This window comes from Vigna unguiculata, chromosome 11, assembly GCF_004118075.2.
Source record: "Vigna unguiculata cultivar IT97K-499-35 chromosome 11, ASM411807v1, whole genome shotgun sequence".
NCBI classification, from domain to species: domain Eukaryota; kingdom Viridiplantae; phylum Streptophyta; class Magnoliopsida; order Fabales; family Fabaceae; genus Vigna; species Vigna unguiculata.
Genome location: NC_040289.1, coordinates 30,594,347 through 30,666,435, shown reverse-complemented (window position 1 = coordinate 30,666,435; position 72,089 = coordinate 30,594,347). Strand labels below are relative to the sequence as shown.

Below are 72,089 nucleotides of genomic sequence, written 5' to 3'. Positions count from 1 at the left end.
GAAAGAAAGTTTAGAATGAAAGAAAATACAATGCAATGAAAGAAAGTTTAGAATATTTATCACACCCTTCATATAAACTCTCTTGACCTTCTTGCATCAACTGAAAAAGGTCTCCAAGATCATCATTCATATTATGACTTGACTCCCCACCCGTTTCCTTATCATCAACCATGCCATCATTGTATTGATGATACCCAAATGCATCATTAATCATGTCCAAACCTATTTGATTACATGTTTTCTTGGCTGAAGATCTTTCCAAACTTTCCAGCATTCTTGACAAAAAGGTTTGATTAGATAGTTAACCACTATTTAAGAAACAAGTATAAAATATATAAACAATGGTGATTTATCATTTTAGAGAAACAGAACACAAAAGACAAAGTACATAGTAGTTATCATATATGTGGATATGATGGTAAAATATGAGATAATTGTCAAAGTTATCTCTTTTATATATGTATTTGCAAAATATTACACAAAAAGTAAAATATTACATAGTAGAGCACTAAGTTTGGGAATTAAAATACCCCACACTGTTTCAGACACTGCTCCACAAATCCAAAATTGCTCAGTGTCTCAGTACTACCACCCACAGTAAACATTTACTAGTCCCCAACACAACCCTTCATTTTTTTATGCAGAAACCACAAATTAACATTCACTCTTAAATTTACTATGTTTTGCATTCAAATATGTATACAATAACTATTATAAAACATGAGATATATAAAACATGTTACAAAATGAGACATTTTTCCCTTAAACTTTGACATGTTACAAGGTGTCAAATTAGTTCATGACAACAGTAATAAGAAAATACGGTACTCATCAAACATTTAGATAAATAAAAGGGGTGAAGAGAGGAAGCATCTATATTGCAAAAGAATTAAGCAAACCTGTCATAGTTGCTTCAGACTTGGCTTGGGCAACAATTTGCCTGCCATCAGCCACTAATCCTGCTACAACCAAAATGTCCTTCGATGAACCTTTTGTAAAGCATGCAAAGAAAGTTGAGAAGTTCAACGAATCTATATCAGATTGTAGACCTAAATAACTTTAGAACTATCATTAAAAAAATCCAAACAATAAGCTTCAATTACCAATCAACATTCAGTATCATAAACCAAGGATTTTACTGTTAATAGTACAGTAATGAGTATTATATAGTAAAAAGGTCTCAAACACTCTACCTCTTACTACTTTATTCAATTAAGCAATTCTTCAAATAACTCTTAAACTGTTAACAGATTACAAATTGTCCTGATTTCACTTATTACATCGATATCTATCCATCAACAATGCACCAAATTACTAAAAAGACAATACCCTTAAATCAAACTCATTTTACCCCTACTCACACGGATCAAGACAGCCAACTTTGGGCATTAATATCAGCTTTAACCAAGTTTATATATATTAACCAAGTTCCTGAAGTGCAAAATTTAAATGTGTGCTAAGTAAACTAATCATTTACTCTCATCTAAATTTAAATTAGAGATTGCCTGATCCAGAAATCACTATGTTGGATTATCATGCATCAGATTGCTTATCATAAAATGTCAGCATTTTAACAACTTACTCACTTTGACTTTAGCATCCATTATTTTTGTTGAGGAGAGAAAATCTGTTGCAATCCCCTTCTCTTGTACTTTTGATTCCTAACTTCTAGAAAGAAAAAAAAATTATAGCCTGTCAACTCACCGAAAACAAATCAAAGTTCACATCCGAAAACTAAACAGAGAATAAGTAAAACGAAAAGGAAGTAAATATTCGTGAGAGAATCAGCAGTAGCAGATATTTGGATGCTTTGTGGGGAACATTCATATGTTAGTAGGTATATTTCATGTTCTAGGTTGCTTTGTAATATAGTGACATGCCAAACTTTTATTGCTATGTGATATATAAAATTTGTAAACTATAATCAAATAACTCAATGATTATCTATATTTTCATGTCTCTATTTTCTCTTTTATTATCCAAACATACCATGGTTTTTCTCTTTTTTACATAATTTTACAAGAATTGTTATCCAAGTCTCTTTTTTTCCCCTTTATCTCTTTACAGTTGAACCAAGAATTAATGCGCTAATTAGGTAAATTGTTTTAAATAAAGTTTGCTTAAATTAAACAAATGAAAACAACTTTTATAATAATTTCTCTCAAGTCTCTTTTTCTCTTTTCTCATTTCATATAAACAAGACATTAATTATTATAAAAAACTTAAGCTTAATGAAAACAACTTCTTCAAGAATTGTGGTCAGAGTCTCTTTCTCACTATTTCGTTGATTTAGTAAATTTAAAATCAAGTTTGTGTAATTATGCAAATGAAAACAAACAAAAAAAAAAAAATAGAGCGATATTCATAAAATTTTGGTTAGTAAGACTGGCATGCATTAGTTTGAGGTGCTTTTGTGCTTAAATATACATTTTGTCTATTGAATGATAAATATGTATGGACAAGAAATGGTTATGAAACATTTATAACGTTTAAAGTAGGAGTTTTATGAATTTTAAATTTTACAGAAGCTGATACTTAATTTATCTTTCATTTTGATCTTTATTTATTTAGTTATTGAGAAATTTAAAGGATGCAACATTGTAAATGGGAAAACCGAACAAATTCAATTAATCTAAGAAATGAGCAGGAGAAATATCTGGAAACTAACATGTTGCCTAACAAAGCATGCAACTTAACAATGGTATTTTCTTCCTCAACACAAATGTCCCCTTTCTTTAGATCAACTCTCAAATAGTTAATCTACTTTGTCGCAACCGAAATCCCGACAGGACGACGAACCAAAAAATTAAAATTTGTAAAAACAAAGTTTGAAGTCGCCACCATAGTTATTATAGGAAACTATGGAAAACCATACAAAAGAGCAAGGTCTGCGAAAAAACAGATTTTGGGTCTGGTAGTCGCTTACGCATGGGGAAGGTATTAGCACCCCCACAACGTCCGTCCTAAGACGGTACCTTTAATTAAATGTGAAAAAGTTATGTGGTTTTTTTCAAATTATTTAATTTTCCCCAAAAATATTAATAAAATAAGGGTTAAATATGTTTTTGGTCCCTCAAGTTTCAGCAAAATTTGGATTTAGTTCCTTATCAAAACTTTTGACCAATTTAGTCTTTCATCTTTCAAAATGTGTGAATTTAGTTCTTTTAACCAAATTTTGTTAAGTTTATCTGACGTTTTAAGCGTATTTCATGATAGTATTTAAATTATTTACACTGTTTGACACATTTTTACTTCAATGTTAACTTAAATACTATCATGAAATGCGCTTGAAACGTCAGATAAACTTAACAAAATTTTGTTAAAAGGACTAAATTCACGCATTTTGAAAGATGAATGACTAAATTGGTCAAAAGTTTTGATGAGGGACTAATTCCAAATTTCGCTGAAACTTGAGGGACCAAAAACATATTTAACCCATAAAATAATGTACAAAAAACAACAAAAGTATTTTTTTGAGTTTTTGGCCTGACGAGGATTAATCATCGCTCCTACGTAGTTCTTTATGAAAAACTATTTGGAAAACTATTTGAAAAATATTTAATTTGTTATATAATTTTGAAAACCTTTTTATTTAAATTTTAGTATTATTTTAAAATTTGTATCAAGCGACGCGAACAGCCGGCTAGACACTTGAAATAAATTTATTTTTCTAATCTTTTATTTTTTTTTAATCATTTATAAATTTTTAATATTTTTTTAAAGCTTTTTTAAAGTAGTTGTGGATGTCATTGCGACGTGAGCAACAAAATAGATATAAAGAAGTAAACAAAGAAATCTATTTTTTATTTTTAGATCATTTGTATATATTTTTTAGAAAAAAAAAGTCTAAATTGGATGTCATGCGACGCGAGCGGCCAGACAGACACTAAAGAAAAGGGAAAAAAATATTTTTTACGATTTAAAAAAATGAAAATTGAAAAACTAAATCAAAAGATGAAAGAACTGAAAGTGACGTACCTTTTCTCTTTTCTTTTTTCTGGCTTCCTTCTCTAATATTTTTGTGTTTGTTTTTCCAATAGAGATAAAAATAAGAGGTGTCTATGTGGGTGGTAATGAAAGGAAGAGAGAGTGGAGAGAACGTTTTCTTCTCTTTTTTTTACCTCCTTCAATATGAATATGTTTTTTGTTTTTTTTAAAGAGGGATAAAAAAGGAGGTGTGTAGGAGTGGTGATGAGAAAGAATTAGAGAAGTATCGAGATTTTTTCTTTTTGGTTTCATATGACAGACTACGTATTTATATTCACATATTGCAATCTCAATGCAATCCTAACCTTAATCGTAATGAAAAATATAAGGAAAAAATTGATCATGATATCAACACATTATGAAGATCAAATCATAACAAATCAGAACACAAAATCCATCAAGATCAGTAATATTAATTCTAATTATATGAAGAAATGTTGCTTTTAATTATTAGAATTAATCACTAATTTCTCTATCAGAGAAAAGGTGGTAGAAAATGAGTGTGATAACAAAATAGGCTCTTCCTTTTTTTCTTTTTTTTTCATCTCTCTTTTTTTCTTTTTTTTTTCTAAAATTAAAGTTTTGAAGATCTTGGAAGAAAATAATGTTTCATATTTTTTTTATTTTTTATTTTTTGAAAATAAATTTATTTACCCGGACGAAAATGGGTGTTGGCAGCTGCCCCTCTTTACTTATATTTTACTAGATAATATGAAAATTTGATTTTTTTCATATTATCGTAATAAAAGATAAGTAAAGATAAAAACACTAATTTCGTTTGGGTTTCAAAAGAAGACAAATTTGAAGATAGACTTGACCATTCAAAAGGAGATGGTCTGCATCTGAAAGGAACTAGGTGACCATTACCAAGTAGAGGGTCTCAATTTGACACACCTTTTTTTTTACTTTTTGAAATATAAAAAGACCAATCCCGAGGAGAGTGGATTCAACGCCCATTACCATGTAGAGGGTCCCAATCCGAAAAACCAAATTCTTTTTGTATTTTGAATTTTTGAAAAAAAAGATTAGACCAATCCTGAGGAGAGGGTCTATATCTAAAGTATTCAACGACCATTATCATGTAGAGGGTCCCAATCCGAAAAACCAAATTCTTTTTGAATTTTGACTTTTTGAGAAAAAAAAAATTAGACCAATCCTCAGGAGAGGGTCTATATCTAAAAAAAAACGATGACCATTACCATGTAGAGGGTCATCATCTGACAAAAGAAATCAATGACTATTGCCTCGCAGGGGGTCTTGATTTAAAGAGATCGATAACCATTGCCTCGCAGAGGGTCTTGATGTAAGGAGATCGATGACCATTGCCTCGCAGAGGGCCTCAATGTGACATAAGAAATCAATGACCATTGTCTTGCAGAGGGTCTTGATGTAAGGAGATTGATGACCATTGCCTCGCAGAGGGCCTCAATGTGATAGAAGAAATCAATGACCATTGCTTTGCAGAGGGTCTTGATATAAAGAGATCGATGACCATTGCCTCGCAGAGGGCCTCGATGTGAAGAGATCGGTGACCATTGCCTCGCAGAGGGTCTTGATATATAAAAGAAATCAATGATCATCGCCTCGTAGAGGGTCTTGATGTAAAGAGATCGATGACCATTGCCTCGCAGAGGGCCTCGATGTGACAAAGGAATCAATGACCATTGCCTCGCTAAGAGTCTTGATGTAAAGAGATTGATGACCATTGCCTCGTAGAGGGCCTCGATGTGACAAAAGAAATCAATGACCATTGCCTCGCAGAGGGTCTTGATGTAAAAAAGGAGAACCTGAATTTTGCTGTTAAACTGTCGACAAACACCAAGTGAATACCTAACATTTTTTAGACTTAAACAAAAAATATCATTTCTGACTTTTTTTTTTTAAATAATTTTCAATGATTTTGTGGAGTATGATGGATGATTTGATGATGCATGACATGTTATGATTTTCTTTTTGAACCTATATAATGATGCATACATGGACGCGTGGATGCATGGGTAGAATTTGCTTTTTTTTCATTTTTCATTTTTCCTTTATTTTAATTTGAGAGCAAGGAAAACTAGGCTTAGAAGCTAGAAAAAAATTGTGAGGCCAGAAAAAACTGGGTTTAGGGGCCAGTGTGGAAAGTGGGTTTAGGGGCCAGTGTGAAAACTGGGCTTGGAGGCTAGTATGAAAACTGGGCTTGGAGGCAAGTAGGAAGTGGGCTTGAGGGCCAGTGTGGGAAGTGGGCTTGGGGGCCAGTGTAAGACCTGGGCTTGAGGGCCAGTGTGAAAACTGGGCTTGGGGCCAGTGTTGAAATTGGGCTTGAATGTTGACTATCAAGAAGTTTGAGTTGACCATGTAGTTGGTTATTCATGAAGTTGATGTACTCAATGCATATATGGATGATGACTTGGTATGATGTATGAAATGCCTTATGTATGAATTTTCTTTTTGCATATTTTTGAAAACAAATTCGAATTGATCCCATTCCATTGTTATTTTGAATTCATGGAATCATTCTACTTTGATATTTTTTTACTTTTTCAAATCATTTCTTTGGTCTAATCAGTTTACTAACAAACACTTTCTTTTTAATAATTTCTTTTGAAACACTATGTGAATGACATCCATGAAATTGCCAAGGGTTTGAAAAGGTTTGGATGAGGTGATGAAGATTAACTAGGGAGTTGCCCCAATTTGAACTAGTCTCAGGCAAAAAATGTGTTTGGGTTTTCCCTAGTTATTGATGGTATGAAAGAAATGATGGGGACTTCAAAAATTTGCCCCTTGTGTGAGAGCCTAGGATGGTCTTAGGGTACAAAAGTGTATTTGGTTTTTCCCATTGAGGAGATTAAAAATGACGGGATCTTCACCAGTTGCCCCTAATGTGATCACAGTCTTCAATGTAAATAAATGCCCCAATTCAAAATGAATGATGGGAATATATGAATCACAAACAAAGTGACTACCCCAGTTTAGGTTTGGGATTGATAAAGATGGACTATGTAAGGTTGGTCAAGGTTTAGGCTTAGAGCGGGGTTATTGTTTGAGCAAAGATGGAGTTTTATGAAGAATGAATTGAAAGAGGACAACCCAATTTTAACCAAATTGCTTGATTGCTCATGCTAATTTTGGAGCTTTGAAAACATGTCAACCAAACATAAATTGCCCCAATGTTTAAAAGAAAATCTCTTAACATACTTTTTCAATCTTTTTTTTTATAATTTTTTTAGAACAAACCTGTTAGCAAATAAAAATTTTCCTCTAAATTAAAACCTTCGAAAGATAACAACCAATCTTTGATTTGTGTGGACTTTATTAGGCTTGTATCGTGGCTAAGGTCAGGGGTATGGAAGTGAATGATAGTAAAGGCCCAAACAAGTGATGTGAGGATTGTTTCAAACAAGTATCTTTGAATAATGTTTCATTCAATATTTATTTGACTTCATTTCGTTCACTTTTTTTTTCTTTCTATATTTTGACATTTTATTCTCATTCTTTAAACTTTTGCTTCTTCTTTTTTCTATATAACCATGTCATTTCTTTCTTCTTCTTTTTTATATTTTTGTATTGGTGAACTACAAGTCGGATGAAACAAATGCAAACATTATGTCAACCCTCAATGGGAGGGTGATCCTTGTTTAGGATAATTTGAAAGAAATTTTTTGGAAGGCTCAAATTGGGTAGCAAAGGATAATTACTTTTATTTTTTTGGATAAAGAAACATGGCCACACATCATTTCAAAACATGATTGTTTTTTCTAAAAAAAATTAATTCACAGGAAAATAATTGATTTCATCTTACAAGATGCCCCTTGTTTGGTTCTTTTTTTTCACTTTTTTTTGTCTTATTTTTTGCCTAGACTGTCCTTCAAAGTTGTTAGTCTAGCGAACTTTTCTTTCCTTTGTATTTTTTTGTGTTGAAATAATTTCTTGTAATCATTTTTAAGGCATGTGTCCCCTTTATGATAATTCTCCATGAAAAAAAAAACAAGGTTTATGTTGGAAGAGAGATGGAAAGGAATATAGATTTGAGCAATTTCATGCATGCAAGATTAGATGGGTATTTCAAAAGAAATGATAATAAACAATATGTTATTTCTTTATTAAATCCACTGATTTGACCAAAGAAAGTTTTATTATTTACTCATTTTTTATAAGAAATATTCCAAGAAATCATTGACAAGCAAAATGGGAAACAATTTGAATTTATTTTAGTGCAATTTTTTTTGTTTTTTTTTTAAATTATGCATATGCATGTTGAAACTGTGAACATGGTACCATGGATGGCTACAGAATGGAATGCAATGCATGTTTGTGCCTCGTAAGGCACTTATTCACATGATATGCAAGATTGTGATGAATTTATTATTATATACAAGGAAAGGTGAGGGTAAATGACGCAAATAGTCTCGCTTTAGTGTCTTTATTTAACATGGGTTTGATGCTTAAAGTTCTAAGGGAAAGTATATGTGCTCACAAAGATAGTTCCCTAATACCTAAATATTAAGGTCACTAGAGTTATGGCCCACTTCATGGCATTTCCCATGACAGTTGGTAAACAACAAGAAGTGGGAGTACCAATGAAGCAAACAAACTCTAGCTAGAGTTCTCACAATGACCACTTGGGAAGTACATCCACTGTGACACTGCTGCACAATCTCCTCTAATTCTAAGCAACTCAGACCCGGGTATAGGGCCCCACTCATGTAATGAATAAAATGTGTGTGTGAAGGGAGAACACAATGTATACCTAAACCCACACTTGGCAATTATTCCAAATACAAAAATAAAGAAGAATATACACATACAATTATTCTAAATATAAAAATAAATAAATAAAAACATACAAAAAAAATGAGAAAGAAAAAATATGAAGAAAAATCACATCAATTTTGCACATCCAAATAAATTGTCTGACTCTCTAGCATCCCTAGTGGAGTCGCCATCTGTCGCAACCGAAATCGCGACGGGACGACGAATCAAAAAATTAAAATTTGTAAAAATAGAGTTTGGAGTCGCCACCATAGTTATTATAGGAAACTATGAAAAACCATAAAAAAGAGCAAGGTCTGCGAAAAAATAGATTTTGGGTCCGGGAGTCGGTTACGCGTGAGGAAGGTATTAGCACCCCACAACATCCGTCCTAAGACGGTACCTTTAATTAAATGTGCAAAAGTTATGTGGTTTTTTTCAAAATATTTAATTTTCCCCAAAAATATTAATAAAATAATGTACAAAAAACAAAATTATTTTTTTGATTTTTTGGCCCGAAGAGGATTAATCCTTGCTCCTACGTATCTCCATGTGAATGAAGAATCAGGATTACGTAGTTCTTTATGAAAAACTATTTGGAAAACTATTTGAAAAATGATTTAATTTGTTATATAATTTTGAAAACCTTTTTATTTAAATTTTAATATTATTTTAAAATTGGTGTCACGCAACGCGAGCGGTCGGCTAGACATTTGAAATAAATTCTTTTTTCTAATCTTTTATTTTTTTTATTTTTTTAATCATTTATAAATTTTTAATATTTTTTTAAAACTATTTTAAAGTAGTTGTGGATGTCATTGCGACGTGAGTAACCAAATAGATATAAAGGAGCAAACAAAGAAATCTATTTTTTATTTTTAGATCATTTGTATATATTTTTTAGAAAAAACAAAAGTCTAAATTGGACGTCATGCGACGCGAGCGGCCGGGCAGACACTAAAGAAAAGGAAAAAAATATTTTTTACGATTTAAAAAAATGAAAATTGAAAAACTAAATCAAAAGATGAAAGAATTGAAATACCTTTTCTCTTTTCTTTCTTCTGGCTTCCTTCTCTAATATTTTTGTGTTTGTTTATCCAATAGAGATAAAAATAAGAGGTATCTATGTGGGTGGTAATGAGAGAAAGAGAGAGTGGAGAGAACGTTTTCTTCTCTTTTTTTACCTCCTTCAATATGAATATGTTTTTTTGTTTTTTTTTTAAAGAGGGATAAAAAAGGAGGTGTGTAGGAGTGGTGATGAGAAAGAATTAGAGAAATATCGAGAATTTTTTTTTTTGATTTCATATGACAGACTACGTATTTATATTCACATATTGCAATCTCAATGCAATCCTAACCTTAATCGTAATGAACAATATAAGGAAAGAATTGGTCATGATAGCAACACATAGGATCAAATCATAGCAAATCAGAGCACAAAATCAATTAAGATCAGTAATATTGATTCTAATTATATGAAAGGATATTGCTTTTAATTATTAGAATTATATCACTACTTTCTCTATCAGAAAAAAGGTGGTAGAAAATGAGTGTGATAACAAAATAGACTCTTCCTTCTTTTTTTCTTTTTTTTTTATTTCTCTTTTTTTTTTAAAATTAATGTTTTGAGATCTTTGAAGAAAATAATTTTTCATATTTTTTTTACTTTTTTTTATATTTTTTGAGAATAAATTTATTTTCCCGGACGAAATTGGATGTTGCCACACTTTAACTTGTGACTCTTGCAAAATTCTAAAAATCCTTTACAATCGAAAAGTGTAAATGGCAGCACTAAGAGAAAAAGTTATTCAATCCATGGCTCAAATTAGACTCTTGTACAATAATTATAGCTGGAAGGTCACACTCAACAAAAAGGTATTTAGAAAAGAAAAATATAAATGCACTAATAATATTTGTGGAATTAATTACTTTTTGTACCTGCATTTTTTGGCAACGTCCTCCAAGAACCTTCTCCATTGGCCTGAATGTACTTGGTCAAAATTTCATCCTCATGCATTGTCCACCTCCCCTTCTTCAATCCCACTTTCTCATAACAAGGACCCTTCCCGTATCTGAGTTTTGCAACTTCCCCACTATTTGCCTCTACTTGAAAGCAAAGCAGCCACAAAAAATGATAAAATATGCCACAAGGTAAAACTCCATCATCTAGCAACTTCCAGTAGAATAGATCATCAAATCAGAGCCTCATTAAAAAGCTTAATTTGACATACAATCGTGACCAATTCACCGAGTAAAAGAACACTGCATCCACATTGATATCGAAATTCATCACTAAGCATAGTTGATAATCATGGATTTCCAGCTAAAACCAACAAAATAAATAGCAAGGTACCTTACGAGCTACCATTTCAGGATGGTTATCTTGGAAGAGAGAGGGAGTATTTGATTAGAAGCTACCACCGGGTGTGAAGCGAAGCATTTCCAGCCCTCTCTCCAAAACCTGAACCCTCCACCTAAACCTCTTCAACTTCTCCTCAACCTCGAACATTCTCTCATACATCTCCAACCCATAGGATAGAGTCGTTTGCCTCAAACAGGGATTTCCCGAGCACCTAGCTGTAAAATCCGAAAACAAATAAAGTTAAAATCAAATGACAATCATAAAACGAATAATGAATTGTAGATAGGAGTCCCAAAGAAAACAAAAGGAGGAAATATTTCAATTAAGAACCTAATATTTGGGCGCTCACATTTGATTAAGAACTTAGCATTCCTGATGGAGTTTCCATCGGAAAAAGTGAAAATGGCGTCGATTTGAGGGTAGAAGGGGATTCCCGTGACAGCATAGAACACTTCATGACACGCTCAGAGTGGTGATCGTGAAGAGGGATGAAAATTTGCAAAGAAAGCCTAGGTCACATTAATAGAAGATTTGCCGAGAGAAATCTAGGTCACGCAAGCAAACTGCGTTTTTTAAAAAGGTGAGATTCGAAAAAGAAAAAAAAGCTATGAAAAAAATGGAGGAAATGATATCTACCGGTAAGACACTCAAAAAATACCAAATTTATTCGGGTTTGTAAAAAAACCTCCTTTACTTAATAAGGCTTTGAGAAACCTCGAGTATTATATTTGTTAGCGGAGGTTATTCTAACCTCTCTGAGAATAAACCTCCCTTAAAATTAATAATTTTTGTAGTGACGTCACTAAAAGAGTTAAACATTTGGAACAACAATTTGACAATCTTTTGAATAAATGTTATCGTTATTCTGTTTCTATCAATTATTTCAACTATTATATAGTTTAAGTATGAGTTCTCAAATTTTCTTTTACTTCTCATTTGATGTTTAATATCGTGTATGACAAACAACCAAATTTTTACGCCAGTTATATATATTTTTCTTAACTTTCAATTATTTCTAATTTTCCTTTCTATACTTTTACAGTAATTATTACAATTTTGATTAATTTATTTTACGAAAATATATTGTTAACATTTTATTTAAGATTAATGACATAGACCAAAACAATTTAGTTAACTAATCAAACAATTTTTTATTCAGTTGTCATTTCACTCATCACATTTTACAATAATTGATTTAATTTTATCAATTTTCATTATGGACAATTACGTTTAATTTATTTTCTTGAAAATAATACATATTTTGTTAACAAATTTCTGTCATTTTAATTTAAATTAATTTTGAAAAACCATATTTTAATATAAAATAATTTCATCAATTTTAATTCTAATTTTAGTTTATTTAAAGTAATCACCTATAATTATTTGAAATTAATTTCTATTAATTTTATTTTATTTTAATATATTTTCAACAATGAAAACTTTTTTATTTTAAATAATAAATCACTTTTTAAATTACTTTTTAAACACATTAAAATTGTAATCTTATAGTTTTACCGATTAATTTTTTTAATTTATTACGCCAATCATATTATTAATGAACTTTTAGAAACTTTTCTCTTACTTTTTTTTTTTCATTAGTAAACCTTATTAAGTTTGATTCCATATGAATTGGTTTATAAACTATTAAAAAACACATTTTAAAGCTGTGTGGTTGTTATTTAAAAAAAGTTATATTTTTAGGAAACATAATAAATATGATGGCGTAAGTATTTATTGTAAAATCTTAGAAAATGATATTTTAAAAGTGGTAGTGATTTAAAAATAGTAAGATTCAATTATTTTAATATTAAAAAGTTTTAGTATAAATAGAATTATTATAAATGAATTTCATTATTTTAAAACATACCATAATCTCTCTACAAACCACTTTTCTATAGCTCTTTGACTTTTTTCTAAGAGTTCTGCCTTTCTGGTTGTTTGATTGGAGAACCGAGACCGTATATCTTTTCGATGAGTTCTTCAAGTTGGACTGATTATTTTTCCTGTTGGCATAAGTTGAGTTTCTGCCTTCTTTTTGGTCTATTTTTGTTGCATGTGAGCTCTCTTTCGCTTGCATGTGTCAATTTATTTATCAGTATGAGTTTTTGCTGATCAGTGATCATAACGATATGTCCCGCTCATTTTTGTGATATTTCTATGTATAGATAGAACATCTTGTGGATTTAGAGATGTTCGGCGTTCATGGAGTTGTTTAAGCAGTTAGGTAAGGGAAACTAATTTCTCTGTCTTAATTCTTAAACCTGTTAGGAATGCATATTGTATGATTATTTTGTGATTGATTGAGATATATGCTATGTGGTATTGTTTGTGATGTTTGAAAGCTATGAAGAATTATGTTTTACTTGTTATTTGAGAAATAATTATTGTGTTATAGGTGCGTTTTGTAACGCCCCGACTACTATACTAAATAATTATTATTTGATAAAAAGATATGGAATTAATTTTTCTTTTACCATAAAATTTTCCTTGAGAGAACATTAATAATAACATAACTTCATATTCATATATATAGTTTACATCTCTGTAATTGTTCATGAAATATTACAAAAATATATATTTGTAAAATATTAAGAGTCCTACATCAGAATAGAAGATTTATCTATATTTTTAATATTTCCTAAAGATATTAATAGAAATTATCCATGAGTCAATCTTCAGAAGATCCACCAATAATATCCTGAACAACTCTCACTGAGCAGGTTCCTCTTCTGCTCATGCAACAGGTACATATGAAAGAAAAAATATGAAAGGAGTGAGGTCTTTATAAGCCTTAAATATCAATCTTAATAAACTCAAGAAACAATACAAACACCGGGGGCCTAGATTTGGACCTACAACCACAAAACTTTATCTTGTTTTACCAGACATATGGATCCATATTCCACTTCTGATGATCCAATCTGAACATCAAAAGTTATTTTGGGAAGTGATTAGGTAGTTGAGTATTTCTCATAAAACATTGGTACAATCATAATTATTTCTTTCTCAAGAATATTAGTCATTCATCGGCTCACAAAAGAGATATATACTCACTACATAACCTTGGCGATGCCGAGCACGTATCGGATAGTCCCAAGTTTGGCTTATGAATATCCTAGTCCAGTGCGCTATTCTGAACTATCCAGATATTCACCTACTTGGTAAAACTTCCTTAGACCCCACCATGGTCCCTGCCTTTCATCCCGCAGTGTACCAAACTATGACTTTCCAAATACAAACACTTTGACACTGGTTTAATCTCAACTTATTAAAACCAGACTTAACTCTTACTTAACTAACATACTCTTAGATATTTTCAAAGGTCATAAAATGTTATAACTATCAATTCATGTCATTGTATAAACTATACACAAAGAATATAAAACATCGATAAAATGTACATGCAATTTTCTTCTATCCAAGTTCATTGAATAAAATAATATTTTCTTTCACTTCACATTTTTTTTATAAAATAATGATAAAATAAGAATCAAAGCAAGAATTTTAAATAAATAATTAGATAAGGATTAGAACGAAATATAAAAATATAAATTAAACAGGACCAGTGCGTAATTGGAGATATATTAATTGAAATAAATAAACAGGACCAATGCATAACTAGAGATAAATAAAATAAAATAAAATAATTAAATAGGACCAGTGCGTAACTAGAGATAAAAAAAATAAAATAAATAAATAGGACTAGTGCGTAACTGGAGATAAAAAAAAATAAATAAATAGGACCAGTGCGTAACTAGAGATAAATAAAAAAAATAGGGCCAATGCGTAACTGAAGATAAATTAAATAAATAAATAAGTAGGACCAGTGTGTAACTGGAGATAAATAAATAGGACTAGTGTGTAACTGGAGATAAATTAAATTAAATAAATAAATAGAATCATTGCGTAACTAGAGATAAACATAAAATAAAATAAATAAATAGGATCAGTGCGTAACGGGAGATTTAAGTAAAATAAATAAACAGGATCAATGCATGATTGAAGATTAAATACAATAAATATAAAAGGATAATAAATGAAAATAAGTTAAATGAAAGTAAATAGAATAATATATGAGTCAAAATAAATAAAAGATTAATATAAAACCCATGAATTTATCAAAATTAATATTAAAAGAGCTTAACCCTACTCCCCCTTACCTTATTGATTGAAGGGCACACTAATAATATTTGTAGAAGAGTTTGATCTCTTTGAATCTTTGCTCTAAACTTTCTCTCTCTCTTCTTTCTCTTTCTCTCTCCTTTCTTTCTCTCTCTCCTTTCTTTCTCCTTTCTTTCTTCTCTCTTTCTCTCTCTTCTTTCTTTCTTTCTCTCTTTCTCATTGTTTCTTACCTTCTCACCGTAACTTCTTCCTTCATGTCTATATATATAAGCAAGCCATGTGCTTATTTAGATTTTTCTTTCAAAGCCATCATTACCCATGTTAATGAAGAGATAATCCTTATATATTCATCTTATCTTTTCTTCTTATCTTCTTATCTCTTCTTCTTCTTCTTTTCTATATTTTTTTTACACACACCTATTTAATAAAATTTAAATTAATATTTTTTTTGCCTAATATTTTTTTAATATATATATATATATATATATATATTTTATTTGTTTTGTTTTCTTCTTATTGTTATTCATAATAAGTAAAAACTACATCATGATAAAATATATTTTTAATGTTTAAACTACATCATAATAAAATATGAAACATTAATAAAAATAGAAAATTTTCTAAGTGTTTTATTTAAAATAAATAATACAATTTATTAAAAATATGGATGTTACACGTTTGAGTTCAATTGGTGTGAATGTTTTGATAGATTTGATGTTTGATATTTGAATGGCCTCTGCAAAGGTTTTGGAGTTGTCTAGACTGCCTGAATATGCATAATTATGTTTAGATCAATTTTGTAGAATTTTATAGACTCGTTGGGCGAGCATTACTTGCTGGGCGAGTGAGTTGATCTACAAAATTATGCAAAATACTGATCTCCAGAATTATGTAGATTCACAAACACGTTGGGTGAGTCATTACTCGTTGGGCAAGTAATTACTCGTTGGACGAGTCATTACTTGCTGGGAAAATTTCCATGTTATGGACTTCTAGACTTGGGAAGTTGTTGGGCGAGTATTTCTTGCTGGGCACTTTATGTGAAGATTCTTTCCACTATAGCTCTAGTGACAAATTCAATGGGTGAGCCATTCGATCGCCGGTCAAGAAGGGGGGACTTTCACCTCTCGCCCAACGAGAAGATGTGCTCGTTGGGCGAGTAAGTCAGAACCTGAAACTTGTATTCTTGAGTTAAATTGGATGATATTTTAGTTATTATAGAAGCTTTGTAACTATTATGAATGATGAGTATATGGTATGAGATTGTTTATATGAGACGGAGTTGAGATTGGTTGATGCTAATCTAAGGAGGATTAGTAGTGGTTGTGGTAGTGTATGCATTGAAGTAAGGATTATCTTAGTAGTTATCCTGACGCTCTAATAACCATTCAAATCCTCAATTAGAAAGGAATAGGGTATGTGGTGAGAGGAGTAGAAGGTCCTAGCCTAGGGATTTTTTGCTTAACTATAGGTGTTAATAGACTGACCTTGTATGTGGTAGAGTTATCACTCTTAATCTATCGCTCTACAAAGCATGAGATGCCACTACAAGTACAAAACTGATTGGATCCGACATCAAAGCATGTATCCATTTTAGTTAAGTCATAGTTTATATATATGTATATATATATATATGTATATATATATATATATACATATATATATATATATATATATATATATTATGGTTTGAGACAACTATTTAAACGTCATTAGTTTACTATTCTTTCGTGTTTCTATCTTGTGTTGTTTGTTTTCTTTTTGCGATGATCATCTATTCAGTGGAAGCAACGGTGGTTGCGGTTTCAGAGGCACCTCTGGAGGTTGAAGAGCCATTAGGTCGAAAAAAGGTTTCAGTGAAAAGTTGTTGTAAGTGGTTAATCGTGTCTAGAAGTCAAAAATGTTTGGTTTGTATAATTGATATATTATACAATCATATCATTTATAAGACTGTATTAATATACTTTATATATTTATTTATCTATTTTGAACACTAAAATAAAACATTCTATTTTATTAATTTTAAACTATTAAGATTGGATGTTATATATATATATATATATACGAGTAAAAGAAAGTAACATATTAATTAATAATGCATAAATATTAATTTTGACATTAACCATAATCTGATCCTGGTCTTATGAGAATCCGAAAGACCAAACTTAAGTTCAATTATTTTTTAATTGTTGTGGGCTTGAACTTATGTTATTTTAACATTGCGTGATAAATATGATTCCAAATTAAATGCTGATAGAATTAATTCTACAATTTTATTATAAATTTAATTAAATAATTTATTTATTTATTTTTATCTTGCAATTCATGTTCGAGGCAGGCATAAACTTGGATGGCTATCAACTCAACCTTTGATGATAACTTCTTCTTTTTTGTCATTAAAAATTACATAAATAAATTAGCTGGCAATTTGCAGTAACAGTGCCCAGGTAGAGAACAACAATGTTGTCGGTGCTTATTAGATTACAGTTCGCCGACAATCTGGTATATGCGTTTTACCTCAGTTTTTTAAATTTCAAAACATTTTTATCTTTTATATTTCATAAAAAAAAAAAACTCTCTCACTTATTTAGTATTTGACTTAGAAATTCACTCGATCAAAATTCCCTCGCTTAGCCAAAGACTTCGGCACAAGAAGTGAATTTTAGTTTACCTAAGGAAAAATTTGCTTTGCTAAACAAATGATCATTAAGGGATTTTATAAATCTAGTTTCTTGAGCAAGAAAATGGTTCACCCAACAACTTCAAACATTAGAAGAGGTTTGTCCAACAAAACTTGATTCGTCTAATGAAACTTGACTCTTATAATAAACAATCTTTTTTGAGTCTTCAAGTATTTCACTAATCTAATTTCACCGAACGAGAGATTGGCTCGTCTAACAAACCAAAACACTAAGAGTCTTATTTAAAGGTTCGTCCAACGAGTTTTGCCTCATCTAATGAGCATTGCTTTTTAAGCTACTATTTGGATTTTAAATAAATAAAATTTTATCAACAATAGGATGATTCATCCAAAGAGTCTGCATAATTCAAAAACCAAAAATCACATATGACAACATCAAATTGGTTTTTACTAGGTTTTCTCTTCATTTCTCATACCTAATATGATATGTTTAGTTCTAAAATAGCATCCAACCGAACCAATTTGACTCAATTGATATATCCTACTCATTCAACTACATACACACACACAACATAAAGCCTTTACATAAAAAAATCCATTCATGTTCAAAATTAACCGATATTCACCCATTACAAATTATCTTGATTAAAATCAAAACAAGTATGGTGACCACATCGCTATTAGTGGAAATTGGCAAGTGCACCAGTCGCACGTAGTAAGTAATAGATATCACTCTTTCCATAGAGACTTATGCAATACATGAAAACCTTTGCAATTCACAACTCAATTAGATAACACAGTTCACAAAAACACTTAGAAACTCTTCGTTTAACATGTAATTTTACTAGTTTTAAAAAAATTGCATATCATTTAGACACTTATCTTGCATGATTTGATTATAAATCTTAGAAAAACAACCCCATTTACCTTTAATTATAGAATGAGGAGTAGAGAAGTTATAAAAAGTGGAAATTGATGTGTTTGTGTTGTTTTTGCATGTTAAATGAAGGAAGTTGTAACTGATGCGACTGAGTTGCAGAAATGGGGCTAAGTGTCACAAAGGCGGTTAAGGAAACCCTCATGAGGAGGAAAGATTTGGAATATCCCGAGCCCAAAATGTGCAGCTTAAGTCCTAAGAAAGGTGGTTTGGAAAGATCTAGAATGACACATCTACGATTCAAGTACAAAAGTTGGAGCTCAAGTTGCACACTATTTTTCTATAAAAATAGCACATGCCTTTGTCATTTGTATGCTAGTTTTAGGAACCAATATAGTAGTCCTGTTCTAGGTTCTTAGGCACTTATTATAATATATTTAAAAGAGAACAGCGAGAGGAAGGAAGTGGCTCCTTGTGCTTATTGTAAACATCATTATAAGTAACTGACTTCTTCCTAGCTGAGATTGGATGTAACTTCTAAACTCTTTGTACTATACTTTACTTAATATATTATGTTTTTGTTTTATGTGTTGGTTACTTGATTTGTATTTGACTTCATGGTGATTTGGCCAATCAACATACCTCATCAACACTAGATGCAGAGACATCTGGTCTATTATTTAGATCCAATCAAGTCTCCTGACCCTTAGCATATAGTAAACATGGATATGCGGGATTAGTTGGTTTAAAGAGTCTTGTTCTTAAAGCAATGGTTCCTCCACTAGATTGGGAAATCCTGCGTCTAACACCCTTAGGTTCTAATGAACAAACATGTGGTTAGATCTACACGTAAGCGCATACTTCTAGGAACACTAAAATAAAGTACATAACTTATAGAGAATCAAGAGTAGTGTAGTTGAGTAAAAGAAGCCAAGTTTAATCCCAGCACCTTAACCAATATTGCTTATATTTATTATTATTAATACTTATATTTAAAACTATCAAACCTTTATCACTTTATTATTATAAACTTGAATGGATCATAGATTACTATTTTATCAAACCAAATCCCTGTAAATTTGACTTTGTTGTGCTACAATTGACCCAATGCACTTGCTAGAAAAGTTAACCCTTAAATGGGTCACAACATGCACAATGTCATGTCATATATTAGATGAAACATTGGTGGCATTCATAATCTATTGTTGAGCTAAACTACCATCTTTGAGACAAAACATGAACGTTTTTCATACTTGATTGTTTTAACACCTAATTAAAATCATAGTGTTAACTTTTGTTCTAATAATTTTCATATTTATATACATAACATCATTAAACGGTTACTCACTCTAAATTTGACCATGTCGACCATTTTAACAGTTATAGTATTCAATAAATTTCTACTACATAATAACAAATTCACTTATAATTCAAAAATAGTTCCCTTTACCTAGTATTTTTTTTTTTGTCACAAGCCATAGAAACAAAAAGTTAAAAAATACACTAAAAGTTCTAGATTCCTAATGAAATATTTCTAAATTAATAAAAAAATCAAAGGAATGGAATGATTTATACAACAACATTTCTTATAGAACGCAGATGAAATTATGAAATAATAACATTAGTTTATATATATATATATATATATATATATATATATATATAATAAGGCTTAATTATTAGTTTGATATCCACTTTGATCGAAAAGTTTCAATTTGGTTCTCACTTAACTTTTTATTTCAATTGCATCTCAAAATTTATTAAAATGCTTAAGTCCTTTTTTGTTAACATCATTAAAATTATTAACGATTGCATGAGTAGTAGGCATGCTTATTTTGCAAATAATGCAGACATGGCACACTTATTTACTGATATAGAACTCAAAAATTGAAACTCCTCCCACGTAGACAACACTCCATCTCCTCTCATTTCTCCTTCATCCTTCACTCTTCGATCTGTGCCCCTTCAAATCCTTAAATCAATAAATGGGTGTTGTGTTCAAACTAGTAGACACCATTATGTTCTTGCTCGTGACAACAATGGCAGTTCCTCTCATTGATGCTTTAAGGAAAAAGTTTCTACCTTTTCAGTGGTCCCCTTTTTTTATTTATGTATTTTGATTAATATTATTTCATGTTTGTATGAATCCTCTGTTAATATGAATGATCATGCTTATGGGGGAAAAACAAAAATTGGATACTATTATCTTTTCTTATCTTTGGATCAAGAAAAACTCTAACTTTTAGGAATTACTAGCAACCATTCAATTACAACCAAAAATCCCTCATGAAAGCAAATTAGAAAAAAAAAGAGAGAAGAAGATAGGATAAATGAGGAGGAAAAGAGAAAACTCCAATGGAAGAAAATGGAAGACAAGAAGAACAAAGGAGCACTCGTGATGCTAGCGAAGCTTCCGATTATGACCAATGTTAGCAATGACAATTCTGGTTGGGCCAAGGCGACATTGTGGTTGAGGAAGCACGAAGCCATTTGTGTCTCGTTGTTGTGTCATTTGTATAACAAGGAAGAAGAAAGAGCCTACAACATTCATTAGAGCAAACATCATCTTCTTTATAAAAGGCAAAAGTTGACACGTAGCACGTCAAATTTTAAAAATATGACAAGTATATATTACACTTTGCCACATCACCACCCTCTTAATGTATTTTTTTTAAATCTAATGGAAAGGAGTTGATAGTGTTAGGAATAAGTCAAAACTGAACCTTAGTTAGTTAAAACAGTTAGTACTGTTATATGATAGTTGCTTTCATTTTTTGCTTCTGTACTGTGTATAAATACGTTCATTCATTTCACATAATATACAGACTTCCATTCATTCTTCTATATGTGTGCATAGTTCCTATATGGTATCAAGAGCAAGGTTGGTTCAGGGGGGGGGTCTTCCAGTACGTGAGTTGAGAAGTGGTTCTTTTGTCTGTGATTCTGCCAGACTGTGTGTGGCGTGTCTTGACGATTCAGGGTGCTCTTTGTGAAGCACGTGTGAGGTTCAAGAAACCTATAGTGATTCTTCAAGAAATGTTCAAGAATCATGGCTGGACTTGGTGGATTCATTCCTGGAGGGTTGCCCATGTTCGATGGAAGCTGTTTTGATGATTGGAAGATAAAAATGCGTGCGGTGTTTGGATTCCAAGATGTGGCCGAGGTGATCGAAGTTGGCGTCGTCGATCCCGGTAGCAAGGCATCAGACGAAGAGAAGAGGAATTACAAACACATGCAGAAGATGGATAGCAAAGCCAGGTATTTGCTATATCAATGTGTGAATTCTGAGATCTTTAACAAAATTTCAATGGCTAAAACGGCTAAAGAAATATGGGAGATTCTCATCAAGACTTACAGAGATAGTGACAAGCACAAGCGAGTGAAGTTGCAGGCCCTACGTAGAAGCTTTGAGTTCTTGATAATGGAGGACAACGAATCTGTGGCGAGTTACTTCAACAAAGTTCAGAGTGTGGTTAACGCCATGAAAAGCTGTAACGAGACATTGTCTCAAGAACACGTGGTAAACAAGATTCTTCGTTCTTTGCATCCAAAGTTCGATCATCTTGTTATCACAATTGAAGAAACAAAGGACATCGACAAGCTGAGTATTCAAGAATTGCAGCACTCGTTGGAGGCTCACGAACTACGCATGAGTGATCGTAAATCGTATCAGGAGTTGGTTCTTCAAGCAAGAACTTCATCGAAGCCAAAGAAAGATACCAAGAAGGGTCACAAATCCAAGAAAAAGACTGATCCAGAGTCGAAAGATGGTGAATCAAAGCAAGGCGGGAATGAGAGTAAAGACAAGGTGTTTGACAAAAAGCGAGTGAAATGCTATAACTGCCAAAAGTATGGCCACTTCGCACGCGACTGCTGGCATGGTGATGGAGCGAAAAACAAACCCAAGCCTCAGTCCCAGGCAAATCTCGCGCAAGAAGAGTCGTTCGATTCTGAAGCTGTCTTACTCATGGTTCAGACCAAGAACGAAGACAATGATGATGACGCATGGTATCTTGATTCTGGGTGTTCTACCCATATGACTGGTCGGAGGGAGTGGTTTGTGAAATTGAGTAATGAGACTCAAGAACGGGTGCGATTTGCAGACGACGGCTGTTTGCATGCAGAAGGGAATGGACGAGTCGTGCTAAGAAGCTTCGACGGAGAAGAAGTCATAGTCGACGACGTCCTGTATGTCCCTGGGTTACGAACCAATTTGCTGAGTCTTGGCCAGTTAATGCAGAAAGGGTTCAAGATGGTTCTGGAGGAGAATTCCCTTCGGGTCTATGATCAAACAAAGAAGCTTGCCATTTGTGCTGCACTATCATCCAATCGTACGTTTAAGGTAAAAATGACTACGTTAAACCATAAGTGTTTTGTAGCTGCAGTGAACAGAGAAGAGTGGCTGTGGCACCTACGCTTTGGTCACCTGAACTTCAGAAATTTGAGTGAACTGAGCGTTAAAGGAATGGTTGAAGGGATGCCTCGCGTGTCTGTGCCAGAAGAAGCGTGTCATGACTGTGTGCAATGCAAGCAAACGAAGAGCAAGTTCAGCAAATTCGTTGCCACCAAAACAACAAAGGAGTTAGAACTGGTATATTCTGATCTTTGCGGACCATTGCCTGTGGAAACACCTGGGGGCAGTCGATACTTTGTGACCTTCACGGACGACTACACCAGGAAGTTGTGGACGTTTTGCCTAAAGCGCAAAAACGAGGTCTTTGACACATTCAGGAGGTTCAAGACTCTCGCTGAAAAACAGAGTGGTTGCATGATACAGCGACTACGGTCTGATGGAGGAGGTGAGTACAAATCACTGGAGTTTCAAAACTTCCTGGCTGAAATGGGAATCACACACGAGGTTACACCGCCTCACACACCGCAACATAACGGAACCGCTGAGAAGAGAAATAGAACTCTCCTCAACATGGTTCGATGTATGCTCAAAAGTAAAAACGTGCCTATGTATATGTGGGGAGAAGCAATTGCAACAGCAACCTATATTCTAAATCGCACACCTACGAAGAGGTTGGAGGGAGTTACACCAGAAGAAGCCTGGTCAAAACAGAAGCCAGATGTCAAGCATCTGAGAGTTTTTGGTTCCCTGTGTTTCCATAAAGTGCCTGAAGTGCAGCGAACCAAATTAGACGACAAAGGAAAGCCTATGGTGATGATTGGTTATCACACTACTGGAGGGTATAAGCTGTTTGACCTAGAAACCAAGAGTGTAACTATCAGCAGAAATGTAGTTTTTGATGAAGCCTCTAGTTGGGAGTGGGAGAAAAATAAGGTGAATGAGGCAGCAGAGGTGGTCCCAGTTATTGCGCTAGAACCTGATGATGTAGCAGATTCTGGCGAGATTGAACCCGAAGAAGATGTTCAGCAGCTTCGAAGATCCCAGCGTCAAGGACAACAACCAACTCGTTTCAGAGATTATGAACTGTTTGGTGTTGTTACTAAAGAAGGAAACCCAGTGCATTTTGCATTGGCAGCAGAGGCGGAGCCCGTGGAATTTGAGGATGCTGTGCGGGATGAAAAATGGAGAAAAGCGATGTGTGAGGAGATAGAGTCCATTGAACGTAATGGAACGTGGAGATTGGTTAATCTCCCACCGCATAAAAGGCCCATAGCACTGAAGTGGGTATTCAAGGTTAAAGTCAATCCCAAGGGAGAAGTGATAAGGCATAAAGCCAGGTTAGTGGCTAAAGGATATTTGCAAAAGGGTGGAACTGATTTTGGAGAAATATATGCACCCGTTGCTAGGCTTGATTCAATCCGAGTAATTATAGCTATTGCAACATTAAATAAGTGGAGAATGCATCAGCTAGATGTAAAAGCAGCTTTTCTAAATGGGTTGCTTGAAGAGGAGGTATACGTAACTCAACCGCCAGGATTTGAGGTTAAGGATGATAAACTGAAAGTTTACAAGTTAATCAAAGCTCTTTATGGCTTGAAACAAGCCCCGCGGGCTTGGAACAAAAGAATTGATCAGTTTATGCATCAGATTGGCTTTGAAAGATGCACCACGGAGCAAGGATTATACGTGAAGTATTGGATCAACAATGGTCAAGAAGAAAAGTTGCTCGTATGCCTCTACGTGGATGACATGCTTGTCACAGGAAGTAAAGCGGAATATATCAATCAGTTCAAACATCAGATGACCACTGAGTTTGAAATGAGTGACTTGGGGGAACTCAATTATTTTTTGGGAATTGAGTTCATGCAGACAGATCATGGAATGTTAATGCACCAGGCGAAGTATGCGAAAGACCTATTGAGCAGGTTCAAGCTTCAAGACTGCAACATAGCAGCTACACCGATGGAAACAGGGTTGAAGTTGGGAAAGAATGAAGATGAGGAACCTGTGGATGAATCAGAATTCAGGAAAATGGTTGGGTGCTTGAGGTATTTATGTTGTACAAGACCTGACCTGAGTTTTTCAGTTGGAATAGTGAGTAGATTCATGCAGGAACCTAAACAAACCCACATGAATGTTGTGAAATGTATCATGCGTTATGTGCAAGGGACAAAGAACCTTGGCTTGCTGTTTCCAAATAAAGGGTGCGAAGGAAGTGTTGAACTGAAGGGGTACGCAGATGCTGATTGGTGCGGAGATCAGATTGATAGGAAGTCCACTGCTGGTTACATATTTTTCCTCTGTGGGTCACCTGTCTCATGGCATTCCGTGAAAGAACCTGTTGTAGCTCTTTCCTCTTGTGAAGCAGAATACATTTCTGCTTCTCAAGCTGCGTGCCAAGCTGCATGGTTAGCAATGCTCTTGGAAGAGTTAAAGGTGAAGATGAATAACTGTCCAAAATTAATGGTGGACAATAAATCTGCTATAGACCTAGCAAAACATCCTGCTGCTCATGGTAGGAGCAAGCACATTGAAACTAGGTTCCATTTTTTGAGGGAACAAGTCAATCAAGAGAAGCTTGAAATTGTTTACTGTAAATCTGAGGTTCAGTTGGCAGATATCTTTACCAAAGCCTTAAAAGGGGAGAGGTTTAGGTATTTGAGACAATCTATTGGAGTTGTAAAACCTGTTTTGACTTAAGGGGGTGTGTTAGGAATAAGTCAAAACTGAACCTTAATTAGTTAAAACAGTTAGTATTGTTATATGATAGTTGCTTTCATTTTTTGCTTTTGTACTGTGTATAAATACGTTCATTCATTTCACATAATATACAGACTTCCATTCATTCTTCTATATGTGTGCATAGTTCCTATAGATAGAAGCATTTTAAAAAAAATTGAAACATAATTGAATCAAAAAACTAAGTGGGGATCAACTTCAAACTTTGCGACCAAAGTGGGGAAACGAGGAATTAAACCTATTTATAATTCTAATTATAATTTTAAAATCTTCTATTTTTATAATTTAAAAAAGTTATATAAATAAAATATAATATTATATAGTTTATTTAAAATTTATTTTTCAATAATTTTCATGATTTATAAAATTTTAATTTTTTTAAATTATATATAATTTATATTATATCTTAATATTTTCAGCTTATTATTTTGTGTATCAAACATTAAATATAATTATATACTAATATCTTATTATCTTATGACGTTGTTATTTTATTTTATCTTATTCTTTTATTATATCATGTTCCCCAAATGAATTCTTAAGATATGTAAATAACTAAATATATAGTTTTGATATTTTTTATTAGTTATATAGAGTTTTGATTTGGTGATGGGATGACAATTTAAAAGAAATATTATCCTATATAAATTAAGCTGTCTAGTGAAGTCAACAATACTTGGTATATGCTAATTGGCCTAATTCTATAGTTTCATATTGTTGATGTGTACTATTAGTTACCAACCATACTTTAGAATGAATAAATAAATTTGCGCAAAGTCACTAATTGAATCAAAAAACTTTGCCAGATTGTTAGGAATGGGGTCCTATCATTACATTAGAACCTTAACATCTCACAAAATAATTTCTTTAGCCGAAAAAATTGACCAAAAATATTCTACAAGTCTTGAGTTCTCATAACTCAGAAATTTTCTTCAAGATTATTTATTCTAGCAAAAAGTCAAATATCTTCATCTAGACTTAGAAGCCTAGAAACCTATCTTGAAAAACAAAAAATCTTCAATCAAACCATATTTTCCTCCTTTTGATATTGTTAGAATTGTTCAAAGCAGTATATTTGAAACCACGCGTGCTTTGTTAGAGAAAGTTTCTTCACAACAAAATCAATAACAGAAATATTTTGAAATCATTCTTGTCAATTTTTTTTTAATAATTTATTATTAATAAATTTATTAAAATTATAAAAATTTAGAATCTCACAATTTATTAGTACTTTTCATAACTTACAATTCTTAATAAAATTTAACCAATACAAATATTATTAAAAATATCTTGTTAATTATCATTCTTCAATTTAATCAGCAATTATTATATGTATGCATAATACTACTCGACCTTTCATCATCTTTTTTTCTCCTTGATGAAAGCCATACCCTATATTTAATGAATAGATTCCACGACAGCTTCAAAATTAAGGCGATTTCTTCTTCCTCTTCCAACTATCACAAAATAGTTCAATTTGTCATTTCGGCTCTAATTGTGAACTTTATTTTTATTTTATCATATTTTAATTCTTATAATTTATATAATGCAAAAGTATATGCTATCAAGGAACAAGCGTTCAGACCGACATAGTTTCTGTAAAAGTATACGATGATGCCAAAATCAGCACATGTCAGGTTTCTACATCTAAAGTATTCTTTTTTGTCAATTTTCTTTAAAAATAACCAAAAATAAGCATTAAAACTCTAAAATATATTTATAGTTTTTTTTCTAAAATAAAAGTAATAAACTTGAGTACATCACAGAAAGTTACAAACATATTTGTTGCGCTGAAAGCGCCATTTAAGATTGATAAAGTGGGGGGTCAAATCCTGAATCGTTGTGAAGTGTGATGCATGGAATAAAAATATAGAAGAAACTTTGCAAGTTGGGTTGCTTGAGATTTGAAGTTGCTTGCGTGACAAAAAGGGTTTGGTTCCTGTTGTCGAATAGCTAGTCCTACCCTTCAATTTCGGGAGTTTATTCTTTTGTTCTTTCAGTTTCAGTTTGAGCTTCAGATCCAAAGGCCAAATCCATGGTCATGACTTTGGTGAGACCCCAATATGTCTTATGACAGTCCAACCAAAAACAGCACCCCTCTAACTTAAAGCTACCAACTTGAGACAGTTTTCAAGTTTGAACATCAAATAACGCACACGGTCCAATTGGGATCCGAATCAAGGAGATGGGGTTCCAAGAAAACGGGAATGGAGAAATGGGGTTGTCTGCAATCCCCTTGGGAGCAAAGAACAAGTATAAGAGGATGAACTCTGAGCTTCCTGAGGACAACGATGATGTTTTGCTGCAACAGCAACAACAAGAAGAAAGAAGGAGAAGTACCAGGAAATATGTTCTTGCGTGTGCCATCTTTGCTTCTCTCAACAATGTCCTTCTTGGCTATGGTATGATTGAAAATCATCTATTTTGGTCAGTATTGTGGAAACGGTTTGATTTCGTTGCTGCATTTTCCTTTGACTATTCTGTTTACTGTGTCGGTGATGGCTTTTAGATAATCCATTCAATCCCCATCTTTGTTCTGTGATTTACCTTTGCATTTCTAGTATCTATGAAACAGATCTACCAAACTTTGGGTTCAAAGCTGGCAATTGTGAGAAGTCAACTGTATATTTTTATCGTTTTAATTAACAAACACTACAGAAGACAGTTTCTGACTATGATTGATTGATGGCAGCATTAGTGCAAGAATATTCAACCAGTCTATTATGGGTGTTTTTCTGTGGCAAATAATTTGAACTTGAATTCTAATTCCGGGCTATTTTGGAAAATCTCGAAGTTTATGTGATTCATTTTGAGAATGTTTGTTTTTGCAGATGTAGGTGTCATGAGTGGAGCCGTAATATTTATAAAAGAAGATCTGAAGATATCTGAGGTTCAAGTAGAGTTTTTGGTTGGTATTCTTAGCATTATTTCTCTATTTGGTAGCCTTGGTGGTGGAAGAACATCAGATATTATTGGTAGAAAATGGACGATGGCCTTAGCTGCAGTTGTCTTCCAAATGGGTGGACTCACAATGACTCTTGCTCCTTCATATGCAATTCTAATGATTGGAAGATTTCTAGCTGGGATTGGAATAGGATTTGGAGTTATGATCTCCCCAATATACATTGCTGAGATATCACCAAACCTGAATAGAGGCTCTCTCACTACCTTCCCAGAGATTTTTATAAATGTAGGAATTATGCTTGGTTATGTGTCAAATTATGCGTTTTCTGGCCTTTCAGTGCACACAAGCTGGAGAGTAATGCTTGCAGTGGGGATTCTGCCTTCAGTGTTCATTGGCTTTGCGCTTTTCGTTATTCCCGAGTCACCAAGATGGTTGGTAATGCAGAACCGAGTTGAAGAAGCAAGATCAGTGCTGTTGAAAACAAATGAAGATGAGAAAGAAGTGGAAGAGAGGCTTGCAGAAATACAACAAGCTGCAGGATTTTCCAATTCTGAAAAGTATGAGCAGAAACCTGTGTGGCGTGAACTCCTATTTCCACCTCCTCCTCTCCGCCGAATGCTGATCACTGGACTTGGAATTCAGTGTTTCCAACAGATCTCAGGAATTGATGCAACCGTGTATTACAGTCCTGAAATTTTCCAAGCAGCTGGGATTGAAGACAATTCAAAACTTCTAGCTGCTACTGTTGCTGTAGGCATAACAAAGACTATTTTCATTTTGGTAGCAATAATTCTCATAGACAAACTAGGTAGGAGGCCCCTTCTCATGATAAGCACAATTGGGATGACAGTTTGTTTGTTCTGCATGGGGGCTACACTTGCTCTCTTTGGAAAAGGTTCATTTGTGATTGCATTGGCTATTCTTTTTGTTTGTGGGAATGTGGCATTCTTTTCTGTTGGATTAGGCCCTGTGTGCTGGGTTTTGACATCTGAAATCTTCCCTTTGCGCGTGCGTGCTCAAGCATCTGCACTTGGAGCTGTCGCTAATAGAGTCTGCAGTGGCCTTGTGGCCATGTCTTTTCTTTCAGTGTCTGAGGCAATCAGTGTTGCTGGAACATTCTTTCTGTTTTCTGCTATTTCTGCTCTTGCCATTGCCTTTGTCATCACATTGGTTCCTGAAACCAAAGGGAAGTCGTTGGAGCAGATTGAGATGATGTTTCAGAATGAGTATGAGATTCAAGGGAAAGAAATGGAGCTAGGAGATGTTGAACAACTTGTGCAGAACAAAACTGATTTAACAAATTAATTGATTAATTATTCCATCGTTACTCTCTTCTTCCACCTGTTATGTCTAAGGCTCTATGCATGACATGCTACTTGCTGTTATCGGGAGGACATAACAGATTTGAATATAATCTTTTGCTACCAGAAAAATTGAGATATGTGAGTAGGGAACACAAGGAGTATGAAGTGATGAAGATATAATGCATTCCAAAGTTTTCCTAGTTGTACAATTATTCTTGTTTTTTTTTTTTTTAATTTACATTAAAGTCAATTATAGCATTGTATACTGAAAAAGATTTTTGGTGGAGATGATCATGTCTCCAAATGTATGTTCTGAGACATTTATAGTGCCTATATTATTACAATGTATCGACGAGGGATGTAATTAAGATGATTCTTTGACAGATTGTATTGTATTCAACTCTGGTCTCTGAATTGTGATAATCTTAAGATATCAAAGAGCATTTATGCTTCAGTTTCGTCATTATGAATAATTACTTACGGTTTAGTAATTAAGGATAATTGTGGTAATTAGTTCTCTGCAATTGGACAAAACCACAGGTAAGTTCTAAAATAACTTGAAGGTGGGTGTATGAGTGGATACGGATAATCATTAAACAAACAAAAAACAGAACAAGATTTAGAAAAAGAAGCTAACAAAAGATTCAGTAAGTGACGATGATATTTTTTTTACAGAGTTGAATAAAATAATGAGCAATGAACATTCAAAATATTTTTTCAACACTGGACAATGTCCTGCCTCAGACTTTCCTTATTAAAAAGTTCACCAAACTCTGTCCAATACAACTTTGCACCAAATAACATCCCATTTTTTATTCTCTAAATTGCTACAACACATATTAAATGTTGTGCTATTTGTATATAAATCTCACCTACTTACACCTTCCATGTTTTTCTTTTATATTGAACTTTATCTTCTTCCAACTAACCTCTAAATATGAAAACATGCGATACAATTTTACATTTCTTTCTACAAAATCCTTATTTCAATCCACACCATTCAGAGGAATATATCTGTTTGTAATAATTATGATTGAATTAAACATCTAAATTCCTATCTTATCTATTTATCTATTGGAGTTATAAAATTCATTCTGTTTATTCTAAGATTATGTGCATCCTTTCTCTTACAATAATATTCTCATTTCAAACTGGAAAATGATGAATACAAAGTATAGATGGATAAGAGGGAAGAGACAAATAAAATCTGATAGATATAAACAATGTGATAAAACAATAAAAAAGTAAAAAAACAAAAAGGAAATTCAAATAAGGTAGATGAAAAATTAAATGTATAATAACTCGTATAAATTTTCCTCAACTAAACTATCTGATGATCTTTATATTCGACACTTCATTGTGTTTCTTTTTTCATCCGTTTCCTCACTCTTTCACTGTATCTCTGAGACACTCTTCACTTTGATGTTCCACTCGTTTTTCTGAGACAGTGTTGTCGAGTTGCAGTAAACCCCTCCTTGTATGATGGAGAAGATCAAGCACAGTGAGGTGGAAGTGAAGGGACTGAAGCTACACGTGGCAGAGATTGGAACTGGTACGCTAATTCCTTCAACACCCTCTTGAATACTGTCTAATACTCATTTGCATCTACTTCATATTAATCATTTTTGTGTGTGTGAAGGGTCCAAGGCAGTGCTATTCTTACATGGATTCCCAGAGATCTGGTACACGTGGAGGCACCAGATGATTGCTGTGGCAAACGCTGGTTATAGGGCTATTGCCTTTGATTTCAGAGGCTATGGACTCTCTCAGCAACCAGCTGAGCCAGAAAAGGAAACCATGTTTGATTTAGTTCATGAAATTGTGGGTCTTTTGGATGCTTTAAGCATCACCAAGGTAAGGAGATGAATATGTTGCAGTACACTTTCATGACTTTGTCAATGTGTATAGGTTTCTAGAGTGAAGAAGTATATGTGAATCAATTCTAGAAATGACACCCTCTTGGGTTTAGATCGTTTGTATGCAGATCTAATATGTAGAAATTGCTTACCTTAATCATAAATCATTTTAAAAACTTTGAAATTGTAAAATGGGTTATATATATTATGCTAGAATGAACAAAACTAGAAAGTATAATACCTGCATTCAATTGATAATATAAATAATTTTTGCAGAGAGCAATTGAGTCTGAGTCTAATATTTATCCCTAATTGGATATGAATTTCGTTGTTTAAAGCAGGCTTTTCTAGTTGGTAAGGACTTTGGTGCTATCCCAGGACATCTTACAACTGTAGTGCACCCAGAAAGAGTTGCTGGTATCATAAGTTTAGGCATTCCTTTTATGCTTCCAGGTCCCTCTGCAGTGGAGGGTCACCTTCTGCTCCCCAAAGGGTTTTATATTACTAGGTGGCGGGTACAAATTCTATCTTGCATCATAGTTTTTGTATAGTTTACTTAGTCTTTTGTTCTCTATATTTAGAAACTGTTCATCATAATCTTTACATATATACAGAGATTGTGAAAGTATAAAGAGCAGTGTTTTTATATTCATTGGAATGTTTAGTAGTAATTTGTTGATTGATTCCAATTCCAATTCAGGAGCCTGGGAGGGCAGAAGCAGATTTTGGCCGCTTTCCTGTGAAATCTGTGATAAGAAACATCTACACTCTCTTCTCCAAAAGTGAGATTCCAATTGCTGCTGATGATCAAGAAATCATGGACTTGTTTGATCCATCTACTCCCTTACCTCCATGGTTCTCTGAGGAAGATCTTGAAACCTATGCATCTTTATATGAAAAATCTGGATTCAGATATGCATTGCAGGTTCCTTATAGGTAAACAAAACACATAGCAATCAATTTAGGACACAATGTTAGCTGCCATGTGTTATACACTAACTTTTGAAACAAATTGATTGATAGAAGACTAAGACAGAATCAAGGACTAGTTGCTTTTTTACAATGTGAAAAACTACATTAACTGATCAAATTTGCTTTTTTGTCAAAAGAGAAATATGATGTATGGAGTTTTAACCTTTGTGAAACCTAGCATTTTCCTGACTCCTTAAAACTGTTATAAATAGTGTTGAGGGTTAAGATGAGTGTTTATGATGCATTCAGGAGTATCAATGCGGATGCTGGCTTAAGTGATGTAAAAGTTACTGTTCCATCACTTCTGATTGTTGGTGAGAAAGATTATGTGCTCAAGTTTCCAGGCATGGAGGACTATGTTCGAAGTGGGGCAGTGAAAAGCTTTGTTCCTGACTTGGAAATCACATATATTCCAGAAGGAAACCATTTTGTGCATGAACAAATGCCAGAGAAGGTGAACCAGCTCATCATTGAGTTCCTTGACAAACAAAGTGTCTAATAAAGTTTGCTTTCAGGCTAAAAGCAATTTCCATGAGTTTGTTGCAATATCTAGGAGAATAATAAAGTTTGATTACGTTATTGTTCTTTGTATCCCTTGCACCTTGTGTTGTGGTAAATTATTTGACATGTTATGAGAGGGTCTATTTGATAACGGGTGTAAAAGAATTTCTGTGATGTGGAAATTTCAGGACTCTTCGAATGGTGTTTAATATGACAAACATGGTAATATTCTGTTCTTAAACTTTCTTCTTATGAAAGGAGTATATTATAAGAATTGTGAATATATTAGTTCAATAAAATTAATGACAGTTCCTAGTCCGTCTAATTTCCTCATAGTGTTTTGGTAGAAGACCTGCGTTGTATGGATAATAGTCTCAAAAGAATGTTAGAGTAGTGCGTCTAGTGGAACTACCTCAGTGACGTTTCTTTAGACACGATTTATGAAAATTAGTTATGGTATATATACATAAACTTGTAACGACAGTTGACTGAAAGTTGTAAGTGCAGGAGATCTCACATTAATTATAAATATTCTCAAATCATAATTAATATATATATATATATATATATATATATATAAGAAAAGTGCACAAATTTTACTTTATATGTTAGTGATTCTAATATAGTGGTCTAGATTTAAAGATGATACATTTTTTTATTTATATTTTTTTTCTGTTACTCTCTATATAAATCTCATCACACTCATCTTCTTTATTTACATTCATAAATTTTCTCACACTTATATCTTTTATCTACACTCATCTCTCGCACACACATTCATCTATTTTATTCACATTCATCTCCCAAACATACATTACCATTACCAATAGAAATATTCGTCAATAGTACAAATTTGAATTTATCAACTAATCTTAAACTCATATGTAAACTTGACTCATAAATTAAGAATTTTATTGACGGATTAGTTATTGAAGAAAATATTTGTCTATAAGTGAAGTTCTAAAATTCGTTGGTAAGATATGTCAGCAAATTTGAGTTTACTAACAGATTTATTTTTATGGGTAAATACAAAAGTTCTTGTAGTGCAAAGAAGTAAGCAACTCTAGACATAGGAAGTTGAAACATATCAAGAGTTATCTTAAATGACATAGATTAATACTATATATATATATATATATATATATATATATATATATATATATATATATATATATATATATATATATATATTCAATCTTAAACTTATAGAAGTCAACTTATCAGCACAATAATTATCTTCTCTAAAAGTATGAGAACACTTAAATTCTATTTCTTTACAAAACTTCATGCACTTTTTCTATCTTCTTCTAAGAGACCAAAGAACAATTTGTTTAAAAGAAACATTTTACATAACAAGAAAGAGTTACTCTCTAATCAAATACTAACAAACCAAACAACTTCAATAGCAATAACATCTCCCATTATATCAACATACAAGGAGTTTTGAACCCCAATAAAAGAAGATAAGTTCCCAATGTATTCATCCCTACTTCCTTTGACCAAACCAGCACAATACATTGTCCATGTTTATTTTGACCCAACCAACATCAATAAAAGATTTCAAAACCAAAAAATCAACCATATCATTACACATAGTATTCTTGAGGGCATTTCGTGCCAACCTGATAACCAATTTTATTGTTTGAATAAAAATATTTTGTTGAAATCTGGTATAGTTTTTCATCTTCCAAATCATCTAAATGGTTATAACTAATCTAATATGTGTCATTAGAGGAGTGTCCGAAGATTTGAAAAAGGTGATTAAATTATCCAAATGCAAGTATTATAATGAAAAAAAATGGTAAATATGCTCCTCTTTTCCCACAAAACCATCCCCTCTATATTGTACGTCCTTATTAAAAGATATTTTTTTGGAATAGCTTCCAAAAAGATCAATGTTTTAGACAAGAAGACCAAATTAATCTTCCCCATCCTTTATAACAAAATTTGCAATAAAAAAAAAACAAAAATTCTTGCAACATTTTGATTTAGAATTCCAAATGCTTCTGGAATCCAATTAAATATGTCATCCAATTATGGCTTAAATACTATTTGGTTTCTATTTTTGTCGAGTTTATTCAATGTTGTCGCAACCAGAATCGTGACGGGACGATGAACTAAAAAAAGAAATGAGTTTTAAAAAAGATTAGGAGTCGCCACCATAGTTATTTCTGGAAAATTATGGAAAACCATAAAATAAAGAAAGTCTGCGAAAAACCATATTTTTTTGGATCCAGGAGTCAATTACGCGTAGGAAAGGTATTAACACCCTACAACGTCGCCCAAAGGCAGTACCCTTAACTAAACATGCAAAGTTGATGTGGTTTTCAAAACATTAACTTTCCCCAAAAATAATGAGACAAATAATACTAAAAAGAAACAAAAATATTTTTTGATTTTTGGGCCCGACAAAGATTGACCTTGGTCCTACGTATTCTCCTTTAAAGTGAGAAATCAGGATTACATAGTTATTTAAAAGATATTTGGAAAATGATTTGATTTTTTGAAAGTGAACCTGACAAGGACTGACCTTGCTCCTACGTATCTCACAGTGGAGAATCAAGGATCACGAAGTTCTTAAAAAGACTTTTGGTTGGAATTGTTGATATTTTTATATTTTGAAAATTTTATATATTTTTGTGTTTTGAACTATTTGAAAATAAGTGTATCACACGACGCGAACGGTCAGACAAACACTAAAAGAGAAAAAGGAAAAAAAAAGATTATTTTTGGTACTTTTTGAAAATGAGTGTCACACGGTACAGGCGACCAGACATACACAATAAAGTGAAAGAGAACATTTTTTTTTTCATTTTTCAGATTTTTCTATTTTTGTAATTTTTTATAATTTCCAAATATTTTTTTAGAAAGAAAGAAAAAACACATGTGTACAAAAGATGGGACAAAAATAAAATGAAGGTAAAAAATAAAAAAAAATGCATGAAGGGTGTAGACATAAAACACAGTAGGGTGTAATGAGTAAAAATTTGAAAATAGAGTAAAAATACAAGAAGGGTGTAAACTGTGAAAATTAGGCTGCAGCCAACGAACACAGTCAGACCCAAAACAAGACCAACAGAAAACACGGGGTGCGAGATTAACAATTATGGTGGCGCACAAAGTAAAACATGAAACAAGTGTGACAAAGGTGCGAGGTTAGTAAACATCAAGGGGTGCTTGCAACATAAAATAAAAACAGGGGTGCGAGATATAGAAAAAAGGGGTGCGCGAAGTAAAACATGAAACAAGTGTGGCAAGGGTGCGAGGTTAGTAAACATCAGGGGGTGCTCACAGCATAAAATTAAAACAGGGGTGCGAGATAAAGAAAAAGGGGGTGCGTAGAGTAAAACATGAAACAAGTGTGGTAGGAGTGCGAGATTAGTAAACATCAGGGGGTGCTTGCAGCATAAAATTAAAATAAGGGTGTGAGATAAAAAAGGGGTGCGCATAGTAAAAATGAAACAAGTGTGGCAGGGGTGTGAGGTTAGTAAACATCAGGGGATGCTCGCAGCATGAAATTAAAATAGGGGTGCAAGATAAAGAAAAATGGGATGTGTAGAGTAAAATATATTCTAGCCCAAAGTGAAATAATTGAAGGTGCAAGGTACAACTACGGGGGTGCAAGGTGCAAAAAGATGGTAAGCCCATCTTCTTCTTCTAACAAAAATAGAAAATCCTAAGTTATCCCATTCCCTTTCTTCAAATAAAAAAGGTTCTTCTTCAACCTTCACGTCTGGAACCTCTTCCCACGGAGAACCACCCTCTAACGCACCTCCGACAAAATGGCCACCATCTTCGGTCGACCACAGCACAATCGTCGGCAAAGAACGATACAATATGGTGCCTCTCTCACCTTCCCAACACGCGAGCCACCACTACAGCCCCAAGGTCACGACCACACCAGCTTCCCGGTCCGTTAGAGCCACCTGCGACAGCGCTAAACCCTACCAGAACCCTCGCCGGCCTCCGCGGTGCTCCAAGATTCTTGAACCTTTTCTCGCACGAGCCACACCGGGTTCGGAAGCTACACCATCGAGCCTTACTGTCGCACCCCCAACTGTGATCGGAGCCGCTATCACTCAGCTCGAACTCCGACTCGTCGACGGCTTACTGTTTTGATTTTCGGAGTTTGGATTGTTGTGTTTTTGTTCTTGTGGTTGGGCATGATGGTTGTGCAGGGTTTTGAGGAAAGAAATTATGGCTCTTACGATGATGATACGATGATGATGGAAACTATTTTGGTGCTTTGTTTTTTATTTTGTCGGGTAGAAGATGTGAGTGATAAGGCGACAAGCACGATCATGAGTGCAGAGGGTATAAACAATATATGAAAAACAAGATGAATGATGCTTAACTAAAGACCAACCCCATACATTCATTCCACTCATATATTAATAAGCACCAGTGTTAAGGAATGACTTAAGAAGTTAAGGGCACTTACCTTGGAAATAAAAGTTAATTCACTAACAACTTCTTTCTTTTCCCGACATGCTTCCTTCTCCTCTTTTGTTTACAGAATCTCCTCCTCTATTCTGTCTCATACTCTCTTCTCCTCTGTAATGAAAAATCCTCTTTTTTTAATAGATTTTCTTCTTTTTATTATGTAATTCCCTTTTTTTGTTTCGCTCATTTCTCTTTTATCCTTTCCAATATCTGAGATATGGGATAAGGCTAGCCAGCTACTATACGCAATTTCCAGTACAAAAACAATGATATAAGAGATAGGTACGCTGATAACATAGATCTTACGCCAACCTGTAGTTCTCCTATTTCTCTTTTTTTCTTTTTCCTTCTCTTTTTCTTTTGTTGTTTTTTTTTCCTTTTGTTTTGTTTTTTTTTTCGTTTTTGTTACTAAACTAGAATGAGAGACATAAAACAAAATGGAACTTATAATAAAAGAAAACAAAATAATATAATAATAAAATAATAAAAATAAAAATTAAATAAAATAAAAATCATAAATAATAAATAAAACAAAACAAAAAAACATAATTAAATTAAAATAAAATAAATAATAATAATAATAAATAAAATAAACATACATATTTATTCTTTCTCAAATTAAAATATATTTTTTTACCTTTTTTATTTTATTAATTATTTATTTATTTTTCTCCATTGAACTTTAATTAATTTGTTTCTATTATTATTTTTATCATTGTTACTCGGACGAAATTGAGTGTTGACAAATGTGATTCTTTTATTTTTGTTCAATAAAATCACAATTTTCATCAATTTTGGTTAATTTTGTCATTTTTGATAATGATGTTTAAATCGTGAATAGATTGTGAAGGATGTATAACACATGTCAGTTCATGGTTTTTTAGTTTTTAATCTTTTGATTTTTTTTAATTAATTGAATTATTTTTGAATTTCTTTTAATTTTTTTTTACTTTTTAAAATTTTTCTTAATTAAAAAAATTTTTTACATGTCAAGTTAACATCATATCACATAGCAATGTCAGTGTTATGTGTCAGTATCAGTATAATATGTTATTACGTTGTATTTAATTTAGTTTTTATATTTGTTATTTTGATTCAATTCATACTTATATTGTTATTTTGATTCACTTTAGTTTTCATATTTGTTATTTTGATTTAATTTAGTCTCAATTTTTTTTAAAATAGAACAATTTTATCCTTTTCAAATTGAAAGAAAATAGAAAGTAAAATATTTAAGCCAAAATTATTATCCAGACTTGAAAAACTTTAGCAAAAAGATTTAACATGTCTTCAAAAAAACTCTTCAATGGTTGAAATACATTAGAAGAATACTGTAAACCATTCCAATAATGATATTACAATCTCCTTCAATTATCTATTTTGATTTTTATTAATGGTGCAATGTCATGATATAATAATAAGTAGACTGATAGATTAAAAATACATAAAAAAAATAGATCAAAATATTATAATCCTTTCTATATTACTAATAGTCCAACAAAAGTTTATCTATTACCAATAGCACAAGTATTTTCTAAATATTTCAAACAGAAGAATACTGAAAATAAAAAAAGTATTTAAAAGTGTTTGATATTTATCTTTAAAAAACCTATATCAAAGCCTAATCATTGTAGTTTTAGTCTTTAGAAAAAATATAAATTAACTTTATTCTCAATTTTAATGAAATATTTATTTTCTATTTCAATAATTTACCTTAAAATAAATTACATTCATTATATTTGCAACATATAAGTAACGCAATGATTGAAAGTGATAGCTTTTATGAAAACGAAACTTTAAACTATAACTATTTCGGAGTAAAGAAAATAATTTTTATACTAAATAATTTTTCTAAATATATCTGTAAGTCGGCCAATCAACTACATGGTTCAATCTAACATAAAAATCCATTTCAATGCTTAGGAAAAAATTATAAAAATAAATATACTTAGTTGGGAATTAATAGATAAAAATATATTTTGGAAAACGTAAAAGTAAATAAAAATAGAATATAGTACTAATTTGATCCGAAAAATTGATAACATAGGTTAAATTTGTTGAAACACAAATTAGGTCGCTGGTTGTGCTTCATGAACTTTGTCTCCGGAATTTGTTGTGAATTTCAACAAATTAGAAGACAATGTGCAAGTAAGAATGTGATATTTTATATTTATATCCTGTAATTATCTACTCATGCATGGCAATGACATTCTTATCTCTTAACAATAATTTTAAAAGTTTGAAATACATTAGATTTAAATTACTGGTAATTAAATTTTCTTTATTTTTTAAATATTTTAGTAATTAAAATATCTTAGATACAATTATATTTCAAAAATATTTATTTTAAAAATAAAATTTACAAAAAAGTATTAGCTAAATTTCAAAATTTAAATAGTATATATTAATTTTTTTCCAATTTGTGCATAAAATGTGTATAAATAATAGTGATTATTAGTGAAATTTTAATTTCTTTTTTTTTAGTAAATTCTAAATTTTATTTCTTAATATTTTTAGATTTCAATGTTTTTTTAATATTTTCATCTGAACAACTTATTTTATTTAAAAAAAAATTATTTTTCCTTTTTTCTTTAATTAGAGTAATTCCTTCTATCAGAGCTAACAACAATTATTTATTTTCAGCAACATAGAGTTAGTATTACCCTATGATACATGATACACCAATATTTCAACTTGGGTCACGTATCCGTGTTCGACATGTATCCGTATTCGATATTTAGGATATTTTACCGATACTTATCAATGAAATTTCTACTTTATAAAATCGTAGTAAACTACAAAAAAATATTTGAATAATGACCCATTTTTGTGACAACAAATAATTAGTCACTATATAGTGACCAATTTGGATACCAATTTAAAAACTAAAAATTATTGACAACTAAAATAGTTCTAAAAATTATAATTAGTCTCTAAATTGATAAGTAATATGAATTGTTTCTAAATTGTTCACTAACATTAGCTATCAAGGTTTTGACTATCAAAATAATTGGTTTTTAAATTGGTTACTAACATTAGTTACCAAGGTTTTGGCTACCAAAATAATTGGTCTTTAATTAAAAAATTGGTCTCTAACATAGTTTTTGTTACTAAAATTGGTCATTATTTAAAAATTTTCTTGTAGTAGTACTTTTATGATGACAATACTTTATATTTATTATGTTGACAACTTTAATAATATAGTTTTAATTTGGATTCACATAATTAACAATCATATATTTATTATGTTTTTAAGAACTATTGTACATTTTTTCAATATTCATATATCGCTATCTATTACGTATCATAACCTATTATTTTCAAAATAAACATATCGACGTATCAGATACGTGTTGTATCCGATACACATATCGTATCGGATACACGTATCATATCTATGCATCACAGGTTTAGGGTTTAAGGTTTAGGGTTTAGGGTTTACCCTTGTGGTACCAACCAATGTCACACTAAACTAGTAAAATAATGGTTAAACTTCTTTCCATATGACACTTTTAATTATGCTAAATATATGACCAACTTTAAAAACTGTATTTTTTTTCAAATTGTTATAAGTATTTAAGTATCTAATATTAATGAAGTTATATAAAAAAAATCAGTTTATAACTTTCTAGCACAAGACAAATATATTGTTATTGTATTCATATCAGTAAGAGTACAACCAAATAAAACTCAGAAGAATTTGTTGATATTTTTGTCAAGCGCCTCTGAACAAAGTATATTATAGGCCCTTTCCGTAGGATGGACACTATCCCAAAATATATAGTTTGACCTGTTTGAACATATCTTGGAAAGAGCGTTACACATAAAGCCTACTTCAAAATATCCTGTGCCACAACATCCTTTATCTGCTACTTCAAAACCTAAAACACCAAACCAATTCAAATAAATATAAAGTCATAATATCAATATATACTTAGGAACAAAGTAATAAAAAAATAGTTACGTTTGGCGACTTATTTTACTTCATGAGACTTTTTTTTCTTAAAAATTTTCTTAGTTTTAAATGTGATAACACCTACCATTCTAGGAATTAAAATGGTTGTTTACTCAATTTTGGTTTATATAATAGATATAATATGGTAGATGTGTTTGATTACCATATTTAGAGGGGTTTTGAATCATATCCGATAATGGGTTGTAAATATCAAGGTAGACAAGTCTAGCTTCAGGAAAATTTTTCCCAAGAATATCTATTTGGGATGATAGCTTTTTGTTGAACAATATCGCAGCTTGATTTTCAGAATCTGAACATGCTCTCTTAAATCCTCCTCTCATTGTTTTTTGAAAGGGCACACACCCTAGAATTGGCAAACCAACTATTCCAATTCTTCTAGCTCCAAGTCCATAAAGTTCCTGCATTTTATTCATTTAAGATTATGTACCATCTTGCAAAGATGTACGAAATAAGTTTTAGTAATACAAGTTTTATTAGGAATTAGCTTGGTCAAATTTATTGCAGAGCATCTATTACACAAATAGCGATAATAAAGAAATAGCAAAATTAAGCAGTAGAAGGTAAACACTAGTTAAAGAAGAACAAAGAATCACAAATATGGAATTTAATGTGATTCAATTGAAGTATTAACGAAGTTCAATCTACTTTTATGGAAGAATTCACTAAATCACATATAAATCATAACTAGTTACAACATAAACCTTCACATGAAGATACAAGGGTGCTATTTATAGTGCAAATACTTATAACTTACACACATATACAGATGTCAAAATGAGTTTCAATTTGTGAGCCAATCCGGGTTCAAGCCAGGTTGGATTAAGAAAAATTCAACTTTTTTAAAAGTGGATTGAACTCAACTCGGTTCACTTAACCTACGGGTTCGAGCCGGGTTGAGAGTGGGTTGACCCACTTAACCCACCAACATTTTTTTACAATATTTTTTTAATAATTATTTACTACTTCTAATTATATAGGTTCACAATTTTATATTTTTAAATGTTAGAATGTTTCTCAATAATATTTGAATAGTTTGAATGTGTAATTAATTTGATTGTTAAGTTATATATGTTGATACTTTCATCTTTAACTATAATCTTTATGGTAAATTACTTAAGCAACCGTCTAATAAACAATTTTTTCTAAATTAGTATGACAAAAATGTGTAGTCTTTTTATTTATATTTTATTGAATAACATGATAGAAAATGTGTAATATTAGCCATGTTTTCTTGAACTATATAGATACTTTCTTGGAAACAATTCATCATATATTGGTGGTGAGCATGATGAAAACATTGGTTATTGATTTTATTGTGATTGTCATCTCATGGATTGTTTAAAAAATTATTTAAATATTTGAATACTTAAAAATTAATACATAAATAATTCTTTTTTGTTGGTTGATGAGTCAACTCACTTAACCCACCAATCCGTGGTGGGTTGAGGCGGGTTGTAAAATTTCTGACTCACCATAAAGTGAGCCGGGTTGGATTCACTCATTTTCAACTCGGCTTGTGGTGAGCAAACTCGTATGAGCCGGGTTGGCTCATTTTGACATGTCTACACACATAGTCTAACAACAAATACACAAACAATGCTCCTCAAACAAAACAAAATTCTCATACAATGTTTCACTAGACGATTCATGGCTTAGTAGATCCTAAGAGACTAAAAGGTCAACTAAGACCATTTGCCAACATGATAGAAGTTGTATAACACACTAGACAATCTAGCACTATCAAATGATCTAGGAATTTTGGATAAGATTTTACTAATCTTATAAGCAAGAGTTGTTGTATGTCATTCTCAGTCCATTAGAGGCTTAATCACCACTCAACTTGATCAAATCCAAGCAATGAAAAAACTAGTTACCTGGAAAAATCTTCAAAATCATATCAAAGTCATTATAATCTGTTGAGACCTTCATCATTTTCATAGGCCCTCGTACAATATCCTCTCTTACGAAATGTAGCTTAACACCGATGTACTTAGTTCTTTCATGGTATACTTGATTTTTGAACAATTGTATCACACTTCTACTGTTATAGTAGACAATGAAACTATGCACCTTCAATTCCTTTGGTAGACCTTTCAACCATAAGGCTTCATTCACTATTTTTTTTCATGACAATAAACTCTTTTTCAATGATAGAGGAAGTCAATGCCTTATGAAGATTAACCTTCCAACAGATAATCGTGTCATAAGCAGTGAACACAAATCCTATGAGATACTTTCTAATGTTCAAATACCCAACAAAATTTGAGTCAATAAACCTTTCTGCGAGAGTATCTCTAGTAGATCCTCTAGCTCCGCCATAAACTAAAACTCGTCCACGTGATCCCTTCAAATAATGAAGCCTAAACTTAAGAGCTTGTTAATGGGCTCATTTACGATTTGACATAAACTTACTAACAATGCTTACAACATAACTTGTGTCAAGGCATGTGCAAACCATCACATACATAATGGCATTAACAATATTGGCACATAAAAGATTGTCCACATAAAATTATCCCTCAAAAGTCTTAGGATATTGTTCATCACTCATCTTGTAATCAGACGCAAGAGGTGTGGATGCAATTTTCAAGTTTGTCATACCAAACTTCTCAAGAAATTTTCTAAGATTGGTCTAACCTCACATAGTCTTATGATCTCAATCCCCAATATCTTCTTAGTAACTTAAAAATCTTTCATTTCAAGCTCGTTGTCCAACTCAATTTTTACCTTCTACACCTGAGGTTTACTATTGCTTGCTATAAGAATGTCACTTATATACAATATAAATAAAATGAACTAATTGTCTACTAGAAACTTGAAATAGATACAAGTGTCAAACTCGATACGTTCAAAACCAATACTTGCAATGAAATCATCAAAGCACTTATTCCATTGTCTTCAAGATTGTTCAACCCATTCAAGGATTTGTTTCACTTATAAACACAATTTTTCTTGCTTCCTACCTCAAATCCTTTTGGTTGTTTCATGCTTTTCTAAGTCTCCATATAGGACGCAATCTTAACATTCATATGTTCCATCTTAAGGTTAAACTTAACAACCATGGATAACAACATCATGATGGATATATGTGCTTTACTACAAGATAGAACACATCATTATAATCAACTCCTTTTGTCTGAGTAAGGCCTCTAGCCACCAATCTTGCCTTGAAATTTTATTGACCAGTTTTTAGTTTACTATCTTTACTATCTTTAGAGCTTTTATTGTTCTCCTCATTCTATATGTGGCAAACATGTAATCATCATATCATTTTTCTACACTAAAAGCTTCTTGTTTATCATATACAAAATTGTCTAACACATGATCTTGTAAGAAATCAAGCACTTCTTACCTCCGAGTTTAATTTTGAAACTTTTGGCTTACAAGCCATTTCAGTTTCATTAAAGATGATGTCTTGACTCAACACCCCTTATCATCTTTAAATGCATATCCCTTCTTCGTTATCTCATAAGGGGATTTAACCTTGTCTTTCAAGCTAGGTACAAACTTAACTTCTTCAAGCACTCTATTAGTTCCACAATGCAAACAAAACTTTTTGGTTCCAACTCCATTTATCTTACAAGAGTACTCATTCTCATCAAGAAGAGCTAAACCCCCTTCAAGTTTAGAGCTATCAAAATGGATAATCCGACCTGACCCGACTCAACCCACCACGAGTTAATGATTTACTGAGCCAACTCAACCCGGCTCACTTTTTAGCGAGCCAAAAAAAATCAAACCCGACCTGACCCTCTATGGGTTTAAGGGTTAAACGGGTTGGTTCACGAGTTCACTTAATTAAAAAAAATACAATTTTTTTATTTATTCTTCATTCAAAACTAAATTATAATTCTAATTAAAATCTAAATAAACTTTAATACAGTCCAAATACAAATCAAAATAAAAAAAAATACACAATATTTATGTGTTGGCTAAAAAAAATAACCTAGCATGACCCAAATGTAAAGCCCAACTTAATAAAAAATACTTGTGTGACCATTTTATCTACGGGTTGGTGAGCCAACCCAGCTCACCACGGGTTCAACCCGGATGAGCCGGGTCAAAAATCAACCCTATTGAAATTTGTAAAAAACTTTTAACCCAACCCGACCCGAACCCGTGGTGAGCCAGGTTGGCTCGTGGGTTCCAACCTATTTTGACACCTCTAATCAAGTTGTTTGCCAAACCTAAACAGTTTGTCAAGGTTATAGTTGTCTTCTAACTCTCTAAACACAACTTTCTAGTGTGTCCTTCCTTATTGCAATGTTAACATCTAATAAATGATGTATTTCCACTATTCTTTGTCTTTGACCTTTGACCTTATTCTGCCTCCTCTATTATCACTGTTAAATAGTCTACCTCGTTGCTATATATAAAGTTTAACGTGGTTCGATTGAAGTATTAACTAACTGCAATCTACATCCACAAAAAAATTCACTAAATCACGTAAAGTACACTAACACAAAATGGGCTTATTACGTCCAACATTTTTAGCTTTTTACGTCTAGTCTAAATCGGACATAGATTCAAGAGACATAAATTTACATTTGGTGACAACATAATAGACGTAAAAATTCATTGTTCTTTAGGCCATCAAGCACACTCGTCGAACAACTATTGACCAACTTTATTGAATATCCTCATTGCAACTCAAACGCGAACCATCACCAGATTTGCAATCGGAATAACTCCTCCATCACACCAACACCCCCCACAAAACCTACCACGCAAGCGATGCTGGAACCCAGCAACAGATATGACATCCACTGAATCTCGTCGTCATCCATGCACCATGCTGGAGACCTTTGAGTTGTACATCAACATAGCAAATCGAAAAACCGCATCTTTCCCTTTTGCTGAAAAAACGCAAAGAGCAATAGCCAAACATATTTGCATCGTCAAAGCCGTGTGAACCATCGCGTCGAGATCTGCAACACAATGGAGGCCCTCTAAGGTTTACAATGCTTACGGCGTGTTCAGATGGTGGTTTGCAAGTTCTTCACAAGTTGTGAAGAAGAGAGGGAAAACATAAGTGGCGAGAAGGAGAGTTTGATATTAAAAGAAGAAAAAACAACAGAACAAACACCAATGGAATGGTCGCAGTGGTCATGTGCGTGTTTGTTGGCATTGTTTTGAAGGAGAGAGTGAAAATGAAAGTGACTTGAGGGATTTAGGTTTGACCCCTCTAGATCAGACATAAAATTTGATTTTTACGTCTAATCCTTTTTTGTCATACGTAAATTTACGTCTGACTTCTATCTACTCGACATAAATTTAAGTCTAACCAAATAGGTCAGACGTAAATTTTGACAAATTATTTACAAAAATGTCACCGTGTATTTTTTTGTGTCTGACATTTAATGATCGGACGTAAATCACGTGACATAATAAATGTATTTTGTGTTAGTGGTACAACTTATGAGTATGACTTTGAGAAAACTTTCATTCAATTACAACTCGGAGGTTAACTCCATATATAGATACAAATATCTTGTTTATAATGTAAACTTTGTTATAACTAACACACATGAAATGCACCAAACAAACAAGGAAGACACCTGAACAATACTTTTCACAACAAAACTAAATAGTCATTTGACGATTTCACCATGTAGACGGTTTTGTGAGACTATCTACAAACATGATATAAACTTTGTAATATATGGGATAGTTTAGCACTGTCTAACTGTCAAGAAACCTTTTAGACAAGATTTTATTAAATCATTCTTCGCAAAATGTAAACTAAATTGCTCATAGGTACTTACTTTTAAGAACTTTGTAGCTTGTGAAGCCATGAAGTCTGTATAAGTTGAAATATTATATTTCAGCCGCCTAAAAGAGTAAGTATTGGTAATGTCATTGCTTCCTGTGCATAAGATGTATATGCTTTTCGATATCATTGTTGTCGTTGTGGTTTCTCCAACCATGTTCTGTATCTTTTTTATGTATTCCCTGAATTTGTCCCGTTGATCTGATAATGATAACACTAACTAACATAACATATGACAACGAAAGAAAATTATAGTTAATGTCTAAGATATGCTGAGAAGAAATGAAAATATATTGTAAGGTTTTAGGTGGGAAATATTATTTACTGCTAGTTCAGAAGTTAGAGGATCATATCCACTAGCACCAGATGCAAAGCTTACACCTCTGAGGAGATCTTCACGTTTCAAATTTGGATCAAGGTACGGTGGCAAAAGCTTCTTAACTTCAAATTTTGCAGCTAATTAAAAAGACCAAAGAAAGAAAAATTGTCAGGGAAATGGATTAGAACAGCATATAATGGTAAAAGAATTCAAGAATAAGAATTTTTGTTTGTACCAATGAAATCTGAAGGGGTTAAACCATTGCTGAACCTCCCAGTTGGTTGATTTCCTCCACCAAAATCTTTACCATATGGTCGAAAATTACATTTGGCTATGGTGTTAATGTAGTTATTGTTACCTGTATCTACTATAGAGTCTCCGAACACAAACAGTGCTGGAACACTTTCATTGTTTGGTAAACTCACAACACTAACAAGAGATGTAATAATAGTTGAAAATGACCAAACAATGACTAGAAACAATTGAGAAGAAAGCACTTCAAAGAAAAACATTGTGTTTCTATGATCATATGGTAAATATTTAGTATTCATTTGATCTTTATTATATTATAATAGTAATCATTTTCAAAAGATAACAAAATATATTTATATTTAATTTACAGAATATGCTACGAAATTGTTTAACTTGAAAAATATAGTATATTTAGTAAATTTAATTTTTAACAAACCTCATCAATATAAAAACTAATTCATTTTAAATATTATCTTTAGAAAAATGTTAGTAATATGTTAATTTAATAACACAACATTTTAAATATTTAATGATTTTATTTAATCTGACTGTATCTTTTATTTGACAACTATAGCGTATAGTTCAATATTTTAACAAAATTCATCAATATTAAAATTAATTCATTTTAAATATATATTCTACGTTTAGTAAAATGTTAAAAATGTATTAATTGATAAAAATATTTTATAACACAACATTTTAAATATTTAATGATAGTACATAATCTGACTGTATTTTTTATTTGACAAATATAACATATAATTAGTTCAATATTTTAACAAAATTCACAATATTAAAATTAATTCATTTTAAATATAAATTCCATGTCTCGTAAAATGTTAAAAATGTATTAATTGATAAAAATATTTTTTAGTATTTAATTTGACTGTTTTATTTATTTATTTATTAGATAGCACGTTTACTGCATTTAATTCTTCGAAAATATCAATTGACTAATGTCTCTCTTGCAACTTTATTTTTCCTCCCTAACGTGATCTGATTAAAGATGTTTAAAAAATTCGTAATCGTGGGTATATGTATATAAAATTCGTAACAGGTAGAAAATGGATATTGTAAATAGATATCCGTGGATAATGGGTATGGGTATTTTTAATACCAGCATATTAACGGGACGGGTACGAGTATCATAGTATCCGTATTAGTAGATATCCTTACTCGCTATACTCTAATTTAAATTGACAAAAAAAAAACATGATTAAAAATATTAACATATTGATTTTGAATGAGTTATTTTTTTTATCAATTAGTTTTAAAAAAAATTCATTTCTTTGTAAACTATCATTCAACACCATTTAAATGGGTTATTTGATCTTTGTTTAAAATTTATGAATATTATGTATTGTATTTTATTTAAATTTATGATTAAAATATGTTGTTAAATATTTATTTTTATTTTTTTGTAAATATCCGTGGGTACCCGTGGATATCCGTGGATATTAAAAAATTAGGCGGGTACCCCATAACAGATACTCGACGGAGATGGATAAGGGTACGAGACATATATTTATTTAACACATAGAGTACGAGAGAACCGTACCCTACCCGTCCCGATGACATCCTGTGACCTTTCAATTTTTTGTTTTGATTTTGTTTGTTTTGTTCAAGGTGGACATTGGGTATGAAATTTATTTTAGGTCATTTTAAAAATAGAGTCATAAATTCTAGGTATTAAGTTTTGATATTCATCGTTCACATAGAGACAATTTGGTACAACTTTACATTTTTGTCATTTGAATCAGTTATAATTATTTTTCTTTTTGTTTTTAATCTATAACAATATAGAAGAAAGATTTATAATTTCAACTCTACCCTTTATAATATAATTATTTATTAAAAATTAATAGTTTATTTTGTATATTTTCGATAAAATATATTATTTTTTCTTTTTTTTTGTATTTATTATTTTTTCTTCATTCATTTTATTTTATTACTAATAAATATAAATTTATTTTGTATATGAACTTAATAATATTATAATATCATCCCAACTAATATAATATTATCAATATTTAAAAAATGTATAATATTATAATATCATCCCAACTAATATAATATTATCAATATTTAAAAAATGTGTCATAATTGTATTTACACCTGTTGTTACTAATATTTTTATGATAAAAAGAAGTCATGTATTAATAGTTTAAAATAAATCAATAAATTTGTTCAATTTTAATGCATGTAGAGAAAGAGGATGATTAAAGAAGTAGATCTTGCATTGTGTTATGCACTATTTATTAATTATTAAGATTTATACTAACAATTATTATAGTGTGTAAATAATCTAAAAGTTATTATACTTATATATGTTCAATATTTTAACAAAACTCATCAATATTAAAATTAATTCATTTTAAATATATATTCTATGTTTAGTAAAATGTAAAAAAATGTAGTAATTGATAAAAATATTTTATAACACAACATTTTAAATATTTAATGATTGTATATAATCTGACTGTATGTTTTTATTTGACAAATATAACGTATAATTAGTTCAATATTTTAACAAAACTAATCAATATTAAAATTAATTCATTTTAAATATATATTCTATGTTTCGTAAAATGTTAAAAATGTATTAATTGATAAAAATAATTTTTTAGTATTTAATTATTTTATTTAATTTGACTATTTTTTTATATATTAGATTGAACGTTTACTGCATTTAATTCTTCGAAAATATCAGTTGACTACCGTTTATCTTACAACTTTATTTCCTCCCTAACGTGGTGTTACCTTTCATTTTTTGGTTTTGATTTTGTTTGTTTTGTTCAAGCACGTGAGGTGGGTATTGGGTATGAAATTTATTTTAGGTCATTTGAAAAATAGAGTCATAAATTCTATGTATTAAGTTTTGATATTCATTGTTCACATGGAGACAATTTGGTACAGGTTTACATTTTTCGTCATTTGAATTAGTTATAATTACTTTTCTTTTTCTTTTTAATCTATAACTATATAAAAGAAACGATTCTTTTTTTTTGTATTTTATAATTTCAACTCTAACCTTTATAATATAATTATTTATTAAAAATTAATAATTTATTTTACATATTTTTTATAAAAATTTTTATTTTTTTTATTCATCAACAATTATTTTTTTATCTTCATTCATTTTACTTTAATATTAATAAATATAAATTTATTTTATATATATTAACTTAATAACATTATAATATTAGCTACTAATGTAATATTATCTATATTTAAAAAATGTGTCATAGTTATATTTACACCGATTCTTATTAATATTTTTATGATAAAAAGAAGTCGTGTATTAATAGTTTAAAATAATTCAATAAATTTTTCAATTTTAATGCATGTAGAAAGTGTTAAATGTTATTTTGCAACCTTAATTACCATGCAAATCTAGCAGGGAGAGAACAAAGAAAAGAGGATGATAAAAGAAGTAGATCTTACATTGTGTTTTGCACTATTTATTAATTATTAAGATTTATATTAACAATTATTATAATAATTACTATAATGTGTTAATAATCTAAAAGTTTTTATACTTATATTAATACTTATCAATTATTTTTATTAAAACACTTGTTGCGTTTATCTTAACTTTATTTTCATTTTTCACTTTTTTATAATTTAGATAGATTTATTTTTCATTCATTATTGGTGTTTATGTTTATGTAACTAACAATATTACATCTTGGATTAGAGGACTTTCATTTAGAATTCTTGCAAGGAAGAACACTCTTACAAAAGTTTCATTTAAATGGAAAGAAGAACATGAGACTGCTAATTCATGTGAGCTGAAATTGTTGAAACACTTTCCTTGTGACTCTAAATCTTTATGTTCTTTAGGTTGATTTGAAGCGTATTAGTTTTTTTCAAGATTTATTTCTTTCATAAAAATATTAATAAGAATTAAAAAAAAAAATAGTTATAACTATTCCAAATGACGAAAAATAAACGTAAACTTTGTCTCTCTATGTGAACAATGAACATCTAAACCAATACCTAGAGTTTATGACTCTATTTCTCAAATGACCTAAAATAATTCTCTATTGTGAGAGTAACAATAGTCAACTAATCATTTTCGTTAATTCTCTTAACAAACTGATCTTATTAAATTAATTCATGTTAGATATATTATTATACATTTAGTAAAACGTTAAACATGTATTAATTTAATAAAGACAATTTTTTAAAATATTTAATAATTTTATTTAATTCTACTACTTTTTATTTTTAATTTAACGTATATAACGTTTAATAAATTTAATCTTTTAACCAGTGACAGATCTTGACAAAAAGTGTTGGAGAGGCAAAAGTAATATAATTTTGAGATCATTAGATTCGATAATTAGTATAATGCTTCAAAAAATGACTTCTCTAACTGAACATTTTTTATGATTAGTATAATACTTCAACATATGTGAATAGGTAGAATCTAGTTTTAGTCAATAATTTCCTTTTCATCACTCTTAAATGATTCATTTATTCTTCCATTCTTTATCAATATACCTTTTTTGTAAATATTACTAAAAAATAATTAATCATAATCTAATAAAAAAATTAAGACATGTAATTATTAAACGAGTCATGGATCATTTGTGCAACATCAGTATCTGTTTTGATTTGAGTCGTGTCATGGATAAGTCTGTTGTTGACAATCTTCATGGGACGAAGGTAGATAATATGAGTTATTAAGAAACGAGTCCCACGATGTGTTTTCTGCATTATTTTTTGTAGAAGGTCATCAAAGGTGAAATTGTGGGGGATTGACATCATAACAGTAGTGTTGGATTAAGTATAGCCCGTAACCATATGGGCTATCTGTGATGTCTGCCCTTCTTAGAGGTCCTCCATAATATAACTTTGCTGGTGAACGCGGAGTAGGGTTTGGGACTATGGAAGAGGATGAGGGAGTTGGTCGTAGAAGAGTAAGTATTTCGTCAACAAACCTTATCAAGGTAACAAACAATTCAATTATTGTGTTAATGGGTAGATGAGACTTACAACGAATGATTTCTGCAACGTCATCGTCTGTTGAGATTTGAATAGCATCATACATAATGGCTCCATCTTCGTTGACTGTGGGTCTTCTGAAATACAACTTATTGATGAATGTCGTGCTTGGAACCCCTACAGTTGAGCACACTTTTTGGGTCAAAATGTTGAGTGTGCAATTCTCTGGTATGCGAAAGAGTTTTGGACTTTCACATTGGAACTTCACACCATCTTCACATTGCATCATTTGACCATTGGAAAACAAGGCTACAAGATAGGAATTTGAATAGTTCTCTTGGGTGTTGATGCCAAAGTGTTCCATGTCAAAGAATTGGATGTGTTGATATTTTGATAGTGGTTTGAGTTGGTAGTAGGTTGTTTTGTTATGCAGTAGCAGAGGACACTAAGTTGTTTTTCGAGTTGATGTATTTATAAGGCAAGTAGATGTGGGTCTGGGTATGGATTCAAATAAGGTTGACATGACCTGGTATCCCAATAAAGTGCACACATATTCTCATAGTGTTAGATTGCATGTGATACCATTAATGAATGCACCTCCCAATAAAGTTGACAATTATTGTCATAATTACATGGTCTAATTGAGGCCAATTATTTGAAATATGCATAAGCTTTTACAATGTTTACAGTAAATTTTGTAATTGGCACGAAATCCTAATTGATGTATCTGCCACCTTTAAGAGGAGTAATATACTATATTAGCTTTGGCACCTCCCAATAAAGTTGAGTAGTCTTGTCATTATGAGAAGGTGCAAGTCAGGCCAATTATTTCAAATTTGCGTAAGCTTTTACAGTGGTTAAAGTAAATTTTTTAATTAGCACGCATCCCAATTGATGTATCTACCACATTTAAGAGCATTAATATACTGTATGAGCTTTGGCACCTCCCAATAAAGTTGAGTAGTCTTGTCATAATGAGAAGGTGCAAGTCAGGCCACTTATTTAAAATTTGCGTCAGCTTTTACAGAGGTTACATTAAATTTTTTAACTAGCATGTTATCCCAATTAATGTATCTGCCCCCTTTAAGAGCAGTAATATACTACATCAGCTTTGACACCTCCCAATAAAGTTCAGTAGTCTTGTCATAATGAGAAGGTGCAAGTCAGGCCAATTATTTCAAATTTGCGTTAACTTTTACAGTGGTCAAAGTAAATTGCTTTCTTGACAGGCTATGCAGGTGAAGGTAGTAAGTTCTATTTAAGGTTGTGGTTCCTTAGTTTGAAAGTTGTGGAGTGCTCTAGTATAACAAGTAATAATGGTTTTATTTGAGGAGCTCAATGCATATAATTCCTTTAATGCTACTATTGATTTCGAAGATGGAAGGTTCTCGTTATGTAGAATTCCAAATGGGGTTAGTCTTAACCATATGCGCATCATCATAAGAAGTCATTTGATGGGACCATACCTGTAAGGATTGTGGACGTAGTAAACTGAGTCTTGTTGCGACTGATGCAGACCTTCAAAGAAATTTGGACTTTGGGGATATGTATGCAACCACGGTTGTGCAGAAGGTGGTGTTTTAGCATAAGTTGCAAACATACTTGGTATGCCTAGTTCTGAGTTTGGTGAAACTGAATTCCTTATTCCCTCCATATCTTGTGGTGGAGGAGGAGTGTTTAAGTCATGCGTAGTTTGTGGTGGTGGAGGGACATTTGTCGATGTTGATTGACGATGCATTCTAGGATCATTTAACATTTGTGGAACTGACAAATATAAACATGAGTTTGAAGTATACCATGACATGTATTCCATTGTGTGTTGAAGTGGCCCAAGCATCGGTACTCCAGTCAACGTAAGGTCATGCCGGTTATTCCATACATGTATCCATTGCGCATGTCTAGTAACCCAGTTCTCATCTTGTCGCCCCCTCATGTCTAATTTATGTAAATGATTAAGGTTGTTGGGTTCTTCAGGGATCTCCTGTGATAGGCGAAATTGTAACTTGACCCTGTCGGACTGGTGCCATTCGACAATGGCAAAAAAAATTAAACTTGTGCATGAAGTCCATATTGCTTGGTCACGATATGCTCCAACATCAATGATAGGGCCCAATCCCTCATAAGGAACCCAAATAAACTACAACAATCATTGAAAATGTCAATCATTAAGTTACAACCATTTATCGGTATACAAATCTAAAATGTTACCTGATTTTGTTGCATGTGATCTATCCTTGTTCGGTATCCGACTACAACATCATTAGAGGGGGACATTTCTGTAGTTCAGTACTTGACCACTGCTCCATTGGCAAACTAGCGAGAATGTTGGTGGAACTCTTGAAATGGGTGCAAGAAAAGGCATGTGAAACCATGCCCATGATTGTAACAACGAAGCACATCCACCCATAGTCCTTGTAGGTGCATCGGTTGCTCTGCACATCTCCTTGTACAAGACAACCAAACACGCTGAATGTAAGACCCCTGAAAATTAATTAATTAAATAAGTAATTAATTAAGTAATGCAGGTGGTGGGAACCTTGATGTCATTAAATGTTAAGTGGTATGACATGGAAAAGTACTAGCTCAACTGGTGAGAGTACTTGGATTGTGTGAGAGGACTTGGGTTCAAGTCTTATGTATGCCATTTATGTGTTGTTTGGGTTATTATTATTTTTTTGATAATATATTTGTGCCTACTGAGTGATAGTATAATCATAGAATTTTGATAATTGTCACTAAATATGAGTTGGTTGAATGATTGTGTAATGAATTGGCATTGGTATGGTCACGGGTTCAAACTTTGATAGACATGAATTAACCCTTATATTAAAAGCAGCTTTGGGTTGAATGTGAAAGGGCAGCGAAAACCTAGCAGGGGCAGCCAAGTGGGGCTGAAAAAAAACCAACCCTCAAAGGCTACCATTTTTGTGCAAGGATCCCATGTTAGGGGAAGTTGTGATGACGTGGTGAAGCCACTGTTTCATACTCGCTCAGGCCAGGTGGTTTAGCTTAAGCGAGGCCGATGGACTAGCTTGGGTGAAGACCCTTGGCTTAAGCGAGAATGCTGTGAATTCTATGCTTGTGTGTGCTGTTTGAGCTGGTATGACGGGCGTGAGAGTCCGTGAAGCAAGACTACGAGCGGGATAGGCTCGTAAGTTGGACCACGAGCAAGGAGGGTCATGGAAGCACATGAAATCGCAAGAGTTAGAGTGCATGCATGGACTCATAATGGTTATGAGTGGGAAAAAAAAGGGAAATTTTATTCTAAATAAATCAATTATTATGAATTGTCGGGTGAGAGTACTTTCATATTTATTTTTACATATGTGCATAGCTCACCCTATCTGTTTGTGTGTGGCAATAATCGGGTAACTTGTTATCCGTGAGCAGATGATGTTTCAGATGGGCCAGGAGATGCCTAGGAGAGGAAAGTGGGAGCAGAGTACAAGAGATTTGTTTATAAAGACATTTATTTAATTTCCTGTAATTTAATTTCAGTTTTTATGGCTTTGGATTTCTAAATTTTAAAGGTGAATTTTTGGATATTTTGAGTAATTATAGTATATTATTAATCTTTAAATTTTTGAAATTTCCCATGTTTCTGGGGAAATGAATTGATAATAAATGAGGTATTATTTATATAAATTGTTATTTTGTTTATTTTTTTTAAGTAATATCTTACCAGGATGTTACACTGAACCCCAACTATATCTACTGGTTCTTCGAAGATTACTCAAGTAGTTCAAGTACATTAAATGTACTTTATTCCCAGTTTTATCGGGCATTAAAACACCGCCTATCATTCCTAATATATAGGCCCTAGCATGTGCATGAATGACCTCAATACTAGAATTTTCATCTATAGGCAACAAATTATCCCTTAATCATTTCAGTTTTATCATAAAACCGACAATGGATTCCCCCTTTATTGGTCTTAAACCTAATAAGGTATCACACATCTCCTCCCAATCAACATAGTTTGACCAATGATAGGGGGTCCGTCAACACAAAGAGCCAATTGAAGTGACACATCTTCCAAGGTTATGGTGCATTCTCCAATTGAAAAATGAAATATGTGTGTTTCAGGCCTCCATCTTTCAACCAAGGCAGTGACTAAACCATGGTCAACCTTTAGATGTCGCAATTTAGCCACACAGCCAAACTCTGCTTCTTGTATTACAGGCACAATACTTGGATGAGGTTCAGACATTGAGTGACAGTAAGATGACACAATGTTCCCTTCCGTGTCCTAAACCAAAAAAATAAAAGATGTGATTATTTTTAATAATTACATCTGTAAATTAAAAATTCAATTAACATACCCGAGCAGAAATGTATGTAGCCCTATGTTGTTGTTGTTTCCATAGCAACATCTTGATTAACTTTGCAAATTTGGTGACGATAGCTTGAATTGAAAACAACAACATTCAACACTTATAGACGACTCAACACTTGCCAAAGAAAAAGTTAGCCGTTGGATTACACAAATAAATCACATTCCTTACACGTTTACTGCACAACATGATGGTGACTAAAGCCTGCCGATGTTGGTGACTAAAGCTTGCATGATGGTGACTAAAGCCTGCATGAGGTTGACTAAAGCATGCATGATGGTGACTACACAATGCAAAGACCTTTTCAGAACTATGGCCCAAACAACGAAATATTTGTGAATACCAACATATTTTATTTAATTTTACATAAATTAGGTTCAGAATAGGTGCTCAGTACTAATAAAGGGTCATTAATGTGAATTTGACAAGGGATTAATGTGCAAAGACAATAGGTGCTTAGTTGTAAAATAGGGATGGTGAAGTCAGACCCATCCACACCAATTGCAACAATAATTTCTTCCATCCAGACCTCTATAGGATATAACACAACCTACAGAAAGGCATGGTTGGCGAAACAACAAGCAATTGAAGATGTGTACGGAAACTGGGAACAGTCATACAACCGATTGTTGTGCCTACTACAAACCATGCAAACTTATTTGCCTGGATTTGTATACAAGTTGAAAACCAGTCTAATTACAAATGGGGACGACGTCCTACAAAACCAACAACACTTTCGAAGGGTGTTCTGGACATTCAAACCATACATTGATGGCTTCTCATTTTGCAAACCAATAGTCCAAGTCGATGGGACCTTCCTTTACGGAAGGTATAGGGGCACCCTTCTAGTAGCTGTTGCACAAGATGGGAGAAATAACATTTTCCCCATTGCATTTGCTATAGTAGAGGGTGAAATTGCTGAAACTTGATTTTTTTTCCTTAAAAACCTAAGGACACACGACACGCCTCAACAAAATTTATGCTTAATGTTAGACCGCCACAATTCAATCAGTGCAGCATTCAACAGACCCAGTAGTGGCTGGACTCAAGGAAACTGCGTGCAAGTGTTTTGTATTCGACACACTGCACAAAATTTTACAAAAAGATTCAAGAATACAACTCTGAAAAAGGACCTCGTCAACATGGGTAAGTTATTACATGTAAATATGTCTTTTTCATTTTTTTGGCTGTTAATTATTCACACCCAATATTAAATCATAAATTGTTCTTAAAATTATATTTGTAGCGTACGCATTGACGGAGCCACGCTGTAACTACTACTACAACATCATTAGAGAAGACAACCCAGAAGCAGCAACTTCGGTTGACCAAATTCCAAGGGAACAATGGTGTCTTGCATATGATCAAGGAAGAAGGTGGGGTCATGTAACAACAAATCTACCTGAAGCAATAAATTTTGTCCTGAAGAAGACAAGGAATTTGCCAATTTCATCCATAGTATTGGCCACGTACACTAGGTGCAACACATACTTTACCAAAAGAGGTAGACAAATAACTGCAATGCTCAATGTTGATCATGTGTATTCTGAATATGCGACGAACTTCCTACAAGATGCGGACTCTAAGTCCAACACGCACCACGTCGTTGAATTTGATAGAAATACCAAAGATTTAGAGTGGAGGAGATGGTGAATCCTAGAGAGGTTAGTCCGGCAGGAAAATTTGTAGTCAGGTTAGATGAAAGGTGGTGCGATTGTGGAAAGTTTTAAAAACTACATCTACCATGTTCACATGTTTATTGCAGCTTGCAAGCATGCACATCACGACTTCAGCATGTACATAAGTCCACATTACAGGCTGGATGTAATCATCAAAGTATATGACAATTTATTTGGCGAGTTAAGACATGAAGAATATTGGCCACCATACCAAGGGCCACTGGTTTGGCCTCATCCTGCCACAAAAAGGACTGAGAGGGGTCGTTCTAAATCAAGTAGAATTAGGACTGAGATGGACATTAGGGAGGAAGACAATCAAGAAAGTGTTTCTATTGTAGAACTGAAGGACACACAAGAAATCATTGTCCTAATAACCCTACACTTTCATGATCTGCATCAAACCCTACTTTGAATTGTCTTCAATAAATATAAAATTCATTCAATTCAATGACACATCTTTTCTTATTATCTTTTATTCTTACTTATTTTACATAAACCAAAAACATATAAAAAATTAATTTCATATACAATAATGAAATCGTTTTAAATTATTTTAATTATTTCCTTCAAATTCTAAATTAATTTTGACAAATTTACAATTTTTATAATATAAAATTTTTAACAATTATCCAAAATTAAAAGAAGCCTATAATTTCAATTTTTGTTAAGACATATTAAAAAAAATTCATACTTCACAAACAAAATTTAAAATTAAATTCAATTTTATATTTTGAAATTACACATAAAATCACTTACTACACAATACAAATTCATTTTTTTAATTTACAAATTCATAAACACAAAACATTATTCTTTATTTTACTATTTTTTCAAATAACACCTCAAATAACTAATAACACATTACTAATTCTATTTTTTTTAAAATGTTTTTTACTCTTATCTATTTTTTTTAAAAAAATAATTATATCAATTTTAAAATCAACAAATTCAAAAATAAATAAAATTATTTTTTATTTCTAATACCTAATTATACATTAATAATTCTATTTTTTAAAATAATTTATTTAATTATTTTAATTTAAAAATTAATTATATTTATTTTAAGAAAACTTTATCTTTCTATTATTTAAAAAAAATAGTACAGAATCTTTGGAACTGAATTCTGACTGAAATAAAAAAAGAAATATAAATAGAAGTGCAGAATTCGGTTGCACGAAAACCGAATTCTGAACATAAAATAAATTGTGTTAGATTGAAAAAAAATCAATGAAGAAACTCATACATGTATTTCTTTCTTGCTGTTTTTGCAATTTTGGTTTATTAAGTTTAATATTTTGCTTTTTTTCTAGATGTTTCATGTATTGTTCCGACTGTTTTCTGAAAATTTTTATTCTATTTTTTCTTTTTTTAAATCCAGTCATGATTTAACCGGATAAACTCACCGAATAAAATCGAATTCGTAATTAACCGACATAGTAACCAGTCAAAATGGATTTTAAAATATAAAATATAAATTATGCTGAATCAAACAGGTTAAACCCGACCCCAATCCAATCTTACCAATAAACTGCCATCCACGATCATAGCATACTGCTAAATATTCACAAAGTCCGAAATTAAGTTACCCAATAAAGACAATATGCATGGAGAGGTATCACGCTGTTATTGAGACTAACATAATAGAAGTTGTCCAAGCCCGTGGAAAATAATTGTAAAGGACATTAATGTCAACTTAAAAAGTAAGTAAATGTTAAATAAAATATTAATTACATACTTAAAATTTATGATAGAAGTATCATAATATTAATATAGAACACATACGATTGGCCTGAGTGCAGCAAATGTTACAATTGGCTAGGAGTTCACCCAGTTCTTCCTAGCGAAATGACTTCTGTGACACCATTTTGCTTCTTTAAGATGCTTCGCTATTTTAGTATAGAACATAATTATTTTAAACAGTAGAAAACTAAAAGATTCCGCGAACAACTATGATTTGACATTGATATTTCTCGGACACTCTTCTCTTTGATGTTCCAGTGTTATTCTTATACAGTGTTGTTGACTTGCAGTAAACCCCTCCTTGTACGATGGAGAAGATTCAGCACAGTGAGGTGGAAGTGAAGGGACTGAAGCTGCATGTGGCAGAGGTTGGAACTGGTACGCTAATTCCTTCAAAACCCTCTTCGAATACTATCTAATTCTCATTTGCATCTTCTTCATGTTAATAATTTTTGTGTATGTGAAGGGTCCAAGGCAGTGCTATTCTTACATGGATTCCCAGAGATCTGGTACACATGGAGGCACCAGATGATTGCTGTGGCAAACGCTGGCTATAGGGCTATTGCTTTTGATTTCAGAGGGTATGGGCTCTCTGAGCAACCAGCTGAGCCAGAAAAGGAAACCATGTATGACCTAATTGATGAAATAGTGGGTCTTTTGGATGCCTTAAACATAACCAAGGTAAGGAGATCAAGAATTTGGATTCCACTGCTTATGGTTTATCTGTTTTGATCTGTTTTGATGGTGATTTTGAAGTGTTAAAATATTAAAAGATTTTTAAAGTATTAACATAATGTATTTTTACTAGGATCAAAACATTCGATAGGAATCTGGATTCCAAGATAAATGTATCACACATGTTTTAAGAATATTTGTCAGTTTGTGCGTATAAAGTAAACCATTATGTAATGCATAGCTAGAATTTCTATATCAGAGTTGTAATCTTCAATAAGCAGCCACAAAATAGATAAGGAAGTACAATAATAGCGCACACAAAAACTAGGAGATGGTTTGTTTCTTCCACCAGTGTTGTACTATCTAGAACTTTCGCACATCGTAGGAATGAACAAATTTTATTTAAAATAAATTTTAGTGCCAGAAAAACTAATATGTGACTTGATTTTAAGTATATGAACCTTATCGACAGATCTTCGATCACAAAGTTTGGATTCCATAACTTATTTATTTGTAAGTGGTCTGAGTCTCATTTCTCGTGATGTCTCTAAATTCATGTTTTTTTCTAAGGGTGTCATAAGAGGATCTATTAGATTTTGTCCTTCCTTAACATAATCAATGGAAATTGTTCCACGCTTTAATATATGCTTTATCAAATTATGTCTTAATCATACATATTTATTCTTTCCATCGTAAGTTTTTATTTTTAGTTATGACAATCACAATGTATTGATATAGATAAGATTGGTTTCATTCCTACTATAATGTTTGTTAAAATGTTTTTCAACCACTAGGCTTCACTTCGAGTCATTTCAAAAACAATAAACTTTGATTCCATTGTTGATCTTGCTAGTTTGAAGTCTTGATAGTCAAACTTCCTAAGTTTCTTAGTATATTGTTCTTAGGATAGTGATATATTATCTCTCTTCCTTATGACTTTAACTCCTAAAATCACATTTTCTTCACCCATGTCTTTTATTTTAAACTTAGATCCCAAAACGAACTTTGTTATAGAAACTATATCATTGCATGTACATAGCATGTCATCCACATATAAACATATAATAGCATATTTACCATTTTCAAATTTAGTGTACTCACAATTATTAACATTATTAGTTGAAAAATCATCACAAAGTAAAACACTATCAAGTTTTTCATGCTATTGTTTTAGTATCTATTTCAGTCTATATATAGATTTTAAAAGTCTGCATACTTTGTTTTTCTGACCATGAACTACATATCCTTAAGGTTGAGTCATATAAATTTTCTACTCTAGTTTACTATTCGAAAAGGCCATCTTAACATCCATTTGATGAATAACTAATTTATGGATAGATGTTAAAGCTAGTAACATTCAATAGAGGAAATTCTAGTCATTGGGATAAAAGTATCGAAGTAATATATGTTAGGTTTTTGAGTAAAATCTTTTGCTAATAATCTTGTCTTATATTTTTTAATAGATCCATCAGGATGATACTTTCTCTTAAAGATCTACTTACAACCATTGAATTTTCTCCTTTAGGAAAATCTACTAGAATCATGTATTACTTTTTTTATTGAGTCAATTTCAATCTTAATGGCCTTATCCAAATGTTTTGCATCAAGAACACTAGTAGCTTATAAAAGATAGTTGCATCATTTTCAACTAGATAAGTGTAACAATCATCTCCAAAGAAAGTTTCCTTTCTCTGTCTTTTACTTTTCCTCAAATCCTCACACATGGCATCACCATTAATATCTATTCAAATGTCTCACTAACCTTTAAAGGAATAACATGTTCAAAGAACTCCACATTTTTTTTTCTACTATAGTATTATGTTCGATTACATCACTTCTAAGAAAATGAAAACTATAGGCAACATTGTGTTTTGTATAGCCTAAAAACATACAATCAAAAACTTTAGAACCTATTTTTCTTTTCCTAGGATGAGGTAACATTTTAGCTAGACACCTCCACACTCTTGGGTATTTAAGGTTACGTTGATAAGCTTTCAACAACTCATTGGGTATTTTACTAGTTTTCTTATATGGTATCTCATTTTATTAAAAAACATGTCATAAGAAGTGCTTCTCCTCAAAGATTATCAAAGCAATACTCATTGAACAAATCGTTAGATAATGTGCTAAGAAAAGTGTGACGATATACCTTATTTGTATGAGCCTAATCATCAATGTGTTTTACAGGTGTCCAGAGTCGAGTTTGGAAGTGGTAAGAGTGAAATCAACCCTATACATGTCTAGTAAAGTAGACACACGTTCCTACTAGCATTGAAAGTTTTGACCAATGAAAACTTAAATTTTCAAAATTTCTAGGAGTGCTTTCTCAAAGACATTCTATGTTTCCGAAATGTTGTTTGGCTTCTCCGATATAGAGTTGTTGTTGATGTCCATGCCAACAACTATAAGTCCTCAAGATTGTTGTAAGAAAGGTGACAAGAACACAGACAAGATGGGTTTCCTAAGGCGTGGGTGATTACTACCCTTAAGAATTTATATATGTTGTGCAAGTTTTCTAGTATACAATAAGAACTTCTCAGGTAACACCGAGGAACTCAGAATTAGTAACAAACTCTAAAGAACAAGGTACCCAAGATTATAAAAGGTGAGGAGAAGTGAGAAAAAGATATGAGAATGTGCGAAGGTGTGTGTTTTGGAGGAGAAGAAAGTGATCTATGTATAAGGAGGAGAGGCTTGTTCCACACAGTCACAAGCTCCTAGTCTCCTTAATCCATGGTCTTTAAGAGAAGGAATCACCGAAGTGATAGCAACTTAGGGATGAAGCACTCCAAAACTGCAGCAACATTCTCCACAACCTATAACAACAGATCTGCTACATTCCGGAGAAGAAATCACAAGGATTTTACGTGTAAAAGAAGAAAATGTTGCTGAGATTTTGCACTCAGATTATTGAAACCCTTTTACAATATTATACTCTGTTTTCACAAAATTAACTGGTTTAAGGCTGGTGACCGAGGATAGGAAAAAAGAAGAGAACCTCACTTAGTTGAAAAGGTTAACTAGTTTTTTTTTTTTTACCTAATAGTATTTCTATTATTTAGAATCAAACTACCCTCCTCACCATATTGGTTTGTTTGGAGTGAAACAGCACCTCCTTCCTTTTTATGATGATTTCATGTCCCTGATATTGAAAGAAAGATTAACTAATTTCTTGCTCCGTTACAATTGTTTATATCATCAGGCTTTCCTTGTTGGCAAGGATTTTGGGGCAATCGTTGCATATCGTACAGCAGCTGTGCACCCAGAAAGATTTGGTGCTGTAATAACTTTAGGCATTCCTCCTGGTTCCTATGCTACCCAAAACCACCGTCTCCCCAAAGGCTACTACTTTAATAGGTGGCAAGTACGAATTCAATATGGCATCATAATTTTTATAATCCTTCCAATTTTAAATATTAGTTAGTAGTCACTCACTAATTTCGATTTACAGGAGCCTGGGAGAGCAGAAGCGGATTTTGGCCGGTTTCCTGTGAAATCAGTGATAAGGAACATCTACACTCTCTTCTCTAAAAGTGAGGTTCCAATAGCAGCTGATGATCAAGAAATCATGGACTTGTTTGACCCGTCTACCCCTCTACCACCATGGTTCTCTGAGGAAGACCTTTCAACCTATGCATCTTTATATGAAAAATCTGGATTCAGATACACATTGCAGGTTCCTTACAGGTAAACACAACATATTCCCATTTTCCTTCCTTCTTTCAAAACTGCAAAGGTGTAAATTGTAATTCATTGTAAAGTGAAACTGTAATGCTACTCTAGATATCTTTCTCAACTACAATTATTTTTATACAAGATCTTTATTTTCCTAGTTACTTGAAAACATAAAATGTTATTTATAAACATCAGATTTCAGTAACATTGAATTTGGACAATTTTATGCAGGAGTCTCAATGTGGAAACGGGCTCAAGGGACGTGAAGGTTACAAATCCAGCACTTCTCATCATGGGTGAGAAAGATTATGTTTTCAAGTTTCCAGGTACGGAGGACTATATCCGAAGTGGGGCAGTGAAAAATGCTGCGCTGGACTTGGAAATCACATATATTCCGGAGGGAAGCCATTTTGTGCATGAACAAATTCCAGACAAGGTGAACCAGCTCATCATTGAGTTCATTGACAAACAAAGTATCTGAATCTGTTCTACGGCCAAAAACATGTTTCCATTAAGATTTGTGTAATTTGTAGTCTGCTTAATCCAACGCACGCTATAATATCTGGATCTGATACCTCCAGTTCATGAAGAAGGGTATAAAGAGATAATAAAGAACTTAGAGTCATTTATCAGTTTCAGGCCCAACCTAAACTTATTAACCTCTGGAAACTCTTCAGTAAGCTTGCAAAACTTTAAGTACCACCAAAGACAAAATATGAAAAAAAAAATTCAAAAATAAAGGAAAAAAAACACATCTATAGTACGATAGTATCATAAATACTCGTCTGAAATAGTCAAATTCTGCCCTGTAATGAACAACAAAATGGACATCTAGATGTCACACTGTTACCGAGATTGTAAAATCATGAATGGAGAGTCGTTGCTATACAACTTTTTGTTTACTAACCTATCACGTGATCTTATATTCGACACTTCGTTGTGTTCCTTTTACTTTCATCCATTTCCTCACTCTTTCACTATATTTCTGAGACATCTTTCCGTTGATGTTCCACTGTGTTTCTCAGACAGTGCCGTTGACTTGCAGTAAGCCCCTCCTTGTATGATGGCGAAGATCCAGCACAATGAGGTGGAAGGGAAGGGAAGGGACTGAAGCTGCACGTGGCTGAGTTTGGAACGGGTAAGCTAATTCCTTCAACGCCCTCTTCGAATACTGTCTAATAGTCATTTGCATCTTCTTCATATTAATCAGTTTTGTGTTTGTGAAGGCTCCAAGGCAATGGATTCCTAGAGATCTGGTAGACATGGAGGCACCAGATGATTGTTGTGGCAAACGCTGGTTATTGGGCTATCTATTACTTTTGATTTTAGAGGTTATGACTCTCTGAGGAACCAGCAGGAGCCAGAAAAGGAAACCATGTTTGATTTAGTTCATGAAATTGTGGGTCTTTTGGACGCTTTAAGCATCACCAAGGTAAGGAGATAGAAGTGTCACACATGTTAGACTTTGTTTAATAGAAATGAAAAGTTGTCGAAAGGAAATTACAGGGAATACACATCCTTTTAATAAAAAGAAATTCCCTTTTATCATTCACATATAAAAAATTAGGAGAGAAAAATAATTGTGAACCCACACTAAAATTTGTTCTGACTCGTACAAATAAATAACACCCCTAAATAGCATTTTCCCTCCTCCTTTCCCGCTTTATGTTAAAATTTATTTATTTCACTACATCAAGAACATTATGAAAGTAAGAGCATCAACCTATTTTCTTCCCATCAGTACCAAACAGAAGGATAAAAGAAACAAAAAAGCACTGTCTCGTTTAAGCAAGTCAACAAAATCAATCCAAACCAATTCATAAATGAAAAATAGGCAGACAAGAAAAACTCAGTGTGAACAATGGAGATCTAATAAGCTGAATTCAAAGACCAGAGAAAATGCAAAAACCTTTTACTTTAGCAATAGTGAAATTTGAACCCAGAAAATTGACACATTGACTGAATCTAATCAATCCCATGAATTTTCTAAACAGGAATGACAACTTCTACAATTATTACAAGCATCTCATGAGGAAGCATCGGAAGCATAGTGAATGTTGTATGTACTACTACTACCTTCTGCGCTTCAGGGGTCCAGTCTTATAGCCACTCTTGGTTGGCTTGCCCCAAGGAGTGCGAGATCCTTTCCCCCATTTTCCACTACTCTTGCTTTTACCCTCTCCTCCCCCATGAGGATGATCTACGGGATTCATAGCCACTCCTCGAACAACAGGTCTTCGACCAAGCCATCGGCTGTGTCCGGCCTTCCTAAGCTTGCGATCCCCATGGCTTGGATTAGACACAACACCAATGGTGGCCCTACACCGAGAGTCAATTAACTTTTTAACACCTGAGGGCATCTGGATTAAACAGTATGCTGATGTGGGCTCCTTCAAGATCTTTGCACTAGTTCCTGCAGCTCGGACAAGCTTGCCACCTTGCCCTGGGTTCAATTCAATGTTGTGAATGATTGTTCCAATTCGCATTGCAGACAATGGCATGCAACTTCCAATTCGTGAGTTTATGTCAGAATACATCATTTGATTCATCATACTCTCTCGTGTTCTTTGGGAACTGGTGTTTGTCACCTCTGTGGAAAGGCAGGACAACAATTACACGTAACTAAATGATAGAGAAAGAAGCAACAAAGGCAGCATAGAAGCCATGATTTCAATTTTGGATTTAGCAGGTCTAAGATATCATTTAACCCATAGAAAAAATAAAATGTACAAATTTCCCAGCCCATGTTCCGTTTTCTTTAATTTTAAAACGCAACCCATATGAATTTTCATTGGTTACTCTTCGAACAAGTGTACCTAATGCTCTACCTAAAACAACAGTATTTTGCAGTAGAGCATGAGCAAGGCTATCACTTGACTTGACAGTGTTTATACAAGATAAATGATTTCTTAAGCAACCATTAAACTGCATTGAAACGAATACGGCTTTATTAGTATGCTTAACCTAAAACAACATTATTTTGCAGTAGAGCATGAACAAATTTCTTAAGCAACCACTAAACAGCATTGAACCGAATACGGCTTTATTAGTACAAGGATAAGGTGTAAAGCAATCAAGTCATTTGTGCAAAGCTATGTGTAACTAAACTGAAGCAGTCACAAAAAGAAACCCCAAAGCAACGGAGACTTTTTCATTATTTTCCCCATCTTGCTCCATTTGTACAAAATACTACGAAACAAATGTTCTTATCGCTGAGAATTAAAGGAGAAATGAATGTACCAGAAGAGAATCCACGAAGAGTATTGGCAAACAAGTTTAGTGATGAAGCTGCGCGACTTCTCCACAGTGACACAGCCATTTCAAAAATGCAATGCCTACAAATTCAGTGTCCATTTGTTTATGCTTACAAATATTGATTGTCAATTATGTAAAGCAAAATTGACATTTATAAAGGTTTTATGTTAAGCAGAAGTTTAGATTTGGTTATAATCACATAAAAAAAACCTTGAAAAGTGATTTTACAAGGATATCATTTCTCAAGAAACAAGTTTGGATTAAAAAATGTGTTCTTTTGATTCAGTTGTGTAATGAAAAACAGTTGGCGTACTAAAGCACCATACTACCAAAAACTCGAATATCAAATAAAGTGGGGATTTCAGGTGAACAAGAAGATACAAATGCTACCAGTAATCAAGTACAGACAATTTTCAGTTTCATCAGATAATATATAAGATGACACATTAGAAAAAAAAAAACTCTACATGTACAACGAAACAGGTATTCAAACAAAGGAATTTGGCAAAATCGTGCAATGAGTGAAAGTAGAGTGGGCTTTACGAGCTTACCTGGAAAGGAGGCGATATGTTTCTATAACGAATGAGAAATTTGTGACCAAGAAGAATGACGAACCAGCTGTGTCAATCTAGGTTTTTTACTATTGGGGAAGATGAAGAACTTTTACGAGGCTCCGTTTACATCTATATCGACCCGGTCCGAACCGAAGTTCTTGTTCCCTAACAAGTCTTTTAGGGATTAAAGTGGAGTTAATTGTAGAAAAGAAAAAATGTTATGAAAAATTATAAAAAGTAAAGGATATATTCCCAGCGTTTCTCTAATTTTAGATTTATAAGATTACAAAAGGGATCTTCTGTTAACTGAGCCCTGTGTATGTCCCGGGTTGTCTATTGTTTGATTCATTATATGGGAGAAGGGTCGCTTATATAGGCTTTTTCCCTCAGATATAGAGAGGTTTATAATTTATTTAATTTTTTTTAAATAGATTGATTACGATATTCTTGTCCTTTGAAATTAAAAACAACAAAATGGTATTTAAAAATTGATAATCCTTTTTAATTAAGATTCAATTAGTTAGTATATTAAGATTAATGCCTAGTTTAGTTGGTAACATTATATTTGTCTTAAATTGTTAACATTAATGAAAAATAAATAAAGCATTGTTTAGTTTTAGTTTCATTCATATTTCGCATGATTAATTAATATGTTTATTACATTAATTTTATCGATTATTAGTAAAACATATGAGCTTAACACATACGTGTATTTTCCTTTTTATATCACAAGTAATTAATTTAATTTAAGAAATAATAATTACTTATGAGGATAAAATAATAAGATAATTATTTTAATTTAAAACATAGTTAAATTTAAATAACAATCATTTAAAAAATACAAAAAACAAATAAAAATAGTAAAATAATTATTTTAATTTAAAAATCATTAATTTTTAAAATTAAAAAAAAAATGTTTACCAAAAAGAAAGAACCTTCACTTATGTATATATGCAAGTAAAAGTAAAAAATAAAGGTTTTCAACATGTTTGAGGTTAGCCTTTCAAAAATCATAAATATTAATGTATGTTGTTTAGTGTTTATTACAGCTAGAAAAAATGTCCACAATTAAGTATATTTTTATAAAATTAAATAATAAAAAAGACAGTATGGTTGTTCTTAAAAAAATAATAAATTATAATTTTAACAAAAATTTTATAATAAAGAAGTGAGAAATTATCAAAAAGTGTGTACTTTTTATCTTTATTTTCGTTATAAAATGTCAAATTGTTTTTCTAATTTTGTTTTAGTCTCAATTTGATATCGAATTTTGAAAAATTAATACAATTTGCTCCTTTTTGGTAAATTTCTTAAAATAGATCAACGATTTTTCATCAAAATTAAAATTATTAATAAGGATGAAGTTCCGATCGCAAGTTGGTTGGGTGTCATCATTAAGACCAATCATAATGCATCTAAGATATTGTTCGTTTTGGAGTGTGAAACTCTATCACAGTTTTGTCTTTAAAAGGCGCTTTAAGGGTGGAAGGAGGAAGGGACAGTTAAATAGCCTTAGGCCTCGACTCTTAAGCTATGTGGGACTATTGAGTGTGGTAGGAACATCCATTCGAGGTCTAAGGGGAATGATAGATCATCCCTAATGGAGAGCTTAAGGGACTGATGGTTCATTGTAGAACCTCGTTATCGGCCCCACGATAGGTGCTAATGTTCTGATCCCAAGTCTGTCGAGTGACATTGTTAGGGTCAATCATCATGCATCCAAGGTATTGTTTGTTTTGGAGTGTGAAACTCCTGTTGGAAAAAACGCATCATCAATTAAGAACATTACCGTCTTTACCTCTAAGCATCACCCTATTAACATAGAAATAAGATAAAAACAAGGAACACAAGAATATACCGTGAAAACTCCAAATATGGAAAAAAATGACGATTGTTGTCTCATGACAACCAGAAAATAACACTTTGTCAAAATTTGTATAACACATAGATTGCCCTCTCATGCCCTTTGACCCCAAGTACACCACACTTTCCAAAGCAAGAATTTAACCCAACCTCACAACACTATACTACAAGAGTATAAGAAATAGGAAAAGTCAAATACAAGCTTAAAATGTCTTTGACTGGGGCAAGAAACACCATGGACGTATAGTTCATTATACAGTCACAAACACCCATTCCCTAGCTAATCATAGGCGATGTGGGACTTTTCAAAACGTATTATTTTCATCAGCCCAACAACTTTGTCAAGGTTTGTCTTTAAAAGACACCTCAAAGGGTGGAAGGAAGAAGGAGTATTTAAACTGCATTGACCTTGATTTCCAAGCAATGTGAGACTGTCGATTGTGGTAGGAACATAAGCCCCCAGTCAAGGTCTAACGGGATTGATGGATCATCCCCAATGGAGGGCTTAAGGGGTCCACTAGTTCGTTTGATAAACTCGTTATCGACCCCACAGTGGACGCGAATGTTTTGATCCCAAGTCCATCTAGTGACATCCTTTAGGTCAATTGTCATGCATATGTGGTATTGTTCGTTTTGGAACGTGGAGCTCCATCGCAAATTTGTCATTAAAAGGCGCCTTAGGGAGTGAAAGGAGGAAAAAGTATTTAAACCGCCTTAGACCTCGACTTTTAGACGATGTGAGACTATTTGATGTGGTAGGAACATAAGCCCCCAATCGAAATCTAATGTGAATGATAGATCATTCCTAAGGGAGAGCATAAGGGAACTGATGGTTCGTCTTAGAACCTCGTTATCGACCTTACGGTGGGTACCAATGTTCTGATCCCAAGTCCACTGAGTGACATCATTAAGGTCAATCACCATGCATCTAAGGTATTGTTCATTTTGGAACGTGGAACTTCATCACAATTTTATCTTTAAAAGGCGCCTCAAATGGTGGAAGGAGGAAACAAGTATGTAAAAATACCTTAAGCCTCGACTCTTAAGTGATGTGGAACTATTAGGCGTAGTAGGAACAATTTTTATATAAATATATCATTGGAGCTTCGTCACATATTTGTTCTTAAAAGGTACCTAAGAGAGTGGGAGGAAGAAGACGTATTCAAAACTGCCTTAAGCTACAACTCTTAAACGATATGGAATTATCGGGGATGGTAAGAACAATTTTTATATAAATATACTTAATT

At 32.3% G+C, this 72,089-nt stretch overlaps 5 protein-coding genes and 1 long non-coding RNA gene across 18 annotated transcripts in view; 3 read left to right on the top strand and 3 right to left on the bottom strand.

The window, feature by feature from the left end:
• LOC114168620 overlaps positions 1–11,768 on the bottom strand; it is an 11,789-nt gene extending 21 nt beyond the window's left edge. Inside the window, exons 1-6 of one of the 8 annotated variants that reach the window (XR_003600722.1) lie at positions 11,436–11,768; positions 11,078–11,301; positions 10,663–10,986; positions 1,583–1,668; positions 900–962; positions 1–275 (exon numbers count right to left, since the gene is read on the bottom strand). The exon at positions 1–275 is cut by the window's left edge and continues 21 nt beyond it. This is a non-coding gene — a long non-coding RNA (uncharacterized LOC114168620). Of the gene's footprint in view, positions 990–1,582; positions 1,669–10,662; positions 10,987–11,077; positions 11,302–11,435 lie in introns of all 8 variants that reach the window. The other 7 variants (XR_003600720.1, XR_003600715.1, XR_003600719.1 and 4 more) reach the window with 7 other exon arrangements.
• A 15,842-nt stretch (positions 11,769–27,610) lies between these two features.
• On the top strand, positions 27,611–30,461 carry LOC114170197 (probable polyol transporter 4). Its single transcript, XM_028055681.1, has 2 exons — positions 27,611–28,221; positions 28,651–30,461. The coding sequence occupies exons 1-2, from the start codon at positions 28,005–28,007 to the stop codon at positions 30,027–30,029; spliced, it is 1,596 nt and encodes a 531-aa protein (XP_027911482.1). The 5' UTR covers positions 27,611–28,004; the 3' UTR covers positions 30,030–30,461.
• An 882-nt stretch (positions 30,462–31,343) lies between these two features.
• LOC114168344 (bifunctional epoxide hydrolase 2-like) lies at positions 31,344–33,598 on the top strand. Its single transcript, XM_028053125.1, has 5 exons — positions 31,344–31,580; positions 31,668–31,882; positions 32,226–32,399; positions 32,585–32,820; positions 33,106–33,598. Exons 1-5 carry the CDS (start codon positions 31,508–31,510, stop codon positions 33,353–33,355), a joined length of 948 nt encoding a protein of 315 aa, XP_027908926.1. The 5' UTR covers positions 31,344–31,507; the 3' UTR covers positions 33,356–33,598.
• Positions 33,599–41,490: 7,892 nt separating this feature from the next.
• On the bottom strand, positions 41,491–48,377 carry LOC114170352 (GDSL esterase/lipase At5g42170-like). Its single transcript, XM_028055829.1, has 5 exons — positions 48,101–48,377; positions 47,872–48,002; positions 47,542–47,766; positions 41,919–42,174; positions 41,491–41,681 (listed from the first exon to the last, which is right to left on the bottom strand). The coding sequence occupies exons 1-5, from the start codon at positions 48,375–48,377 to the stop codon at positions 41,491–41,493; spliced, it is 1,080 nt and encodes a 359-aa protein (XP_027911630.1).
• Positions 48,378–60,915: 12,538 nt separating this feature from the next.
• LOC114170462 (epoxide hydrolase A-like) lies at positions 60,916–67,883 on the top strand. Of its 5 annotated transcripts, none has more exons than XM_028055946.1 (8): positions 60,946–61,198; positions 61,287–61,501; positions 64,698–64,859; positions 64,947–65,182; positions 65,402–65,606; positions 66,216–66,308; positions 66,397–66,602; positions 67,165–67,883. In XM_028055946.1, the coding sequence occupies exons 1-6, from the start codon at positions 61,129–61,131 to the stop codon at positions 66,216–66,218; spliced, it is 891 nt and encodes a 296-aa protein (XP_027911747.1). In that variant the 5' UTR covers positions 60,946–61,128; the 3' UTR covers positions 66,219–66,308; positions 66,397–66,602; positions 67,165–67,883. The 5 variants fall into 5 exon arrangements, with proteins under 5 accessions (XP_027911744.1, XP_027911747.1, XP_027911746.1 ...); XM_028055945.1 differs by having other exon boundaries at positions 66,196–66,308; XM_028055943.1 differs by lacking the exons at positions 66,216–66,308; positions 66,397–66,602; positions 67,165–67,883 and adding an exon at positions 60,916–60,934 and having other exon boundaries at positions 61,111–61,198; positions 65,402–65,802.
• Positions 66,967–69,302, bottom strand: LOC114170463 (60S ribosomal protein L2, mitochondrial-like). Of its 2 annotated transcripts, XM_028055947.1 has the most exons (3): positions 68,977–69,300; positions 68,411–68,505; positions 66,967–67,760 (listed from the first exon to the last, which is right to left on the bottom strand). In XM_028055947.1, the coding sequence occupies exons 2-3, from the start codon at positions 68,487–68,489 to the stop codon at positions 67,243–67,245; spliced, it is 597 nt and encodes a 198-aa protein (XP_027911748.1). In that variant the 5' UTR covers positions 68,490–68,505; positions 68,977–69,300; the 3' UTR covers positions 66,967–67,242. The 2 variants fall into 2 exon arrangements, with proteins under 2 accessions (XP_027911748.1, XP_027911749.1); XM_028055948.1 differs by lacking the exon at positions 68,411–68,505 and having other exon boundaries at positions 68,977–69,302.
• Between the last annotated feature and the right edge of the window lie 2,787 nt (positions 69,303–72,089).

Excerpts from the sequence above, each read along its gene's own strand:
- LOC114170197 (XM_028055681.1), top strand. The coding sequence starts at position 28,005 with ATGGGGTTCCAAGAAAACGGGAATGGAGAAATGGGGTTGTCTGCAATC. Across the intron at positions 28,222-28,650 it reads CAATGTCCTTCTTGGCTATG|ATGTAGGTGTCATGAGTGGA; the intron begins GTATGATTGAAA and ends TTGTTTTTGCAG.
- LOC114168344 (XM_028053125.1), top strand. The coding sequence starts at position 31,508 with ATGATGGAGAAGATCAAGCACAGTGAGGTGGAAGTGAAGGGACTGAAG. Across the intron at positions 31,581-31,667 it reads CGTGGCAGAGATTGGAACTG|GGTCCAAGGCAGTGCTATTC; the intron begins GTACGCTAATTC and ends GTGTGTGTGAAG. Across the intron at positions 32,400-32,584 it reads TTTATATTACTAGGTGGCGG|GAGCCTGGGAGGGCAGAAGC; the intron begins GTACAAATTCTA and ends ATTCCAATTCAG.
- LOC114170352 (XM_028055829.1), bottom strand. The coding sequence starts at position 48,377 with ATGTTTTTCTTTGAAGTGCTTTCTTCTCAATTGTTTCTAGTCATTGTT. Across the intron at positions 47,767-47,871 it reads CTCTAACTTCTGAACTAGCA|TTAGTGTTATCATTATCAGA; the intron begins GTAAATAATATT and ends ATGTTATGTTAG. Across the intron at positions 41,682-41,918 it reads TCAAAACCCCTCTAAATATG|GTTTTGAAGTAGCAGATAAA; the intron begins GTAATCAAACAC and ends TTGGTGTTTTAG.
- LOC114170462 (XM_028055943.1), top strand. The coding sequence starts at position 61,129 with ATGGAGAAGATTCAGCACAGTGAGGTGGAAGTGAAGGGACTGAAGCTG. Across the intron at positions 61,502-64,697 it reads ATGCCTTAAACATAACCAAG|GCTTTCCTTGTTGGCAAGGA; the intron begins GTAAGGAGATCA and ends TTATATCATCAG. Across the intron at positions 64,860-64,946 it reads ACTACTTTAATAGGTGGCAA|GAGCCTGGGAGAGCAGAAGC; the intron begins GTACGAATTCAA and ends TTCGATTTACAG.
- LOC114170463 (XM_028055947.1), bottom strand. The coding sequence starts at position 68,489 with ATGGCTGTGTCACTGTGGAGAAGTCGCGCAGCTTCATCACTAAACTTG. Across the intron at positions 67,761-68,410 it reads TCTTCGTGGATTCTCTTCTG|AGGTGACAAACACCAGTTCC; the intron begins GTACATTCATTT and ends GCCTTTCCACAG.